We start from the raw sequence: 72089 nt of genomic DNA, 5'->3' as shown, positions 1-72089 counted from the left end.
AAAAGTTCTTGCTTCCGTTCACTGGTTCTCTTGAAATGAGAATTCCTTCAATTGGTATCAAAGTAGGTTGTTCTGATATTCCAAATCCATTGATGTATTGAAATGCATTTACATTCTTAGTGGGTTTTAAGCATGTCTACACTATATTTAAGTGTTAAATGTATTTGTGGATGTGGATTAATGGAGTTTTTGGGATGATTGCCTCTGGTTATTGCTTTCTTTTACATTTTAAAGTTAATTTGAAGGGCCTCTGTGTTTTTGGGCATATTAACTTGCTATCGAGTCTCTAATTCAAAGAATTTGAGTCTGTTTCGAGTTGCTTATGATGAAGCTTCAAGGCATTGAGATGTAGTTTACTTCGAGGAAGAAGAAAACCAAGATTCAGTCAGATCGTGTAAACGATAGGGGTAAACGAGCGTTGAGTATGTGATACTCGTTGCATGGTAGTTGCGCGCACTAAACGATCGTGTAGGCCAGCATGCTTCATCGCATAGTCACTAGCTACATGATCACTCGGTAAATATTACACGATGCTTGCTCCTTGATCGTCTAGACTATCATGTTTCATTGCATAGTAGTCGTCTACATGATCGTTTACGATTGTATTTAAACTTGGTGCGCTGCACGATCGAGTGGCCTTCATGCTTCATCGAATAGTCAAACGTACTTGATCGTAGCTACATAATCATGGTTACTTGACCAACTTTACTAGATGATCACATGGAAAAGCTACACGATCAGGAAACGATGGTTTGCCATGGCGGTTCATCTGTTTGAACTTGTTTACTCGATGGTTTATGTAATAGATAGTTTTTATTTTCGATTTTTTAGGCTAATCATCCTGGTCCATTAAATCTTATTTCATTGCAACAGATGAAATCGAAGTATTAAAACCTGGCTCTGATACCAATTGAAGGATCTCATACCGAGAGTTCCATGAGCGTGTTCAGATCACTCCGATCTCACCTTGACCAAAATAAAAATTATATACATTCAACACATACAGTTATGCAAATAAATCTAATTATCGACATGCTCATAACAAGATAATTAATAGGGAAAGGGTTCCATACCAATCAAAGACTTTCTTCGAACTTCAGAACCCCAACGCAGCGGATCCCTCCAACAGATCTACTAACACCCGGCGGGAACGTGGACTACAAAAGCATGATCAACGCGAACACGAACGCCGCAACAAGGATGACACCACCACTAATGAGCCCCGAGTATTCTCGGAGTGAAAACCCAAGGTAGGCTTTGGTGAATTTGGTAGAGGACGGACGACAAACAAGTCGTGTAGGGGATAAGAAAGTGGGAGAGAAAACAGTGCTATCATATAGCAGAAGTGCTTATTGCATAGAAGAGCTACAAATCGTGTATGAAATGCTGAACGATCGTTTAGGAAAAACGTATACGATCGTTTAGTTAAATCGCGAGGTGAACAATCGTTTAGGCGGAGAAGCAACTATTGTATAGGCTCTCGGGTGATCGTTTCACGAAATATTTTTAGGCGGAAGAATGAATGTCGATTGCACGATTCAAAATGAAAACTTTTTTTTATTTTTAACCCATCGATTACCATAACCAACGTTGCCCACTACCCACGTCCGAACATGGAAAAAAATGATTAATTATCATATAATTAATCAATTAATTAATTAATAAATATAATCAACGCTGCCCACTACCCACTTGCCCTAGTCCAGCCGCGAGTGATTCTGTAGACCCATGCTCCCTAGGTGACCCTCAACTACTGTAGCCATGAGAGCCTTCGTTAACAAATCAGTAACATTGTGCTCCGAAGCGATCTACGTGACTATCACGTCCCCTCAATGCACTATCTCGCGGATTAGATGATACTTTCGCTCTATGTGTTTGTCACGCCTGTGACTCCTTGGCTTCTTGGAGTTCGTCACAACCCCACTATTATCACAATAGAGGGTAATGAGTCTAGACATATCTGGAACAACTTCCAAGTTTATCAAGAACTTCCTGAGCCAGATGACCTTCTTAGCAGCTTCGCAAGCCGCTATGTACTCCACCTCCATAGTGGAGTTGGCGATGCACCCCTGCTTAGTGCTTCACCACACTACAGCTCCTCCGTTAAGAGTAAAGACAGACCTTGATGTGGACTTGCGAGAGTCCTTATCAGTCTGAAAGTCAGAATACGTGTATCCTGTAAGGATCAAATCTCTCGAACCATACACGAGCATGTAGTCCCTCGTTCTCCGAAGATACTTGAGGATGTCTTCTCTGCGGTCCAGTGACCCTTGCCTGGGTTAGACTGATACCTACTGACTATGGTCACAACGTAGCAGATGTCTGAATGAGTACAGAGCATCGCGTACATCAAACTGCTAATGGCAGACGCATATGGGACCCGTCTCATCTCCTCAACCTCTTAAGGTGTCATAGGACACATGTCCTTAGACAAAGTGACTCCATGCCTAAATGGCAGTAGGCCCCTCTTGGATTCATGCGTCGAGTACTTAAGCAACATCTTGTTAATGTATGATGCCTGAGACAGTGTTAACACTTTGTTCTTACGATCCCGAAAGATCGGTATACCTAGAACAAACTGAGCCTCTCCCAAATCTTTCATTTTAAATTGGGTCGCTATCTAGTTCTTAACTGCAGCCAATAGACCTACGCCATTCCCAATGAGTAGGATATCGTCTACATACAACACTAAGAAGACTACTGAAGCGTTGATGATCTTCTTGTAGACACAAGGTTCATCAACGTTTTAGTCAAAGTCATACGATTTGATCGCAGTATCAAACACCTGTTTTAGTCCATAAATGGACCGATTCAGTTTGCAAACCTTTTGCTCTTGACTTTGGGCTATGAATCCCTCGGGCTGCACCATATAAATGGTCTCCTAAAGATTGCCATTCAGAAAGGCCGTCTTGACGTCCATTTTCCAGATCTCATAATTATAATAAGTTGCAATGGATAGTAGGATGCGGATCGACTTTACCATGGCAACAGGCGAGAAAGTCTCCTCACAGTCGACTCTCTCTACCTGGGTATAACCCTTTGCCATAAGTCGAGCCTTAAAGGTCTTTACCTTCCCATCAACACCCCGTTTGTGCTTGTATATCCATTTACAACCTATAGGGCGAACCTCATCAGGCTGATCTACAAGATCCCATACTGAGTTGAAGTACATAGACTCCATATTAAGATCCATGGCCTTGACCCATTCATCCTGGTCAACATCCCCCATTGCCTTCTTATAAGATAACGAATCCTCAATGTCGCCATCTGCTACCATAGCAAGGACTTCCATTAAATTCAGATAACGAACGGGTTCGTAACCCTCCCGTTACATTAAGGTTCCCTCAGCTCTTGAGGTGGAACCGACCTACTGGATGAACTCCCATCAACGACCCTTGTTAATGTAGTATGCTCTTCAACAACTCTTGTTGAAGTTTCAGTAGTTTCATTGAAAAGCTCACGTAACATGACTTTGCTTCGTGGACTGTGCTCCCTTATATGATCCTCCTCCAGGAAAGTAGCATTTATTGAAACAAACACCCTGTTTTCCATCGGATCATAAAAATAACCCCCTCATGTACCTTTGGAGTAGCCTACAAAGAGGCATAACCTCGACCGTGGTTCCAGCTACTTGGGATTAGCCTCAAGCACATGTGTAGGGCAACCCTAAATGCGAAAGTGACGTAAACTAGCCTTATGTCCGTTCCACAACTCCAGAGGTGTTCTGACAACACTTTTCGAGGGAACACAGTTGAGTATGTATAATGTAGTCTCCACTGTGAAACCCCAAAACGAGTCGGTAAGGAACCGTAACTCATCATTGAACGGACCATGTCTAACAAGGTCCTATTTCTCCTCTCCGCTATACCTTCTACTGAGGTGTACCCGGCGCTGAGAGTTGAAAACGATTCCATGTTCTATCAAATAACCTTGGAATGCAGGGTCCAAAAACGCTCCACCCCAATCCGATCGAAGTGTTTTAATCCGTCTATCTAATGCGTTTTCAACTTCAGCCTTGAACTCTTTGAACTTTTCAAAGGATTCAGACTTTCATTGCATAGATTAAACATACCCGTACCTGGAGTAATCATCAGTAAAACTGATAAAATACTCATGCCACCTCGGGCTCGCACATTCATAGGACCACAAAGGTCAGAATGTACTAACTCAAAAGGCTTCTTGGCTCTAGAACCTTTTCTAGTAAAAGGTCGTTTGTTATATTACCCACAAGGCAAGATTCACACACTGGTAAAGAATTTTCTTCATACTCACTTAGAAGTCCATTATTCACCAATCTCTCAATCCTATTGAGATTGATGTGCCCTAAACGTAGATGCCAAAGTTGGGCATTTCTTTTTGAGAAATTTGTCGACGTTTTGATTAAGTTACGATAGTTGAACATTTCAGTATTATGAAGGAAATTAAATGGCTAACGGCCTTAGCACATATAATTCGATTTCAAATTTGCTGTGAAAATAAAAACACCATTTTTATGAATAAACGCTTTATTCAAATCAAAGAGAATAGTATATTTACATTGCAATAAACACTTTACAGAAATAAGGTTCTTTTTTAGTTCAGGAACAATATATACATCATTTAAAACAAGAAACCTATTATGTAAAGCTAACTGGAATCCTCCCACTGTCACAGCTGAGACGACGTGCCCGGTGCCTACTTGCATCGTTATCTCACCAGCCTCCAGCTGTCGCCAAGATCTAATCCCCTGCAAAGTAAGAACAAACATGATTAGTGGTGCCTGAATCAATTATCCAGGCAGAATCATCATTCTCCACTAAACAAGTTTCAAGCATAAGTAAACCACATTTAACTTTATCGGCTTTGGCCTTAGCCTTGGCTGCTTTCTTCTCTTTCAGATATCAAGGACAGTTTCTCTTCCAATGACCATCTTGGTTGCAATTGAGACATTTTCCTTTAGCAACTTGTGGACACCTCCTTGGGGCGACAGGCGGTGGGATAGTAGGTGCCTTCCCTTTTCCCTTACCACCCTCTTCTTCTTCCCCTTTGCAGAGTTAGAAGTAGAAGGTGCATACTTCGTTCCTAAGGTCGAACCTCTATGAAACGTCCTGGAGGATGAAGTAACATTTGCCTCACCCTTCTGCCCTTCCTTACTTTTCAGTAAAGATTGGTACGTCTGCAACTTGTTGAGGAGATTTGTAAGGTTATACTTCACTTTGTTAAGAATCACATTCTAACAAAGTGCAAAAAGCTCTCCGACAAAGAATGTGGGATTATGCTAACCTGGCTGCCCTCATCGATGGTAGACCCATTCAACTCCACCACATTAAAGTAGACCATCATGTTTAGCACATGTTCACGAACAGAGGTTCCTTCTTGCATTTTGGAGTTGAATATGTATTTAAGAGCCTCATGCATAAGCTATTCAGACGGCATCCCCCACAGAGACTCCATGATCTCACGTGCTGAGACCATAAGCTCATGTTTCTTGGCCAAGACTTCAGAAAAACTTGCCAAGATGTAGCCTCGGGCCTTCTCATTCGCCCTTGTCCATCACTAGTATGTCTCCCGAACATTTCGAGTGGCATTTGGAGCTGGAATAGGAGGACAAGGCTCCGTGAGAGTGAACATGAGATCCTCGATGATTAGGATCGCCATGATCAATTGCCCCTTCGCTGGGATAAGACATTCTCAACCATTAGGTAGAACCAACTCTTGGAACTGAACCTAACAACCACCATGTTTTGGTCCAGAATCGTTAACATTTAACTATTCCGTGTAAGTGTAACCCCTCATTTTCGGTGCCAAAGTCCTGCCCTAATGCGCTTACCGTAGGGAAAAGACAGATTAGTACAAGAGACTAAGTTACCTTATCCTCTTACAGGAGACCAAATAAAGAAACGCGCAAAACTACCATCCTTTAGGGGGACACTCCCAGGGTGCCTCAAGGCTATGCACAGTAACTTTATTCAACCTAACGATGGAGATCGAGGGATATGCTGTTTCACTTCCCGCTACCACTTACTATAAACATTCTCTCCATCCACCTTGATATTGACCTACCCAAACACCATCTGTTGGGGGGACACGCCAAAGGTGCCGCGAGGTCGAGGATAGATCTCATGGTGTGGACTATTTAGGAGAAAAGTGAAAAGTTTAAGCAAAGCATCTCATGCCCCAAGTACTTCCCACTGAATGTTCTACCTAGGGATTCATTAACCTAGACAATCTGGCTACTGATTTTAGTCTAAGTCATCTTTTTAAATTATGCTCATAAACAACGTTTGTATATGAAAAATGAACAAGTTAAAGTAGTCACATTTAAACATTTTAATAGACTGTCCTTAACTTGCATGCATGCATCAAATCTATCTAATTCACCTTTCCAGATAAGTCCCCAAGTAGGGGTATTACGTTTCCATCAACTTAAATACCACAGCATAGACAGAACTCGCCTTAGACAAAAGGTCTCTTATAGATAGATTTGCTACACTTTAACCTTTTATTAGTCAATTTAATCCTATTAAACTAATTAAAAGATTAAAGCCTTAGGGTTGCGAATCATATTAGAACCGTGATCTTAGGTCTATGTGATCCAAGTTTTAAACACTTTAAATCCATGAATTAAACCTAAGTGAGTATGCACGTCTTTCTTATTTCTTTTAGTTCTAATTTCTCTTTAACTTTTAAAAAGAAACAACTAAAACCATTGCGCATAACGAGGCATTTATAACATTTATAAAATAACCTATGTGTCATGCTTCATATAATGTCCGGTAATTACTATATATAACTTTTATATATAAAGCATAACGACCTAGCAAACATGCTATCATTCACCTTTATACTATAACAATTATAATATAAAGATGATGCATGTCAATGCTTTTTATGCATGCATAAATATAACTCTTATATTATATGATGCATGAGCATGCTCTTACATAACTAAATCATGCTTCTCTAAATTATAACAATTACAATAAATAGATGATGCATGACCATTGCATAACCTACGGTGGGATTTACTATATGTACATACCATATGACATATAAAAAACATACATCGCATGTAATAAATAAAGGATTAATGGGATGAGCCTTTACAAAAAACTGGAATGAAAAAATCCTATCTATTACATTTTTCATCGAGCAAACTGGTTCATAGGCGAACTGGGTCTTGAATCGCCAGGAGTTCTTCATCATGTAGCAAACTCTGTAGGTAGACGATCATTCAGTGCACACTAGATGATAAGAGCATAAGTAAATGATCGCGTAGACGATGACGAGGCTGCGAAGCCTGACTATCCATGCGATCGTGTAGTGCGACGATAGGTAAACAATTTACCTTGAGTTACTAAGCGATCGTTTAGTCAGTTACTAAGCGATGAAGCTTGCTGACGTAAATGATCGTCTAGCGCGCGTGCCTTAAACGATACATGAGCGTCTCATCGTCTATAAGATGTGTGCAATAAGATAAACGATTTACCTTGCTATACTAAGCGATCGTTTAGTCAGTTACTAAGCGATGAAGCTTACTGACCTAAACGATCGTCTAGCGTGCCCGCACGTCAAGTGATCCGTGAGCATCTCATCTCTATACGATGCGATACTCAACAATTGCGTACTCGATCGTCAACCCGGTGCGACCAACTCTTGATCGCATTCCCCATCGTTTAACCGATGCGTTCAACCGCGATCACATACTTCTTCATCTTGACGATGCGATCAACAGCGATCGCGTAGAAGATCTTCTGCACGATGCGATCAACCCTAGATCGTCTCCTTCCTCGAAGAGCCGCAACGCAAAAAAACTTTGAATACAGACTCGATAATGATTATTAATGCCCAAAAATGCAGGGGCCTTTACAAATAACTGCAAATGTAAAAAGGATCTAAATTAAACCGAGGCTAAGCATTCCGAAAGCATCCATTAATCCGGCATATCCACAGTAGATTTAACAATTAAACAACGTAGAAATGCACCCACCATGAATGTAAATCTTATTTCGTTGCAACAAATGAAATCGAAGTATCAGAACCTGGCTCTAATACCAATTGAAGGATCTCATATCGAGAGTTCCATGAGTGTCTTCAGATCGCTCCAATCTCACGTGACCGAAATACAAATTATATACATTCAACACATACAGTTATGCAAATAAATCTAATTATCGACATGCTCAGAGCAAGATAATTAACAGGGAAAGGGTTCCATACCAGTTGAAGACTATCTTCGAACTTCAGAACCCCAACGCAGCGGATCCCTTCAACAGATCTACCAACATCCGACGGGAATGTCGACTGCAACAGCACGATCAACACGAACACGAACACTACAACGAGGACAATATCACCACTAATGAGCCCTGGGTATTCTCAGAGTGAAAACCCAAAGGGTGGGCTTTGGTGAATTTGGTAGAGGACGGAGGACAAACGAGTCGTGTAGGCGATAAGCAAGCGGGAGAGAAAACAGTGCTATCGTATAGCAGAAGTACTTACCGCATAGAGGAGCTACACAATCGTGTATGAAATACTGAACGATCGTTTAGGAAAAACGTATACGATCATTTAGTTAAATTGCAAGGTGAACGATCGTTTAGGCGGAGAAGCAACTATCGTTTAGGCGGAGAAGCAACTATCGTATAGGCTCTCGGGCGATCGTTTCAAGAAATCTTTTTAGGTGGAAGAATGAATACTGATTGCACGATTCAAAATGAAAACTTTTTTTCATTTTTAACCCATCGGACACCATAAACAACGCTGCCCACTACCCACGTCCGAACGTGGAAAAAATGATTAATTATCATATAATTAATCAATTAATTAATAAATAAATATAATCATATTATATTTATATCCTATAGATTGATATCACATATCTACTATAGTATTTTCTCCTCTACTTGATATAAATCATATTTATATCTAATTTCCTCCAAAATAATGTATCTCATACATTTGCCAATTATATCATATATAATTAACTAGTCCAATTATATCATGTATAATCGAACTTCCTCTTGCCAATTTGAACATTTCAAATTAACCCAAATACTGGTTCTCGACTTTTATCCAAGCTACCTAGGGGACCTAATGGACCTGTGGCTCGAAGCTCCAACGGTACGTGAATAGCTGAGTAAACTCTTTAGCCACGAGATCCACCATCCGTTAACTGTCAGGCATTCCACTAAAGACCAATAGCTGATTGCAAGAAGGGCTTATTATCCTTCAGACGTGGAATTATTTTGTCTAAGGAGCAATGACCTAAGACACCTCAAGAGGTGGAGAAAATGAGATAGATTCCCTATGCTTCAGCTGTTGGAAGCCTCATGTATGTAATGTTATGTACTAGACTTAATATTTTCTATGCAGTAGGGATTGCAGTCAATATCAGTCCAATCCAAGATTAGATCACTAGACGAAGGTCAAAATGATTCTCAAGTATCTTCAGAGAACGAGAGACTACATGCTTGTGTATGGAGAAGCCCTTCTTGCAATTCTGCATCGAGTACCTGATCAACATCTTGTCAATGTACGATGCCTGAGACAAGGCCAACCTTTTGTTCTTACGATCCCGAATGATCTGGATCCCTAGAACAAACTGCGCCTCTCCCAAATCTTTCATTTGGAATTGGGCGGCTAGCCATTACTTAATGTTAGTCAGAAAACCTACATCATTCCCAATGAGTAGGATATCATCCACATACAACACAAGGAAAGCTATTGAGCCATTGATCATTTTTTTGTAAACACAAGGCTCATCAACATTCTGATCAAAGCCAAATGATTTGATCACACTATCAAATCTAATGTTCCACGATCTAGATGCTTGTTTCAGCCCATAAATGGACATATTAAGCTTGCAAACCTTTTGCCCTTGATCTGGAACAATGAATCCCTCTAGTGGATCCATGTAGATGGTCTCCTCAAGATTACCATTCAGAAAGGCAATCTTGACGTCCATTTACCATATCTCATAATCATAAAATATGAGTATGGACGGGAGAATCCTGATAGACTTCAACATGACAACAGGTGAGAAAGTTTCCTCGTAGTCCATTCCCTCAACCTAGGTATAACCCCTTGCCACGAGTCTAGCCTGAAAAGTTTGCACCTTTCAATATGCACCTTATTTTCTCTTGTAGATCCACTTACACTGTTTAGGTTTTACCTCATCAAGTTGATCCAAAACTTGAAGCAGTCTCAACTTTTGAGATGGTTGACTAGATGAACCGACATCAACAACTCTTGTTGATCTATCAGTCTGTTCAACAATTCTTGTTGAACTCTCAGTAGTCTCATTAGAAATCTCATTTAAAACAAGTTTGCTTCATGGTTTATGATCCCCGATGTTGTATTCTTCCAAGAAGATAGCATTTATCGACACAAATACCATATTCTCACTCGGATCATAGAAGTATCCACCCCTCGTTTCTTTGAGATAACCTACAAATAGGCAAACTTTCAAATACGGTTCAAACTTTTTAGGGTTTCCACTAGCACGTGGCCCAGCATCCTCAAATACTGAAGTGGCGTAAACTACCTTTACGGCCTCTCCACAGCTCAAAAGGTGTTTCAAGAACACTTTTGAGGGAACATTGTTTAATATGTAACACGCAGTCTCTACTGCAATATATTTTAAGAGCCTCTTTTAATTAATCGATTACATACATTGGAAAGAGTCTCTTATTTCGTGGTAAACGACCTCAAGTTTGTCATGGTTGAGGAGTGTCCTCAACTCCCAACCCTTAATGCACTGTGAAATGTTCATAATGCATATGAGGAGTGGATGAAGGCTAATTCGATGGCCCGACTTCACATTTTGGCTAGCATACCTGATGTATTAGCCAAAAGTGTTGAGAACATGGTCATTGCACGTCAGATCATGGACTCATTGCAAGAATTATTTGAACTGTTGAGTTTCATGTCCTAAAACTTGTAGTTTGTAAAATGATAAAAATTTTCTATAACCAATAAACTTATTATTGATTTCATAAATTGTATGATGAAAGTATAAATCCAATAAACTAAAACCCATGACTATTGTATGAGTACTTGAACTTTATGTAGAGACATAAGAGTGGATCAGGTACGAGTAAATAGTTAAAATGATCTATGGTACATGAATAAGGTTGGGTACTTTATTCTAGTAACACCATTGGATGCTGCCTACTCTGTAGTTGTTACAAAGAGTTGTAAAGTGCTACATACGATGTGATCCTAATTCGTACATGTTATGACATGAGGAGTGGGGGTATCCTATGCAATGAATTTGCATAAGATTGGACCAAGAAATAAGTCACTCTTACTTTATAACGTTGTTTACTGTTTAAGACTGACTATTTCACCTAGATGACCTAGGTAACTCGATCTTAATCCTGAGCTAACTATGAACTCTTGTTTATTGAAGATTGCCCTTAGGTTTGCATAGGTGAGAGTTGACTCAACAGTACCGACTCAATAAGACTCCCATTTCAGAGGCAAGACCTAATAGATAGTTGGGGACATAGGGTGCAAGACGAAGTTCACGCCTACCTGATTTAGGGATAAGAGAATGGTTGTTCTCTCAAGTACTAAATCAAGGTCTAGAACAAGGGGCCCCACCCTCTCATAGGGCTGAGAGAGTTTGGTTTAGTGATTGGGTCATAAACCAGTTATTCATTAGAGGATCAGTAGGGACTTGAGGAATAAGACGTAATCTCGGGGGTAAAATAGATATTTGACTCAGCCGTTATTACGAACAACCTGTGAAGGGTTGACTTGCTGATTATGGTTAAATCATGTGAAGGGGAGTGCAACTATGGGCTTTAATGGGGATTGATTTCATCTAATGAGTTTAGCCAATTAATCTTGGATCGTTACAGCCCATGATCTATAGGTCCGCGAGGTCCCCCTGCTAACTCGTAATGGACTAGCTCTAGAATAGCATGATAAGTTAATTTGAAACTTTCAAATNTAACGAATGGAGATTAATCTGGTCTAATGAGTTTAGCCAATTAATCTCGGATCGTTAGAGCCCATGATCTATAGGTCCGCGAGGTCCCCCTGCTAACTCGTAATGGACTAGCTCTAGAATAGCATGATAAGTTAATTTGAAACTTTCAAATTAGAATTAAGGGAATTAGTAATTATATGAGATATAATTATGTGTTTAATTTGAGAATTAAATGGTATAAAAAAATTTATATTTAAATATGATTTAAATATATAAAGATGGATATGTGTTAAAATTAATTTAATATTTGATATTAAATTAATTAAGTTTTATATAAAAATTAATATATGAAATTAATGTTATTTTTCAATTTTAAAATCAAAATGGATTTGGGAAATATCATATTTTGATTTTTGAGATAAAATTTGAAAAATGAAAAAACAAAACACAAATGGAAAGTTTGTTTTCCATTATCCATCACCTATCTTGCACACATAAATAGCATCTTCTTTGCCTTGTCTTAATTCAAGCATGAGCTACAACTCATTCAACTCTTTCCCTTGCATGTTGATTTGCAATATAATGAAGAGTTTGGAGTGAAATTTGGCGTGCAATCTATAGAGATTTTTAGAGAAAATTCAGGTTGAAGAAAGGGTTATTCACCAAGATTGTTGCAGTGAGCTTTTCTTCTTCATCCCTTGATTCAAGCTTGTTTTGAGTCTCACAACTCAATCTAGAGCACCGAAAGAATAGTGGGGAAGATCTTGAGGTGGCCTACAACAAAATTTGGAGAAGATAGCAGTAGAAGAACAAGCTTTGAAGAAGTTCTATAAGAGGAATGTCTTGAAACTCACTTGTTTTCTGCAAGTGCATGCTTTATGTTTTGCCAAAATTAGTGAATTAGAGTGCTTAAATGATCCTTGTACTTCCGTTGTTGCTAATACAATCCTACATTGGTATCAGAGCATCATATAAGCATTCAATTTGATTTAATTTTCATTTGGTGGGTGTGTTATATGACAAATATGAAACTGATGCATTGATATAGTTTTATGAGTTTTGGCATTTTAATTCTTTTTAATTTCTCATTTAAATTTGTAATTAGCTCTTGTTTGATGAGCTTTTATGAGTTAGCAAGAGTATGTAATTTATTTGGAGTCATTAGAGTTGAAACAAAGATGTAATTGAAGAAACAAGTGAAGGAGGTCAAGTTGCTATTCCAGTTTTCAACTTCTGTTCAAAATTGTTGTTGAGGTTCTGTTGCTAAACGATCGTCTAGCTCTGGGTGCTACAAGATGTGAAGAAAAGCTAGACGATCGTATAGCAATAGGTGTTGGTCGTTGTGATGTTGAATGCTAAACGATCGTGTACCTGCGGGAGCTAAACGATACATTCAATTTGCTATACGATAGTACTAAGCGATCGTTTAGTTTTAGTGTGGGAACTAAATGATTCATTGAATTTGCTATACGATGGCATTACACGATCATGTAGCTAATGTACGCGCTAAGTGATATGATGAAGTGCTATTCGATAGCACTGAGCGATTGTTTAGATGCAGCGATCGTATGACGAAGAGTTAAGCGGCGCAATGATATTCTATACGATAGAACTAAGTGATCATTTAGCTACGACGGATACTAAACGATGACATGAAGCGCTAGGCGATGGTGTTAAGCGATCGTGCAGTTCTATACGATAGAGCTAAGCGATGGAGTTAAGCGATCGTGTAGTTTTATATGATAGAGCTAAACGATCGTTTAGCTTCGGCAAACACTAAGCGATCGTGTAGTTCTATGCGATAAAGCTAAACGATCGTTTAGTTACGACAAATACTAAGAATCGTGTACCCCTTCACAACACAAGGTGATGGAGCTAGACGTTGCCTTTAATGCTACACGATCGCCCTTAGCAAGACTTTGAGGTTAAACTGAGAGCAGCGGGTTCAACTGGTTTTTTCAAGGTCCATTCTGGTTTAGCCTCAAGGTGTTTTTGGCTGTCCGGTTCAGACTTATCTATTCCGGTTCAAGATGTTTGGTTCATTTTGAAGCGATTCAAGCGATTCAAAGATGGTATTGAAGCTGTTTGTAATAGTTAGGCTTCTGTTTGCTTGTTTATGCCAAAACTAAAATCATATCAGTCTGTGTTTAATTATTTATGCATTTCATGTATGTTATAATTAAATAAATCTTGTATGTGCATACAGTATGCCATTTAGATTTAAAATCCCACCATAGGAAGCATGTTACATGCATTGAAAATATGTTATAATCTGTTATAATATATAGTATGCATGTTTGATTTTCTTGTATTTAATATAAGTGTTATATTAAATATTGAATGCCTTTATGTATATTATGGATGTTTAACATGTCTAAAGTTTAATAAGTTGTTATAAAATTGAGTTAGACATTTAAAATCCATAAACAACAAGACATTTAAAATCCATAAACAACAGTTGCATACTCACATAGGTTGACCACCTGTTTTAATTGTTAAAACTTATAAAACCTAGGTTACAGACTCAATTGGTATACAATCCTGTCTAAGGCTAGGGGTTGGGGATTATGGCTGAATTATTGAGCATTGGTAACCGGTTTTATGAGCATATGTGAGTGATGTGAGGTAATAAAATGGTTTATCACCTAGACATCGTAGGTTAAAATCCAATTATAAGAATTATATTTAGATAAACCACATAGACTTAGGATTGTTTTATTAGCCGAAAAGAACCTAAGTATAAATCTACCCAATAGAACATTTCAGTGGTAGTTTAATAACTTCTATATGATAGAGTTATTAGAAAACTTCAGTGGGAGATTAATAATATATACGATACGTTATTTTTACCTCTCACGTCTCTAAGAGTTCACAATCTAGATTTAAGCGGTACTTCATGTCACCTAGATAACCTAGGTAACTTGATCTTAATCCTGAGCTAACTGTGAGCTCTTGTTTATTAAAGATTGCCCTTAGATTTGCATAGGTGAGGGTTGGCTCAATAGCGCTGGCTCAATAAGACTCCCGTTTTAGGGGTAAGACCTAATAGATAGCTAGGGACATAGGGTGCAAGATAGAGTTCACGCCTACCCGATTTAGGGATAGAAGAAAGGTTGTTCTATCAAGTACTAAATTTAGGTCTTGAACAAGGGGTCCCACCCTCTCACAGGGCTAAGAGATTTTGGTTTAGTGATTGGATCACAAACCAGTTGTTCATTAGAGGATCAGTAGCGACTTGAGGAATAAGACGTAATCTTAGGGGTAAAACAGATATTTGACCGAGTCATTATTATGAACAACCTGTGAAGAGTCGACTTACTGATTATGGTTAAATCATATGGACATAATATATCTACAATGAGGGGAGTGCAACTATGGGCTTTAGTGGAGTGGCCCATTATTTAACGAATGAGGATTGATTTAGTCTAATGAGTTTAGCCAATTAATCACGGATCGTTGGAGCTCATGATCTGTAGGCCACGAGGTCACCCTACTAGCTCGTAACAGACTAGCCCTAGAATAGTGTGATAAGTTATTTTGAAACATTCAAATTAGAATTAAAAGGAATTAGTATTATATGAGATATAATACATGTTTAATTTGAGAATTAAATGGAACAGAAAAATTTATATTTAAATATGATTTAAATATATAAAGATGGATATATGTTAAAATTAATTTAATATTTGATATTAAATTAATTAAGTTTTATTTAAAAATTAATATATGAAATTAATTTTATTTTCCAATTTTAAAATCAAAATGGATTTGGTAAATATCATATTTTGATTTTTGAGATAAAATTTGAAAAATGAAAAAACAAAACACAAATGGAAAAAGTTGGTTTTCCTTTATCAATCACCTAACTTGCACACACAAATAGCATCTTCTTTATCTTGTCTTACTCCAAGCATGAGCCGCAATGCAACTCTTTCACTTGCATGTTGTGCAATATAAAGAAGAGTTTGGAGTGTTCGGCATGCAATTTATGGAGATTTTTAGAGAAAATTCGGGTTGAAGAAAGGGTTCATCACCAAGATTGCTGCAGTGAGCTTTTCTCCTTCATCCCTTGATTCAAGCTTGTTTTGAGTCCCTCAACTCAAAAGCATCAAGAGAATAGTGGGAAATTTCTTGAGGTGGTCTGCAACAAGATTTGGAGAAGATTGCAGCTGGAGAACAAGCTTTGAAGAAGTTCTACAAGAGGTATGTCTTGAAACTCACTTATTTTCTACAAGAGCATGCTTTATATTTTATCAAAATTAGTGAATTAAAGTGCTTAAATGATCCTTGTTCTTCCACTATTGCTGATACAATCCTACACTAGCAACTTTTTCTTTCTTTTTTTTTTTAGAAGGCCTTATTTATTCCTCTTTTGTCTAGACCTGCTTCTAGAACAATTTGGTTGTTCTCAAGACCAAAAGTTGTCCTATCGGGGGTGACAAAAAAAATTAAGTAGATATTACATTTCTAAAAGTTTTAAGATTCTAAATAAATTTAAATACCAAGTATTCAATTTTTATGAAATTAAAAGGAAAAGAAATTTTCCTTTGAAAAATGGGTTTCAAAATTTTGTTAGAAAATTTTAAGAGGTTTAAAATTTTGTTTGTATCTTAACTAAAAAGAATGTGTCATCAAAATTTCATTGATAAGAAAGAAATGATTGTGTAAATCAAATGATGTATAAAATAAAATGAATGTGATTATGTTATTTATGTTTTCATGAATTCAATTAAACATGCATTTATTCATTTAAAGAAAAATGAGTAAATGGGTCAATTAATAGTCTTTTGGAATATTAAGAATTCAATGGTTATGTTCTCAGAGAATCAAACTTATGCTGGCAAAATGTATAAGAGCATCAAATATATCAAGACAGGTCAATTCAGAATCACAAAATCTAATCAAGATATCAAAATACCAAAATGATAAAATCAAAATCTAATCCTAACCGAGCTCAGATGCTCAAGGGTTCTAGACATGCATATTATATGTCATAAAGCAAAACAAATTTAGTAAGGCTCATTTTTATAATAAAAACATGCAATGTTTTCCACCCCCAACTTAACGATTGAACATTGTCCTCAATGTTTAAAATATGTAAATATGTTTAAAGACAAAAAGTAAGGGATATAGAGAGAAACTACTTTGGTTTTTGTGATTGCTCGTTTATTTGCTTGAGAGAGAATTTCTTGCTTTTGTTTTTTTTTTTTTTTTAGATGACCTACAAAAAAGAAAAATGATCAATTATTATTTTTTTGTCTTTTATTTAAAATGTAAAAATAAAATAGAAAGACAAAAATTTGAAAATAAAAAGAGAGAGAAAATTCATCCTGTTTTGCAAATTGTTAACATCACTTGCTCAATGTTGATGAAGAGGGGTATCGTGTGTATGAGGGTATAGTCAAATGTAAATCTAATTGAGCTTGATTTACATGCCCTTCATTGTAGACTTGAAGCCTGTGCCCGTTCACCTTGAAAATTTTTCTTGTTTCAGGGAACATAAAAATTTTTAGTCTTTTTAGCTCTTTTCTTCTTGGGATTCTTGAAATAACTACCCAAGGATTTGCTCTTCTTAGGAGATGGGAGAGCTTTGGGCTCAATCCCTTTTTCCTACATTTTATAAATAGAGCAAAGTTAGAAGCCTTATTTTTGTTTTTGGTATTACAAACAATTTTTGAATTAGAATCATCAGTTGAAGGTTTTTCTTTCAAACAAACATTATTTTGAAATTTTGAATTTATTTTTAAAGTATTAATATTTTGGAAAAAAATGTTGGAGGAATTTAAATCATCATCTTTTGAAGAAGATTGATCATTTTTGCAAATTTCAAGAGAAGATTTAAAAACATGCTTTTTGATTTTATTATCATGAATGCAAAAATTAATAGATACATGAGAAGAATTATATGAAATCCAATCAAAGTCATATCAATAGATGGAGCTACCAAACAATTAGAATTTGCATACAACATGGAATCAACAATATCATCTATCTCATCATGTGTATAAATGGAACAAAGAGAAAAATGTTCTTCGAGAAATTTCATGGCATCATAAATGTTGAATGATTTTACTTCTCCATCAAATTCTACCGACAAAGACCCTTTATCTACATCAATTCTAGTTTTGCTATTTTCATGAAGGGTCTTCCTAGTAAAATATTAGAAAAAACGTAGTGTAAGGTTCATCCATTTTCAAGAGATAAAAATCAACAGGAAAAATCAATTCACCTACTCTCAACAAGACATCCTCACCTATGCCTAGAGGTTGTATGTATGACCTATCGACTAATTATATGAAAACAATAGTTTTTTGTAGGCCATTCAATTTTAGGTCTTCATAAACATGGAAAGGCATGGCATTCATCGATGCACCTAGGTCTAACATAGCATGAGTAATAATCCTTTCTCCTATTTTGCATGGCAAGATAAACATTCCTAGATCTTTACTATTTTTAGGCATGACTTTATTTAATAGGTCATACACATTTTTACTAACAATTACTCTCTCCTCTTCCTTCCCTTTTCTTTTCTTAGTACACAAATCTTTTAAAAATTTAGCATACTTAGGTATTTATTGAATAGCATTGAGCAAAGGGATGTTTATTTGTACCTTTTTTAACATTTCAATAAGCTCTAAATCGATGTCTTGTACCTTAGGCCTTGCTAATCTACTAGGGAAGGGGGCCTTAGGTACATACGATTCTACCTTAGGGGAAGAGTAGTCACATACCTCAGGAAAGATGGGAATTTCCTCATATTCATTTACCTTGTTTTCTTGCTCATTTACCTTTTTGGCTTCTTGGAAGATGATTGAACTGGGCTAGCTTCTTGAGAGGAAGAAGGCATTTCTTTCCCACTTTTAAGAGTTATGGCATTTATGTTTGCGTGATCCGGTTGGGGGGGAAGCTTTCAGGATGGTATCCGGGTTGGGGGAAGCTTTCAGGATGGTTTACTCTCAAGTTTGCTTACCACAGTTGCAGGTTGAGTGATTTGAGTGTCCAAGTTTGAGAAGCCTTTCCAAGTCTTTTGTTGAAAGGATTTGGCGTCTTGTTGGAGTTGGATGTTTTCATTTTGGAATTGATGGAGTTCCTGTTGAAATTTTAAAGAGTGGTTAGCAAGGGACTTTACAACATCCTCTAGAGACATACCTGAAAAGGTTGAAGATGATCATTGGTTCTGGTTCTCGTATTGTCCTTGAGATCCCCATTTGGAATTGGGATTATCTCTCCATCCTTGGTTGTAGGTTTACCTGTGTGGATCGTACTTCCTCTCAAATCCTCCAATGGCATTGACTTGGGCTTGTGGACAAGCCTTAGAAGTATGTCCGACTACTCTACATGCTCCACATGTTTTGACTTGAGGAAACTCTCCTTATATACTAAAGTAATGAAATAATTAATAACATACATCCATCCATACATTCAAACTATATACTATAACACTTATAATATAAATGGTGCATGACTATGTTATTACTGCATGCAAACACATACTATAACATTTATATTATATGATGCATGAGCATGCTATAAAATTAAATCATTCAACTATATATTATAACATTTATAATATAAATTATGCATGAATAATACATAACCTATGGTGGGATTTACTATATGACATATATTATGACATAAATATATAAATTAAATCATATTTCATATGCATAATTTAAAATAATTATTAGACCGAGATGGGACTCTTAAATAATTAATTTAATTAATATAAACTTATATTAATCTAATTAATTAAACACAACTAACTACTACAAAAATAATAGCCAACAAGTTCAAAACAGGTGAACTGGGTCTTGAACCACATGGACCGAACCACTCAACACCTAAACTAACCACGGACCACTCAAACCAAGTGAATTAGACAAGAACTAGTTGAGCCATGAACCGAACAACATGCAAATCAATTTATTCTTTCTGTCTCGAAGTGTTGCAGTGCCAACGTTGTGACCTAGCATTGCAACGCTACAGAAAGAACATTTTGTTCCGACTTTCGCAGCGTTGCAACGCTAGGGCACAACATTACAACGTTACTGTATAGTTGCAAATTTCTTCAAATTTTTTCCGATTTTGGCCTCGATTTCTCCAAAAAAAAAAAACCACTGAAAAACTCATGAACAAATCAAAAGCAAAGAAATACAGACTCTATCGCAATTAATTCTAAAAAAAAAAGGACCTTTACAAATCAAAATATGTGAAATTAAAGTAATAAAACTAAGGTCCAATCCTATAAACATCCAAAAAATTGTAAACATTCACATTCATTCTTCATATAAAAAAAATGTAGAATGTAACCCACCAACACATCTGTAAAATCAATTCTGGAACAATAAAAATTGGGACAAAAAAATCACTACTCTGATACCGATTGAAGGAACTGTGAAGTTCCGTAGCGAAAGAGAGGATCAACCTAATTAAAAAATTGGGACAAAAAATCACTACTCTGATACCGATTGAAGAAACTGTGAAGTTCCATAGTAGAAGTGAGGATCAAACCAATTTTCAATTTCACATAATACAAAAATTACAGAACAAAAATATGCATTAACAAAAAAGATTACAACATTCATCTTTAAAAAATAAAAGAAAAGAAAAAGGATTAGGAGAAATTTGTACCGTTGAAGATCCATTTTTCAAGAAACTCTTGAATCGGTCACAGACAATTCGTGAGGACACTACCAATCAGAACCTTCTGTATTCTCTTTTGGGTAGAGAATTTCTCAAGAGTGTGTGGGCTCTGAGATTTTAGAAAAGGGAGAAAGCTTGAGAGAGGGAAAATTTTTTAGGAAAAGAACAAAACCTTTGGCACCCTACTCCTCTATGAAGAAGAAGATGAAACAATAAGTCTGCGTGAAAAAACTGTCCACGCCAACCCGTCTGGTTGAGAGAATTAAGGGGAGGGAGTACTCCCTCCCTTTAATATTGAAATTGAAATTTAAATAAGTAATATATATATATATATATAACTTATTATATGTATATATAACTATATATCATATCAAATATGACACATAACTTATAGTTTTAATATTGTGCTAAATACAATATATAACATATAGTTTTAAATTCTCTCAATCATTTGTGGTATTTAATATAAATCAAATTTATACTAAATTTAATTATATGAATCCAATCGATATAATTAATATTTTAATTATATTCAAATATTTATTTCCTCTCAAATAAACTTTATATTATAGTGTTTCAAATACATTATATTAATTATATCATGTATATAATTAATTTAATTATATCACATATAATTAATTCCATCAATTAATTTGAACAATTCAACTTAATCTAGAATTAATTATCAATGATCCCTATTGTGCTACAGAAGGGACCTTTTAGACCTGTAGATTGAAGCTAAAAATTATACTTAAAAAATTAATTAAACTCATTTAATTAAATTATTCAACATCCATTAACTGCGGTCACTCCACTAAGGATCGATAGCTGCACTAATCGCACTACAAATATATTTATGTGTCCATTAGATATAACCAATCAATAATGCGATGACCCTTCATAAATTGCTCGTAAGTACAACTAGGCCAAAATTACCATTTTGTCCCTGTAATTACATCTAACTTCTTAAATATCACTGATCCCTTTAATGAACAATAAGTCATAGTCCAACTATGACCAAACCCCTCTTGAGCCAAGAGAGGGTGTGGTGCTACATTGTTCAAGCCTTAGAATCAATCCTTAATGGAACAATTTATCTAGTTACCCAGACGTTAGGGAATGAGTGAATTTTGTCTTGTGTAGCTGTGTTCTCAGCTCCCAAATCAGACAAATTCTCAAAATAGTAGGCTTATTGAGTACCGTCTTCATGGGCAGAAATTCACCCATACAAATTAAAGGACCGTCTTCATGGGCAGGAGTTCACAACTCACTTAAGATTCAAGGAATGTCACCTATGGTCATCCTAGTGAAATGTAAATCTCTATTATGAACGGTGTTATATAATGAGACTAATTATTTCGTGGTATGGTCTTATACAAATCTCTTTGTATAGTATATCCCCGCTCACATGTCTCCACATGAATGAGCAGGATCAGATCATTTTTAAAACTTTACAACAATTATAACATCTACAAAGCGGGTCGTATTCATAGTGTCACAAGGATAAGGTATCAGCCTTATCCATCTACTACAAATCATTTAGGTTATCACTTAAACATGATATACCGATATATCTGTACATACATGTTTAAGCTACAGAAGATAATCTTGAATGTTTGTTTATTGGTTTGTGGGTTAATGCTACTAAATGACAAATAAAATATCTCATATTTTATTAAATAAATAAAATATTTGTACATTACAATTATAAACTATAGGATCTACGAGATTTAGGGTATCAACCCCAACAAGTCCCTTTGTTTCTTTTGGGTCTTTACTTTCTTTTTCATCTTCATTCATTTTCCCCCTTCATTCTCTAGTTGATTCTTTAATGAATATGTAGAAAAATTTATTTAAATAATGAAATAGTTATATGATATATATACTACTCGTGTATGAAAGTGTATTGTACGTTACTTACATTCTTGTCTTGATCTTCTATATTCACTTCTTGAGCCTCTATTTCTTTTTCATTTCTTTAAGCCTCTTCTTGATTCTTATATGAATATGTACAAGAAATTTAATGAAATAACGTATATCAATCAACTGAATAATTAATATCCATAAAAAATGAAATTCTTGTAGGTAAACTGAATGTATTACGTCGATGTTGATGAATTAATCAATAGACTTTAGTGCTTTTTCTAGGTTATCATCATCTTCTTCTTGTTCAATTTCTTTTTCATTAATCTATAATGATTAAGTTAGGATAATGTTAGAAGGTAAGTATATCAACAAATTTTTTGGTTATCAGTTATCAAACAAATTGATAATATACCTTATATAATGCATATTGGTATCACTTTTATAACTTATAGGTTATATTAGTGATGCTGATATACCTTGAACAATAGGAAATTTACCTCTTCTTCAAAGAAAGTGCCCAACATTTTGCACCTAAGATTAGGTCACATAAATCTCAATAGGATTGAGAAGTTGGTTAAGAATGGACTTCTAAGTGAGTTAGATGAAAGTTCTTTACCAGTATGTGAGTTATGCCTTGAAGGAAAAATGACTAAAAGACCTTTTAATGGAAAATTTCATATAGCCAAAGAACCCTTGAAACTTGTACATTCAGACCTCTGTGGCCCTATGAATGTTAAGGAAACAAGATGGTTTGTGTTTACCTAATGCAACACAAGTTTGAAGCTCTTGAAAAGTTCAAGGAGTACAAGGCTGAAGTTGAGAATACATTAGGTAAAACAATTAAGACACTTTGATTGATCGAGGTGGAGAATATATGGATTTGAGATTCCAGGACTATTTGATAAAATATGGAATTGTATCCCAATTCTTAGCACCTGGTATATCTCAGTAGAATGGTGTATCAAACGGTGAAATAAAACCTTATTGGACATGGTTTGGTCTATAAAGAGTTATGCTCATTTACCTGACTTGTTTGGGGTTATGCGGTATAGACTGCCGCTTATAGTTTGAATTGTGTTCTATCCAAAAGTATTTCAAAAACATCTTTGAAATTATGGAATGGTTGTAAAGGTAGTTTAAGCCATTCAGGATTTGAGATTGCCCAACACACATGCTTGAGGCTAATCCTGAGAAATTGGAACCTTGTTCAAAGCCATGTCTATTTGTAGGCTACCACAAAGGAATTAGAGGTGGTTACTTCTATGAACCTCAAGATAATAAAGTATTTGTATCGACAAACACTACTCTTTTAGAAGAGAACTACATCAGGGAGCATAAACCATACAGAAGATAGTGTTAAACAATCTTTCCAATAAAACTGCTAAAACTTCGACAAGAGTTGTTGAAGAACCCAGTATATCAACAAAAGTTTTTGATGTCGGTTCATCTAGTCAGTCATATCTACCTCAACTATTGAGGGAGCCTTAACGTAATGGAAGGGTTACAAACCCATCTATTTGTTATATGGGTTTAACTGAACCCTGACTGTCATATCGGATGGCGTTGATGATCAATTGTCCTATAAACAAGCAATGAAGAATGTGGACAAAGATGAATGGATCAATGCTATGAATCTTGAAATGGACCCTATGTACTTCAATTCAGTTTAGAATCTTGTAGATCAACCTGATGGGGTTAAAACTATAGGTTGCAAGTGGACCTACAAGAGAAAAAGGGGTGCAGATGGTAAGGTACAAACCTTTAAGACTAGACTGGTGGCAAAGGGTTATACCCAAGTTGGGGGAGTTGACTATGAGAAGACATTCTCACATGTTGCCATGTTAAAGTCTATTTGGATACTTTTATCCATTGTCGCATATTATGATTATGAAATGTGACAAATGGACGTCAAGACTGCCTTTCTGAATGACAATCTTGAAGAGACCATATTTATCCAACAACTAGAGAGATTCATTTTCTAAGGTCAAGAGAAAAAGACTTGAAAGCTTAATTGGTCCATTTATGGACTGAAATAGGCGTTTTGATCTTGGAATATAAGATTTAATACTGTAGTAAAATCTTATGGTTTTGATCAATAAGTTAATGAGCCTTCTGTTTAAAAAAAATCATCAACAGTTCAGTAGTTTTCCTAGTATTGTACGTGGACGATATCCTACTCATTGGGAATAATGTAGGTCTACTGACTGATGTAAAATAGTGGTTTGTGGCCCATTTTCAAATGAAAGATTTGGGAGAAGTGCAGCTTGTTCTAGGGATTCAAATCTTCAGAGATCATAAGAACAAAACACTGACCTTGTCTCAGGCATCATATATTGACAAGATGCTTGTCAAATATTCAATGCAAAATTCCAAGAGGGGTTTGTTACTTTCAAGCATTGAATTATTTTGTCTAAGGAATAGTGTCCTAAGACACCTTAAGAAGTAGAGATGAGACAGATCCCCTGTGCATCGGCTGTTGGTAGCCTTATATATGCAATGTTATGTATTAGACTTGACATTTTCTATGTAGTAGGGATAGTAGTCAGTAGATATCAATCTAATTTAGCATTAGATCCATGGATAACAGTTAAAACCATCCTCAAGTATTTTCAAAGAATGAGAGACTACATGCTTATATATGGGTCCAAGGATTTAATCCTTACAGGATACACTGACTCTAATTTTTCAGACTGATAGGGATCTTAGGAAATCTACTTCAGGATCAATGCTCACTCTTAATGAAGGAGTTGTAGTCTGGAGGAGCACTAAGCAAGGTTGCATAGCTGACTCTACCATAAAGGTGGAGTATGTAGTGGTTTGTGAAGCTGCCAAGGAGGTTGTATGGCTTAGGAAATTTTTTTACTGATCTGGAAGTTGCTCCAGACATGTTAAAGCCCGTAACCATTTATTGTGATAATAGTGATATTGTGGCGAATTCCAGGGAACATAGGAGCCACAAGTGTGGAAAACACATAGAGCGCAAGTATCATCTTATACGGAAGATTGTGCATCGAAATGATGTGATCATCACGAAGATAGGTTCGGAGCATAATGTTACCGATGCATTTACAAAATCTCTCATGGCTAAAGTGTTCAAGGGTTACCTAAAGAATATGGGTCTACGAGAAAGACCTTATCTAGTTTAGGGTAAGTGGGATATTGTTTTTTACTGGGCACGAAATGTATGCCCTAGTTTCTTGTTTTTGTGTATTGTACCTTATAATTTTACTTTGTATTTGTATATCTCACTAGTTTTAGGATAAGTGGGAGATTTTTTAGGTTGATGCTCTAATTCTCGTGGTCTTATAGTTTATAATTTGTATTTGTTCAAACATATTATTTATCTAATAAAATAAGTTGATTAATTGGACAGTTATAGTTGGACAAAGAAATATATCTATAGTGTGAAGAGTGCAACTATCAATCTTTAGTGGAATGATCGACAATTAACGAAGGTTGATTAATTTAATTAAAGAGTATAATTAATTAATCAAGTATCATTAGAGATTTAATCTATAGGTCCATAAGGTCCCCTTGTTAGCTGAATAAGAATTAATGAGAATCAAATTAATTTTGGATTAATTTGAATTGTTCAAATTAATTAAAGAGAATTAATTAGATAAGATATAATTAACATAATGTATATGATACATTATAATATAAAGTTTTGATGAGAGAAACAAATGTTTGAATATGATTCAAATATTAATTATATAAATGTGATTCATATAAAAAAGTATAGATTAAAGTTAATATGAATATGATTCATATTAATACTATAGGTTGTTTGAGAGAATAATAAACAATAGGTTATATTATATGTGATATAATATAAACTATAGATTATATGTTATATGTAATATAACATGTAGTTTAATATATATATATATATAGATAACTCCTCTTAACCCTTTACTCTCCATTTACGTGATGACATAGAGATGTAAAAATGTGAAAATAGTTTCACAGAGGTGTGCTTCATCTTCTTCATCCTTGCAATTCAAGATCTCTCCATAAAAAATTCTCTCAGGAAAATTCTTCTCCCTTGCACCAAAATTAAGCATTAGAAGCCACACACTCTCTATTGATCCTCATCCTTGAGAATAACAAGGAAGATTTGTGGTGCTATCTTTTTGGTAGCTCTGTTGGTTGTGTTTTGGAGAGGAAAATGCGAAGTGATACTTTAAGGGTAAGTTTCCTTTTTTCTTTTCTTTTTTGTAAATCACAATAGAGTGGCATGCTTAATTAAATTTTTTTTATTTATCCATATTTCCATTCCTCTGAGTTTTATATTTTGTAAAATGAAATCAAGACATGTGCATTCAATTGCTTCTGCTTCGGGGTATTTCAAACTTTTCATGTGTATCCTGTAAGAATCAAATTCTTAGCCCCATACACAAGCATATAATCCCTCGTTCTTCGAAGATACTTAAAGATGTTCTTAACTACAGTCTAGTGATCAAATCCTAGATTGGATTGATATATACTGACTATTCCCACTGCATAGTATATTAGACCTAGTACACAACATGGCATAGATAAGACTTCAAATAACCGATTCGTAGGGAATCAGACTCATTTCCTCAACCTCTTGAGGAGTCATAGGACACTGTTCCTTAGATAATACAATTTATTGTCTGAAAGGTAATAAACCCCTCTTATAATTTTGTAACGAATATTTGACAAACATTTTGTTAATATACAATGCTTGAGACAAGGCTAGTATTTTGTTCTTACGATCCCTAATGATTTGGATCCCTAGAACAAACTATGCCTCACCCAAATATTTCATTTGGAATTAGGTGGCTAGGCATTTCTTTACATCTGTTTGTAAGCCTACATCATTTCTAATGAGTAGGATATCATCCACATACTGAAGGGATGGAATTCACGCAGCGAAAGTGTGTGCATACATTTGTGTCTCTAATTTCCTTTTTCATAACTTTAAAATGAAAAGTAACAGAAACAACAGGACAAACAACAGATATCCTAAGCATGCTTTTACTAATAAAAATCAGAGAGGAAAGGAAATGTCACTAACCCTTAAAGAATTGTCTTCTCGCTTCCTTTCCACAGTAAGATATCATGAACTTCTCCCACTTGTCATAATCACAACAAGATAACAACACAACCAACACCACAACGAAGACACCACTACAATGTCTTTCTCATTATTCTTAAGGTGAGAATCACGCAGAGTTCCATAGGCTTGCCTTTTAATTTTGGTGAAAAAAGGGTGGGAGTTTTGGTTGAAAGAAAAAACAAAAGATGAATGAGGAAGATAAAAATGATTAAGAGAACTTTGTGATTCAAAATCATGTTCTATCTAAAAAGCCTCCAACTTCCTCGTATTATTATGAGAGAAAGAGCAGTTAATTAAATAACTCCCTTGGGAGTTATTTAATTTGAAATTCAAATTCAAAATTTGAATTTTAATATATATATTAACATATACCTACCTACCTATATGTCATCTAACATATAGTCTTATATATATATATATAAAAGACTATATGTTATATCACATATAATATATAAACTATAACTTTTATATGAATATATATTCGAATCATATTCAAATGTTTATTTCTCTTATTAAAACTTTATATTATAATGTATTACATACATTATATTAATTGTATCATATACAATTAATTCCCTTTAATTAATTTGAGCAATTCAAATCAATCCATAATTAATTTGATTCTCATTAATCCATATTAGCTAATAATAAGACTTTATGGACCTATAGATTGAAGCTCCAATGATGCGAGATTAATTAATTAAACTCTTTAATTAAATTAATCAACCTTCATTAATTGTCGGTCATTCCACTAAAAACCGACAGCTGCACTCTTCATACTATAGATATTTTCTATGTTCATTGGATAACCAATCACTAGCGTGTTGACCCTTCACAAATTTCTCACAAGTACAGTTGTGTCAAAATTACTGTTTTACTCTTGTAGTTACATCTAACTCTTTAAATACTAATGATCCCTCTACTAAAAATTAGTCATAGTCCAATTATAACTAAACTTCTTTCAAGCCAAGAGAGAATGTGGCGCCACATTATTCAGGACCCAGAATTAGTTCTTAAGGGAGCAATTTATCTACTTACCCTAACAATCAGAAAGAAGTGAATTCCTTCTTGTGTAGTTGTGTTCCTAACTCTCCAATCAGACAAATCCCCAAAATGATAGACATTGAGTTAGCAAATATGTCCACTCTCATCTATGTAGATCAAAGGACCAACCTCATAGGCAAGAGTTCACAACTCACTCAGGATTAAGGTCAAGTCACCTATGATCATCCTGGTGAAATGTAGGTCTCTTTTAGCAACAGTGTTATAAAGAAAGACTATTCATTTCATGGTCCAGTCTTATACAAACTCTTTATATAGGTTACCCTCATTCACATGTCTCCACATGAAGGATCAGGATCAAATCATTTGTAACACTTTATAACAATTGTAACAATTACAATGCAAGCCATATCCGTAGTGTAAGCAAGATAAGGTACCCGACCTTATCCATCTACTACAAACCTTTCAAGTTATTACTTAAACATGTTCCACCTGTATGTCTCTACATACATGTTTAAGTTTCATTAAATAACATTGGGTCTTAGTTTATTGGTTTTGGGTTAATGCAAGTAAATGTCAAATAAAATAACACCTATTTTATTAAATAAATAATCTGTTTGTACAAATATAATTTACAAACTACAAGACGGACGAGATTTAGGACATCAACCCCAATATATACAACACCAGAAAAGCTAATAAACTGTTGATAATTCTCTTATAGACACAAGATTCATCAATATTCTGATCAAAGTCATAAGATTTAATCACAATTTCAAATCTTATATTTCATGAACTGGATACCTGTTTCAACCCATAAATAGACTATTTAAGCTTGCAAATCTTTTTCTCCTAACCTTATTTAATGACACAGAAATATATCTGTACTGCATGGAATGCAACAGTTAGTCTTTAGTAGAGTGACCAGCAATTAGTGGAAGTTGGCTAATTTAATTAAAGAGTTTAATTAATTAACCAAGTACTATTAGAGCTTCAATCTGTAGGTCTATAAGGCCCATTCAGTAGCTCAATTGAATTATTGAGAATCAAATTAATTTTGGATTAATTTGAATTGTTCAAATTAATTGAGGGAATTAATTATATATGATATATTAATATAATACATTTGTTACATTATAATATAAAATTTTATCTGAGAGGAAAGAAATATTTGAATATAATTCAAATATTAATTATATGAATATGATTTAGTTAAATACTATAGGTTAAATTTAATTTGAATTTGATTCATATTAAATACTATATGTTAATTGAGAGAATATTAAACTATAGGTTATATTATATATGATATAATATAAACTATAGATCATATGTTATATTAGATTTAACATACAGTTTGATATATGTTATGTATAGTAAATTAGTTATTATATAAATATATATTAATTAACTTAAAAAATTATTATTAAAATTTTGAATTTAAATCAGGGAGGGAGTTATTCTCTTATTTCTCTCAATTTTAATCGTGGGAATGGGTGTTTTTTTAGGGATCGCCTTCTTCTCCTTCGTTAACACATAGACCAAGCTCTCCACTCCCAATATGATTTTTAGTCTAAAAATGAAAAAAATTTTCCTCTCAAAATTTTCTCCTTTCTCTCACCAAGATTAACACGAAACCCACTCCTCTCGTGGATTCTCAACCCTATGGAGAATACCCAGGTTTCTGATGGTAGTGTTTAAGGTTTTGGTTCTTTTGGTGTTGCTATCTTTTTGGCCTCTTTGGAGAATTCGTTGAGATCGTAACCAAGAGAGGATTTCGTGAAGAATTGTAACTTCAAGGGTAAGTAATCCAAACCTAATTTCATCTCTTTTCTATTTTTAAGCATGTCGTATTTCTTAGAATACATATGGTTTCTATATTCTGAATTTTGTTGTTTCTATAAAATTAACAATTGGGATCCGATCCGCTTCTCCTGTGGATGTTTGCGCATCCTTCACGGACTCCGATGTGCTTTCATCAACAACTCTTGTTGATGTACTAGCAATGTCAACAACTCTTGTGGACTTCAATAGATTCATTTAAAAATTCATTTAATACAACTTTACTACGTGGTTTATAAACTCTTATGTGGTCTTCCTCCAAGAAAGTAGCATTTTCGATACAAACACTTTATTCTCAGTTGGATCCTAGAAGAGACCACCTCATGTCTCTTTATGGTAACCTACAAATAGACATATTTTTGAACTAGCTCCTAATTTCTTTGGATTAGTGCTCAGTACATGTGATGGACAACTCCAAATCTTAAAGTGTCGTAAACTAACTTTACAACCTTTCCAGAGTTTAAAAGGTGTTTCAGAAATACTTTTAGATGAAACAGTATTTAAAATGTAATCTGCAGTCTGTATTGCATATCTTCAAAAAGAATATAGCAATGGAACATAGCTCAATATTGACCGAACCTTATCCAATAAGGTTCTGTTTCTCCTTTTTGACACACCATATTGTTAAGGTGTACTAGGTGTTGAAAGTTGGGATGTATGCCCTAAAGTCTCAAATGATTCATTTATATGTTATTTGAATCAATAAATTGATTGTTTTTTATATGAAATAATTCATTAAAGAAAAATCCAATGTTATTTTATGTAACTAGATCCAAGGTTATTTTATGTAACTTAAACATGTATATGTTTGACATACGGGTGGATCATGTTTAAGTAATAACCTAAATGGTCTATAGTATAAGGATAAGATTGGGTACCTTATCCTGGTAACACTACTGATACGACCCACTTTGTAATTGTTACAATTGTTGTAAAGTGTTACAAAGGATATGATCCTGATCATTCATGTAGAGACATGTGGGCGAGGATATCTTATACAAAGAGTTTGTATAAGACCAGACCACAAAATGTTGAGTATTTGTTTATAACACCGTTGTTAAAAGAGACTTACATTTTACCAGGATGACAATAGGTGACTTGACCTTAATCTTGAGTGAGTTATGAACTCTTTTCTATGAGGACGGTCTTTTGATTTGCATGGATGAGATTGGCCAGATTCGCTAACTTAAAGAGTTAGATGCAACTATTGGGGTTGACGCCTTAAATCTCATGGGTTCTATAGTTTGTAATTATAATGTACAAATGATTTATTTATTTAATAAAATATGAGGTATTTTATTTGACATTTAGTATAATTAACCCACAAAACTAATAAACTAACATCTGAGGTTATCTTTCGTAGCTTAAACATGTATGTAGAGACATACAAGTGGATCATGTTTAAGTGATAACCTAAATGTTCCGTAGTAGATGGATAAGGTTGGGTATCTTATCTTGGTGATACTATGAATACGACCTGCTTTGTAGATATTACAAGTGTTGTAAAGTGTTACAAATGATTTGATCCTGATCATTCATGTGAAGACATGCGAGTGGGTGTATCCTATAAAAGGAGTTTGTATAAGACCGAACCACGAAATGATTAGTCTCTTTATATAACGTCGTTCATAATTGAGACTTACATTTCACTAGGATGACTATAGGTGACATGACCTTAATCCTGAGTGAGTTGTGAACTCCTGCTTATGAACGTAATCCTTTGATTTGTATGGGTGAGAATGGCCAGATCCCCAACTCAATAAGCCTACCATTTTGGGGATTCAGCTGATTGAGGAGTTGGCAACATAGCTACACAAGACGAAATTCACTCATTCTTTAATGTCGCAGTAAGTAGATAAATTGTGCCCTCTGATTCTAGGGTTTGAACAATGTAGCGTCACACTCTCTCTTAGCCAGAGAGGGGTTTGGTCATAGTTGGACTATGACTTATTGTTTATTAGAGGGATCAGTGGTACTTAAGAAGTTAGATGTAACTACAGGGATAAAACGATAATTTTGGCCTAGTTGTATTTATGAGCAATTTGTGAAGGGTCATCGCACTATTCACTAGTTATATCCAATGGACACAAATAAATCTGTAGTGTAAAGAATGCAGCTGTCGGTCTTTAGTGGAATGATCGACAGTTAATAGATGTTGAGTAATTTAATTAAAGGAGTTTAATTAATCATTCAAGTACTATTGGAACTTCAATCTATAGGTCCATAAGGTCTCCTCTGTAGCTCAACTAGGATTATTGAAAATTAATTTTTGATTAATGTAAATTGTTCAAATTAATTAAGAAAATTAATTATATGTGATATAATTAATATAATGTATTTGATACATTATAATATAAAGTTTATTTTGAGAGGAATTAATATGATTCAAATATTAATGGTATGGATTAGATTCATATGATTTAGTACAAATGTGATTTACATTAAATACCATAAATGATTGAGAGAATTCAAACTATAAATTATATTGTATTTGATACAATATAAAAACTATAGGTTATGTGTTATATTCGATATAACATAGAGTTTAATATATAATATATGATAATTTATCATATACATATATATATATATCTTCCCGTGTTGGCTTCTTCATCTTCTTCACAGAAGATAATCACAGGAGGTCTGTGAGATCTTCCCAGAAGCACTCTTCTAAGCGAAAACTCTCTCCCTCTCTAAAATCTTCTCCCTCTTCCAAAAATCAAAGAAGCCCACAACTCTCTCTGTAATTCTCACCCCTAATGAGAATACATGAGGCTCTTTATTCCTGGTGTCCAAAGTCGGATTGTAGTTTTTGTTCGAGTTTCTTTGGAAAGTTCATGACCAGATCGAGGAGGGAATTCGTGAAGATTTGGCTTCAAGGGTAAGTTGATCCAAACCATTAATTCCTCCTTGTAAAGCATGTTGTAAAATATTCTCTGAGATATGCATAATTCATGTTCTCTGTATATTAATTTTGTGATTTTGAAAATTGGGAACGAGTTCACTTCTGCATCGGACCACATGGTTTCTTCAGTAACTATAGGGATAAAACGATAATTTTGAATCAACTATACTTACGAGTAATTTGTGAAGGGTCAATGCACTGTTGATTAGTTATATCCAATAGATATAGAAATATATCTACAGTGCGAAGACTGCAACTATCGATCTTTAATGGAGTGACTGACAGTTAATGAATGTTGATTAATTTAATTAAAGACTCATTGTTCAAGACCCAGAATCGAACTTTAAGGGAGTAATTCATCTAGTTACCCTCAAGACGGGAAGGAACGGATTCCATCTTGTGTAGCTGTGTTCCTAGCTCCTTCCTCGAGTAAATCCTCAAAATGGTAGGCTTAAAGAATCGGCGAATCTGGCGACTTTCATCTATACAAATCAAAGGATAGCTCTTATAGATAGGAGTTCACAACTTACTCAGGAATAAGGTCAAGTCATCTATAGTCATCCTAGTGAAATGTTAATCTCTTCAAGTAACAGTGTTATAAAGAGAGACTAAAGTGTTTCGTGATCTAGTCTTATACAAACTCTTTGTATAGAATACTCCTACTCAATGTCTCCACATGAACGATCTGGATCAATCATTTGTAACACTTTACAACTATTGTAACAATTACAAAGTGGGTCATATCGGTAGTGTCACCAAGATAAGGTATCCAACCTTATCCATATACTATAAACCATTTAGGTTATTACTTAAACATGATTCACTTTTATGTCAACCACATACATGTTAAAGTTATATTAAATAGCCTCGAATCTTGTTTATTGGATTGAGTTACACAATTTTAAATGTCAAATTAAAAAAAAAATTCTTATTTTATTAAATAAATAAATTTCGTTGATACATTACAAACCACAAGATTAAAAAGTGAAGAAAATAAGGTGAGGGGAGAGAGGCAATTTTAGAAAATAAGGCCAGAAGATGAAAGGTTAAGTAAGGGAAAAGAATGTTGACCGTAAGATGAACAGATGATGAACGATGAATGGAAGGTGAACCATGATCAATGGTTACTTGAGTAAGAGAAGTTGAATGGTGAATGAGAAAATAGAAAGGTGAAGTTGAAAAATGAAGAAAATAAGGTGAAAAGGTAAAACCCTAGAGTCTAGGGCGGTGAAAGTTGAAATGTGAGGATAGAAAGGTAATTTTACATTTTCTAATATGGGTTGGACTTGGCTTTTGACATTTTTGCAAAACTAAAACTTGTGTGTTGTGGACCTAATTTATTAAACTTATTATTGTAAATATGCAAAAAGTCCTTTTTTATTCATTCTTTTTTTAACCATTTGTTTTAATTTATTCTCAACCAAATAAAAGTTCCAAATTTTCTATATTAAATAGATAATTTTATTATGAAATCTTTTGCTAAAAATAATAATATTTAATATTCAATGTGTAAAAGATATAATTAAAATGTATAGTTTCCATAATTTCTCAAAGTTAAAAAAAACAATTATTGCAACAACATATTTAAAGTCTTCAACTTAAAGTGTGTGTCTATATTTAATATTTATTTATTTATTTATTGAGGCGGTGTCAGGGCCAGGGATGGGAAATATAGTCCCAATCCCCAGCCTCGACTAAAAATTTGATTATATGTATGTATGTATATTTTATAAAACCCTAAGCTATTTCACCTTAAGCTGCCTCACCCTAAAATCTCATCTCATGATTTTGGACCCTTAGCCTCTTCTGCTCCTTCGACGGTTGTCCTGCTGGCATCTTCCAAAACCTCTATCTACTCCTTTGATGTCTCACCTTTGCTGCTTCCACTGTCGTCTCACACTCGGATCTCGCGATTTCGGGGTTGTTCATTCACTTCCTCACTGCTTCTCTTCAACTGTTTCTCACTATTCGCTCAAGCCCAGCCAGCTGTTTGTTTCCATTTGTCTGTCGTCATCTTCCTCACTGTTCCTTTACTTCCAGACCCAGCCGCCGTCGTCTCCTCCCATCCAAAGTATGTCCAAATTCCATTAACTATTTTGAATGTTCACCATGATTGTTAGTAGCTTCCATTAATTGGATAAATTATTCTAAAGACTTAAATAAAGTAACAATTTTTAACTTAAGCATACCAAAATTATTCAACGCGATTTGTCACATTAGTTATAATTGCCCTATTGATAGAATGCAATAAGTTTAAATCTATATCGAAAGGAAATTTATTTTGGCATTGGAGTATTTAAATCCATATCAAAAGGAAATTTATTTGATATGATCATCACATTATGATGGCATTTTATCCAATCTTTGAGTGTATAATGAAGCTATAAATTTTAGTTTCTCTTCATCCTAATTTCTTGTAATAAAAATGATAATTACATTGATTAATTTTTTCGTAATTACAATGATATGAAATTGTTACTATTTGACTATTTGTAGGTGAAAATGACTTTATCGAATAATAATGAGTTAGAACAAAGTGGTTTAACTTCAACATCTATGAACACGAGTGAATCAAACCCAATGTATAGTATTTCAAGTGATAATGATTAATCTACATCTATTACATTAGATAGTGATGATAGTGAGATTTTATTAAAATGTAATAAGTTGACATCAGTAGTATGGAATCATTATAAAAGACAAAAAGTAAATGATACCATGAAAGCAATATGTAACTATTGTGGAAAAGAGTTGGGAGGAGAATTAAAAAGTGGGACAAAGCATTTACATGATCATTTCAAAATTTGTCCCTTACAAAGACAAAGAGACATTAGGCAATCATGTTTGCGACCCACTAAAATCAGTGAGGGAAAAGTAGTGCTAAATCCAACCCTCTTCGATTATGAAGCTTCTCGAAGAGACCCTGCTTGTGCTATAATTTTATATAAATATCCTATAAACATGGTCGAACACAAAGGATTTAGAAATTTTTTAGTGGTGTTCAACCGATGTTTAAGATGATTTCAAGAACCGCGATGAGGAGAAAATAATACAAATTTATGAAGAAGAGGGAATTAAAACAATGAAGTTTTTGGAAAGTAATAAAAGTAGGATTGCCCTTACTACGGAGATGTGGACTATGACTAGCCAAAAGAAGTGATACACTGCAATCACTGCACATTTTATTTATGATTCTTAGGTCATACAAAGCAGATTTTTTAGGTAATTTAAATCGTTTATGTTATTATGTACTTCTGTTTCCATAGATAGTTTTCATTTTAACATATTATTACATAATACTAGCTTTGTACACGTGCCACATCCATATATAGACAGTTACTTTCTGAAGTATTAATGAAGTGTGTACTCGAATGGAACATAGATTGTAAATTATCAACTTTAACAATAGATAATTGTTCAATAGATGATGCAATGGTTGACATTTTATTAAAGAAGTTAGGTTAAGGACACTATGGTTGCATGGAAGTTTGTTCCACATTCGTTGTTGTGCACATATTTTGAATTTGATCATGAAAGATGGTTTGGCTGTAATTTCTGATGGTATATAGAATATTAGAGGTATTGTTCATTTTTGGAGGAAAGAAAAATTTGAAGGAGTTCGTCAATTACAAATTCCATGCACTAAAAAACTAAGTCTTGATTGTGTTACAAGATGGAATTCAAAATTTGTGATGCTCAAAACTGCTTTGGAATACAAGAATGTTTTTCCTCAGACTAATTGAAATTTTGCAAAAGAAATGTGTGATAGATTAGAACCCTTTTACTTGATGACTGAGTTATTTTTGGGGTAATGTTATCCAACCTACAATGTCTTTTTTTGAGAAGTTTTTAAAATGAGATTGGAACTTTCTAAGTGGCTTAGTTCCGATGTTAAAGAGATACAAGTAATGGCATCAAGAATGATTGCAAAGTTTGAAAAATATTGGAGTGCGACTCATGGTGTGTTGGCAATAGTTATAGTATTAGATCCTAGGTTTAAGATGAGATTGATCCAGTTTTATTTTTCCTAAAATGTATGGATCTCATCATATTTTTGAAATTAAACGTCTTAGAGATTTGTGTTGTGATTTGATGAAGTTTTATAGTTCAAATTCAAGTACAGTAGAAGAACCTCAATGTTCTACATCTACAATTAGTACTTCTTCGACTTCAAAGTGATATGGAAGTAGTAGTTCAACTTCTCTAATTACTGGGAAATATCGATATCTCAATTTTGAAGAGTTTGTTAATAATGTAGAAAATGATGTTGACAATGTCAAATCAGAGTTGGATCATTATTTGGATGAGTCTCTTCTACCGCAATCGGATGACTTTAACATTTTGCAATGGTGGAAGTTGAATGGAGTAAAGTATTCTATTTTGTATCAAATTGCAAAAGATATTCTAGTTGTTCTGGTCACTACTGTTGCTTCTGGATCTGTATTTAGTATTGGTGGTAGACATGTAGGTCCACATCGTTCCCAAATTCATGAAAACTTATTAGAAGCTTTGATGTGTACTCAAGATTGACTTTGAGCTCAATGTATGAGTTAATATTATTGTTTACTTTATTTAATAAACTTTTATTGTTATAATTTGAGATCATTTTTTTTATACATGTCTTAGATAGATAAGCATACTCCTATAGATACTAAAGTTTTGGAAAATGTTCTTGAGGATCGAGATCCAAATGATGTAAGTTATAAGTCTGTGTATTATTATTATTTTTTTAATATTGATTTATATTAATTTATGCAATATTTGTTTTTTTAGGAATCATCTTTTACAAAGTTGGATGAAATTCGATGATGGCTAGGTTTGGCTATGTTGTAACTTTTCCTAAAAAAATATGTGTTGTGTCTTGACTTGTGTTTTGTGAACCTTTGATGTAATTGGAAACTTTGTTATGATAATTATGGATAATTAAGAATAATTATGGATGGATGTTCTAATAATTGAATTTTAATTTCTATAAATAATGAGAATTTAGCATTATAATTATATCTTTTCAAATTGTCTATGTATTGTCTTTAATAGAAAAATTAATAATATTTCATTACAATGAAAATTGCATTGGAAATATTTCAATAAATTGCATTGGAAAAATATATATTTGATTAAAATTTAAAAAAATTTAAAAAAAAACAAAAGCGAGAATTTTTTTCCCGCAGGGAATCCATGCCTCTCGTTCCCATTGAGGAAATTCACAAGAATTGGGACGGGGATGGCTTCCCTGCTCCCTGTGCTGTGGACATCTCTACCCATTCCCCATCTATTGAGGATTCCCCATCCTGTTCGAGACGAGTCCCTACGAAGCCTTGATCCCTCCAGTTAAATGAAACTCTAGAGGTGAGGGATCATAACCTTTGTAAGTATGAGATTTGATCCCAAAATAAAATGAATTTAATTAAAAATAGTTTTAAAAAATCTTTTATTAAAGGGTTATCCTATGACGTATTTGAGAAATTAAAATATTTTTTATTTCTTGAGGGGAAGATTTCTTCCTAAATTCTAATTGGCCTAATTGATGGAATTTTTCTACTTATTTTAAGAAATCATTACACTAAAAATTGGAGAAATGAGGGGTAAAATAAAAATTTTCTTTCAAGAATATTTTTAATTCCAGATTTAAAATTTGGTCAATTTTCTAGACGGGTGCTATTGGGTACTAACATCTTTCCCATGCACAAACTAACTCCTAAACGCAATTCTAGTTTTTGCATATCATTTGTTTTTGTTTTTATTAAAAAATTATTTACTTTATTTTGTTGTCCAAGGGGACGATGTCTTTTCCTTTTTTTTTTTATTTTTTATTTTAACCATTTTCGATGACCTCGACTGCTCCGCGTCATCTTAGGTCCTTGGAGACGAGTGTTACTTTACAACAATATGTAACTAAGAATTGAGATTGTAAAGAGATTATTATTTAAAAAAAAACCCAAAAAAAAAAAAACAAGGAAAATTCTGAAGGTTAGAAACATGGTTAATGAATGAGTAAATTCTAAAACTGCAGTGATCATTGCAAATTCCAACTATGAGGTTAATTCACATAAAACAATTTGCATAAATTTCTTTATTGGAAAAAAAAAATCATCAACACTGATATTCTATTGATAAATATTAACCAATATAAATATCAAAATTGAAATTTCTATCCATGGATAGTGACATCAATATTTTAATAATCCTTGTTTCAATTAATTCATTAAACTTTGAAAGTTTAAAATGATAATATAAGAGGACTCAAAAAATATATATACTATAACAAAAATCCAACTAAATACATCGAGATGGACAACTTAGAGCAATACAGTTTTAACTAACTTTATTTTCAATTACTTTAAGTGAGATAATTACATATTTTATAGAAAAATTATCATGGATAGGAAAAATATCAAATAAATAGATACGGATAGTTTATCAATATTTATCATTGATAGAGGTTGATAAAAGTCTATCGATGTCTATCATGGATTGAAACTGATAGAAGCCTAAAATGATTAAATTTTGCTATTTTGAAAGTAGTTTCCCTTAATTTTATTTTTGAAAATCTTCATATTTTATATTTAATTTTTAGAACATTTTAGAAGAAAGTATGTTGATTTTTTTTTAAAAAAAAAAAATTAAAACCCTCCAATTTAATTGATCAATGAAAAAAATGAGTAGTTTCAAACAAAATAAGAAATGTTATAAAATAATTTTTGTAAAGAAAAAAAATGTTATTTATGGTAGTATATTGGAGAAATTTTATAACAACAAAGGAATTTACGAACTTTTATACACATACACAATAAAATAATGTACAATTGTTTTGTTAATTTTAGCGGGATAATCGCACAACGGAAAGTACATTTTATAATGTACTAACATTGTGTTATATAAAGAAAGGCCATAATAATATAAGATTTGTTTGATAACGTTTCAACTTCTTTTTTATTTCTATTTTTTATTGTTTAAGAAATTGACTTGTATGATAATTGTTCTCGTTTCTTATTTCTAAAATTTGAAAACGTTCATAAAAATTGAGTCAAATTTGAGTTTGGTTAGTTAATAGACAAGCACGTCCCATTCCCAAAAACAGATTTAATTTAATTTATCTTTATATTATATATTACTTTGGCTATATTTTTTTCTTTTCTATTAAATTTTATATTTATATGTTAATTTAATTTAAATTTTTTTAATATACATGTTTATATGATATTTAAAATTTAAATTTATTATTTTCAATACATTTCAAATTAGTTAGAATTATAATATATAAATTTATTTGTTAAAATATTCATTTAAGTTCACTTTAATATTTTACAACAAACAACATCTAAATAATATAATTAGATTTAAGGCAAATGACTTGAATGTTGCAAATAAAATTTTAACAATACATAAATGATAGACACAATTGTTTGCACTGAAACTTATGTGTATTTGATAATGTAAAAAACAAGAAACAAGAACGTTATCAAACCGGACTAGTTAATAGTAAAATTTTAAGGTTTTTTTTTATTTTGTCTTTTTAGGAAAAGTTTTTTTTTTAAAAAAAAAAAAAAACTTGCTGAATAATAAATACATTACCGTAAAATTGATTCACAATCCCATTATACCAAATAAAGGAATTTTATAAATTGAAATATTCAAATTACAATATTATAAAAGAAAGAGGAAAAAAGTTGAAAAAGTTAATAAAAAGAAAGAAAAAAAAGGAAAAAGGGAACTTTATCAACTCCTCTCAAACTAGATTATTTTAATATACTAATGAATAATGATGGTAAGAATTCTTGACATAAATCTGATAAATTTTCCCAAGGGCACTTATTTTCTTTTATCCTCCATTACTCAATGTGCTGGCTTGATGTGGAGCTTATCTGCAAAACAAATACAACAAATTTCAAGTTTTCCATTAAGAATACAATCCTTTTATCATCGGTTAAATCATTTATTGACCCTAAAATTTAAATTTATGAGTGAAAAATAAATTTAATATTATATCAACACTTTAATAAATTTTTCTTTTACTCACGAAAGACCGAATAACTAAAAACTATATTAATTGGAGAGGAAATAACCATTCTGAGGTTTGAATTTAAGAACACTTATTCTAATACCATTTTAAATAATAGATTGACCGAAATTTTTTTTGTACAAGTCTCACGAGTGAAAATGAATATTAATAAGAGAGGAAAATGATATTACAGTATTCGAACACAAAATTCTGATTGACCTAAACATTTAAGCTGTTAAAGTTATAAGGAAATGAAAGAGTACCAGCAGTTTCTTTTTCATCACAATCTTCATCACATTTAACTTCACAAAAACTTTGGCCATTGCCCTTTTCAAGACATTCTTTCTCACAAGTTTCATAGCAAGACTTGTATTTGGCATCAAATTTAGCCTCATATTTGGCCACCTCTTCATTGGCAGTGGTAAATTGCAAAGCAGCCATCACCACAATGCACATAAGAAACACTGCAATCATTTTTTTGGCCATTTTCTCTCTAATTTTCCTTTTTTTTTTTTTTTTCTTCTTTTCTTGCTTTGAATTATGCCTTTTTTCAGTGCTTTCTTTAGTGGATGAATAATATCCCTTTTTATAGTATTCTAGTATGGCTAAATTTAGACGTAACTCAAAAATAGATTCTCTCTTACAAACTTAGATCCATATTAATAGAACAAACAATAAATGGTTGGCCATTCATGTGCAACAAAATTAATAGTACATGTGGTGAACTAGCAATAGGAAATTCATACCACTAAAATAAGTTTCCCTACACTAATTCTATCAAATGAAATGTAATTTTCATAATTAAAAAAAAAAACGAAACTGTGGATTAGTAGGTGAATCAAAACATATACACATTCTTAATATCCTCATCATATCCCTCTCCCCATCAATATATTCAAGAGAAGCGGGGAGTACGATCAAAAGAGCGAAGAGAGGGCTAGATAGAAATCCTCGTAAAGAATAAGCATTACATAAAAGCAAAAAAATTAAGAGCAATGGAGGAGGGGCTATAATCTTTAAAAAGCTTTGATCAGTATGTCAGCAATCCATTATAGTGAAAATATTCTCTCAAAGTTCAGCAACACTATCAAATGAAATGTATCGATTTAAGTTTATACAAAAGTTAATTAGATGGACAATAGTTTCATCTCAAAATCAATTGGTTATAGAAGTAGTGGTTTGTGTATCATTCTAATGTGGAATTTTTAACATGTTCCCTCAAGATATATTGCATTTTCTTTGAATTCACCACTATCAGGCAAGATCTGAAAAACTATATTAGAAAAACGAGAGGACTCAATATAGAGATTGTGAGGTGTGTCCATCTAAAAATTAAACTAATCGATTGTGAGAGGAGTTGTCTATTTATATTATAGAGATTGTGAGACGTGTCTTTTCATTCTAATGTGAAATCCTCAATAAAAATAGTATTTTATTATTCAATGTCCAAAAAAAAAAGGCATAATGAAAAATAGTTCCTAGTGGTGAAATATATCTTGCCCTAGCATGTATAATTTCATACAACTCTCGATTTGCACTAACAAATTAGTTCTAATGAAATGAACTTAATTTTAATATGATTCACGTCCATATAACATAGAAGACATATAAATTTATTACCAAAAAAAATACATTATGTTTTCAAGAAAACAAAAAGTAAAAACAACATTATGTATGTAAATACTTGAATACTAGTGTTTAAGAACTCAATCAGGATATCTTTTTCGTTGAATTGCAATTAACTAACAACTTCAGTATGTGCATCCGAATATCTCAAAAAATATTTTATTTTTTAGATTTTTTAGTCGACGAATATGAATATTTGTCCTTTTATGCATTAGCAGCCCAAAAACCATGAAAACCAAGAGGGAAATTAAGATGCTTTGGGACCTCAAGTCTTGCTACAATTCCATCAGCTTCTCCAAATCTTTGGGCCTCCAAAATAATAAGATAGCATCTTTGTATTGATACTGCATACTGTATTTAAACAGTTGAAATCCTTTACTCAAATATTCTCATTTTGTTACTTCATTAACAAATAGTATTTTGAAGGGTATGGTTGGAATTCGGAAATATAATTTCTAGCATGTGTAAACAAATTATTCAATGAGGTTGTCACAAAATGTAGCTACCTTATGATAAATATCATTGGATGTGAATACCAAAATCTATATATTTCTAAGAAGCGCTAAGGTTTAGTTTGAGAGTGACTTTGGGATGGTCTAAACTCAATAGCATATTATAATCTTTAATTCTTAAAAAATATAGGTCAAAAAGTGTAAATTTTGAAACCTGGAGACCAAATTGAAACAGAATTCAAATCTCAAGGGTAATATTGTAGCATTTTAAAACCTAAGGACTAAATTGAAATAAAATTTAAAATTCAAGGACTAAAAATATAACATTTTGAAATTTAGAGATCAAATGAAAATTAAATTTAAAATCCAGGACAAAAAGCTATTTTTTCCTTTAAAAAAAATTATAGAGTACTTTGTCTCTGCTTTGCTTACTAAATATTTTTTAGGTCATTTAGTTTCCATTTCTTTAAATACTTCTTCCATTGAACATATTCTGAATTAATAATAAAAACACACAAAACACTAAAAAGAGAGAGATGGTTTATAAGTTTGCTAACCTCAACAACAAGAAGATATCCATCATCTTCTTCATTTCCTTTGGGAACAAAAACCGGTTCTCCGACGAATCTTCGATTACCAGCAGACCATGTTCGGACGGTGTTCATTACCATGTCGAGCTTCACGATCATATCGAATGGAAACGACGGTAGCGATCGCCGATAACCGGAGGAAGTTGCAGCATATAAGTAATTGTGTTTTAGCCCTGAGAATTTAGGGTTTATCACGGGAAAATCTGAGGATTTTGTCCATTGGTTCAATGGCTCCACACTGCACTTTTCACACTTCTCATTCTTATTTAAACTGATGGATATCTGCAAATGGTTAATTTTGAATGTGTTTCTCATTAGCTTTTCTTCATTAAAATTGTATTCAAACTTTTGAAATCAAGTAGGTGTAATTATAATTTTAGTATAATTTATTTTCACATTAAAAAAAAAATAACAGCTAAGTTTTTTACTATAAATTTCAACTTTTATGATTTTTTTTTTAGTCAATATATAATTGTTTTACCCATTGAATTAGGTCCGATTGATAATTAGAACAACATGTTTTTACCAATTGTTTTCTTGCCCATTTTTTTAAAATTTGGTCAAACATTTCTATCAAAAAAAGGGGGAAAAGATACCCTTATCATTGATTTTTTTGGTTTAATTAAATACACTAATGGAAAGAAATTTAAAAGTTACCTTAACTAGGCGAGGCAATAACTCACTTTTGGATTCATTCAAATTCATAATGGAAGGATCTAGTTTTCCAGTCTGCCAATTGTAACCTAGCAGAATACAGTATTAGAGTTCATGGAGCTCAAACAAGTATTATTCATTCAAAAACTCAAAATCAAAATCCAACCCAAGAAGAATGAATTCAACGAGACACTATTTTAAAAAAGAATGTTAAAGATCCCACGTCAAAAAGTACATATAGTCGTTACTCTTTACTAATAGGTTTTTTCAGATGAAACATAATAGTTATCTAATAAACGACTCGAAAGAAGGGTGAGGGCATGAAAGGGAAAAGGACTTACCAAACAATTTTTTAAAATTGAACCATTGATAGGAGCAAGCAGAGGCATGAATTTGGAAGTCCAAGTTGCCATCTTCATGAATAACTTCAAAGGCATTGCCAACGTGTAGCAGCCAAAGCCTTGAAGGAACTTCAACAACAGCCTTTCTCAAATTTCTGTTTGAATCTTCACCAAATCTTGGAATCAAATAAATTGGAGAAGTGGGTTTGCTTGTGTTTACACTTAATGCTGATATCATTGGAGATATCCCACTAACAGCACCCATTGCACCTTCAATTTATGTGGTTTTGGGTTCTAATTAATTTCAGTCAATAATTAATGGAAATATATTTTTTACAAAATATAGAAAAATTATAGAAATATCAATAGTAGATACTGATAGACACTGATAGAAGTCCATCAGTATCTATCAGCGTCTATCATTGATAGTTCTAAAATTTTGCTATATCATGTAAATCTTTTCAACAATTTTACCATTTGAAATAATTTCCTTTTATTAAATTAATTTTTTGTCATTTATATCTAAAATTGAGAAAATTAGAAGAAGGTTTCTAGGTAAAACTAATCAATTGCCAGATAGATAACTATTTTAGCCCTATTTGATAACCATTTGCTTTTTAATTTTTTTTGTTTTTGAAAAGTACAATTTTTTTAATTGTCGAAATATATAACCAAATTATATTTCTAAAACAATAAGAAATGTTTTTAGAAAAATAGTTTTCAAAATTTGACTTCATTGTTAAAATACTCATAAGAATAAACATAGATAACAAAACAAAGAAACTAATAGATAAAAGTATTATTTATAAGCTTAATTTTTTTTAAAAAAAAAATTAAATGGTTAACCAGCAGAGCAATTATGTTTTTTATTTCTTTTATTAAAAAATTAAGTTTATAAACATTATCTCTATGGGTTCTTGCTACTTTTTAAAAATATGATTTTATTTTTAAATTTAAATGTGTATTGTTAGAGAAGGTGAGACGTATACCAAAATTGATTTGTGAAAAAACAAATATAATTTTAAATAATAGAAAATTGAAAACAAAATGATTATCAATGTAAGGTCGTTTTAGAGTTTTTAAAATTAGAAAAGAATTGTGCATATATATTTTAGGTATAAAATATTTAATAAGTAATTTAAAAAAAAAAATTGCAAACGGTTTGCTGTGGAGATCTAGATCAAAATTATATTTTAATAAAAATTAATAAACAATAATTTACTATTATATTATTAAAACAATAAACAAAACAAAACATACCTATGACATCGAGCTTGATTCGGTTAGCAAAGAGGATGTAATGAGTATCAGTAAAAGCCCAATCATGGATCATCAAGTGATCATCAATAACCAAATCTTTTTTCTGTAATAACTTGAAATTGCTGTCAAATTCTGCAAATTAAATAAAATTGTGGGAATATGCAAGTAATGAAAGCAAGTTTCATTTTTTCTTTTTACAACATATGACAAGATTCGAAAAGTAGAAGGATAAGTAGATACATTAGGATATCTTAACTAAGTTGACACATCTCTAGTACTCTCATCACATCCGACACTAAAATATGCTATGTGTTATCACAAATGTAATGTACAATGGATAGCTGGACTAGAGAGAAGCTCAATGTTGATAGTACAATAGAGATAGGCTTTTTTCTAGTCTTTTTTGTTGCTTTCAATATGGTTTTTGTTTTGTTGAACTTAGCTCTTTGTACCACTCACGAACTCTCCAGTACTCTTTGATTTTGTATGAAAGCTTTTTTGGAATATGATGAGAGTACTAAGAATGTGCCAACCTAATCGAGATATTCAAGTAGATCTCTATGTTTCTTGTTAAAAGAGTACAATAGGGACATGCAAGAAGAAATGTATCGAATTTGGAGATAGTAGAAGCTTTGTAATTACAAAAGAGGAAAGGTTTAGTACACCACATAGCAGTCAAATAAATTATAACTACCCAGAGATAAGTTGTCAGTTTGGTAAATAACCATTTCACTTTTAGTGTTTGGATTTTGGAATTTAAATTTATAAATACTTCTCTTATTTGTACTTTTCTTTGTCCAATTAGTTATCAACTTTCTAACAAATACATGTGTATATATAATTGTTTTACATGATAAAACTATTATAAATGTTTACAAATATATCAAAATGTCACTATTTATCAGTGATAGACCGCAATAGATATCAATCGTTGACACTGATAGATGTGATAGATGTCTATCGTGGTCTTTCACCGATAGATAGTAACATTAATTTTGCTATATTTGTAAATAAGTTAGTTGATTTTCCTTTATTTGAAAACAACCTTATATCTATACTAATAATTCAAATGTTTATTTATAAAAGGTAAAAATATAACAAGAAAATTGGAAGACATCAGGCATAAATTTCAAAATAGAAAAGTAAAAAAGGAAAATTGTATTATCAACCATCATGTATTGGCCTAAGAGTAAATAAAGGACATGACCTTGATAAAAGACTAAAAGATCGATTAGACAAGTTTCTTCATCTAAAAATGTCAAAATTCATAAATGTAAGTAAAAAGAAAAATATAAGAGAAATTTAAACAGAAAAATAAAAAAGAATAGAGAAATATGTTGATAAATGAATGAATAATAATTACCATAAAATGTGAAATGGCTAGTTGGTAGAAGCATATCTTCAGCATTGCATGACATAATGAGAAGTCTATTCCTTTGAGCATCAAGCTTGTAATGAGACAACAATCTCTTTGGTGGCATCTTGAATACTCCTGTGCCCATTATTATTCCTCCCATCATTTTTTATATTCATTACCCACCTTCTAATTTCTTTTTTAATTACTTTTAATATATTATTATTATTCAATTTGCAATTGCCAACTCCACCATATTTATTTTCATTTTTTAATATTCAAACCAATGATTATGTGTATATATATTTTTATATGTCGAATATTATTGTTACTTACTGTGGTGTCGGCATTTGTTTGCTATTTTGCAAAATTCCAACGTCATTTTAATAATGTTTTATTCCTCAATTTTGGTGGAACACTCAATTAGTAAAGACACATGTTCTCGATCAATAAATTAAAATTTTGAATCTCAACGCTACTGTATGTTGTCGAAGTAAAAAGAAAGAAAAAGAAGAATTCTTTCGGTTATTATTTTGATCAGCTAAATTTTGAAGTTTTTATCTATTTAATTCATGAACACATTTAAAAAAAAAAATAAAAAATAAAAAAAGTCTCAATTTTGGAATTTCTTTAGAACTCATGGACTCATTGAAAATCAATTAATTTTTATAAATTTTAAATTTGTTGATGCACTTAGATACAAAATTTAAAAACTTATAGAAACTTTTAAAAGTTCAAAAATTAATGTGATACAAACACTCATTGATATTTATATGTGTTAACGATTAAACTAATTTTTAATCCATATGTTCGAACGTTTTAGGTTGGATATGTAGAATATTTTTAAAAAACCAAAACAATAAATCGGTTGTTTAGCTTTGGGTTTATTTCTAATCAATTTTGACTCTTGTCTTTTGACTTTGTTTCTAGTTTTATGTAAAATTTAGAAGGTTAAAAATCATTTTAGTCCCTTAATTTTTATAGAAATAGTAATTTAGTTCTTAAACTTTGGTTTGTAACAATTTAGTCTCTATATTTTTAATTTTGTAATAATTTAGTCTCTAAACCTTATTATGTAAATAATTTAATCCTTATATTTTAAATTTTGTAACAATTTAGTCGCCATCAAAGAAATTAGTGTGAGGATTTAATGGTATTTCTTACATAAATAAACTAATAAACTAATTAGAGGCTCGATATTTTTATAATATACAAAGTCTATATAATAAAATAATAAAAATTGATATCAAATTTTGATAAATTTTATTATGTTATAGACTAACTGTTACAAATTTAAAATAAGAACTAAATTGTTATGTACTAAAATTCAGGAACTAAATTGTTAAAAAATTAAGTACAAACATAAATCGTTACAAATCAAAGTTCAGAAACTAAATTGTTACTTTTACGAAAGTTTAGGGACCAAAAGTGTTTTTTAACTCATTTTAAAAACTTAAATAGAATATGAAAATAATGATGGACTAAAAGAAGAAATAAATAAATAAGGCTTTGAATATATATATTTATGGAGAATGAACTTTAAATATATGTTTTTATCTTGAATATTTGAATGTTTTCTTTAATGTAGTCTCCACATTTTTTATTAAAAAAAATATATATATATCATTTCTCTCTCTATTGTATCGAATTTTTATCATTATATTTTTATTACCACGAAAGATCAAAATGACTTTCCTTCAGAAAATTGTTACCTGTTTTATGAGAAAAGATTATTGCCTATTTTAATTTGATTAAATAAACATGACTTTCCCCCATAAAATTTATAACATATTTTTGTGTTTGAGAATAACTTTGAAATCATTTTAAAATTATCATAATCATTTTTATGTAATTTTTTAAACATGTTTTTAATAACTTAAATTGAATTTAATATTTCATCCTTATACTTTTAAATACAATTTTTTTATAATCAAATTTAATTTTGAAGGAATGAAAACATAATTTAGAGTTTTTAAAATCATGACATTTTCGAAATCACTCTAAAATATATTTTTAATTATTTAAAATTAATTAATATTAAATATTAAATTAATCCTGAAAAAGTATTTTAAAGTGATTTTTATATGATAATAATGACTTTTAACTCTTTGAAATCATTAACAAATATGCCACATAAAATTAAATTTTTAAAAAAAATAGAAAAAGAAATAAAATTATTAAAACTAATAAACCAACCGTAGAGCACAGGCTTCAAAAGCTCCGCAGCAAAGCGCCAAAACCCAGCACCGTAAGGTCCGCCGTGGGACGGCGAATCACAATCACAGCCACCGTGAACAGCAGAAAACTTGCCAACCGTATCCAAATTCTCCGGCCGAATTTCGTACGGATCGCCGCCCTCCCAGAGGCAGAGCAGGCGGCCGCCCCACCGCAGCACACTCGTATTAGCCACATTTTTCATCACTTTTGTATTCCCCAATTTCTTCCCTCCCTTCAAAACCGAGAACGGCCCTCTATGCGTAAACCGCCACGTGTCGGTCACCAGATCATGCTCCTCCATTTTCGCCTCCGTTTTCACGTACTTCGCCATGAAAACCACCTCCTTCTTCTTCCTCTCGAAAACAAACGCTCTTAAATACCCATGGCCGTCGAGTGGATGCACTGTGGAGCCATGGTCGTCGGAGAACATGCCCGGTCCCGCCAGGTAGTACGTGCCGGAGGGGAAATCGGGGGGTATGGCGCCGTCGACTAGGCGGAGGACGGTGGGGTCTGTCGTCTCAGTCCGCTGGGAGACGAAGAGGAATTGGTAGTCCCAGAAGGCTGCGATGGAATCGTCGTCGTTGATCGATATGCGGGTGGTGTTTGGAGTGGGAATCGATATGGCTTTGGGAATTAGAGAAGATGGAAATCGGATAACGGTCACCGGAGGAAGTTTGATCGGCGATGGAAATTGGAGGGGAAGAGATGGAGTGAGTGAATTGGTCTTCATCTCTTAGAAAAGCTTAATTTGTTTGATTGACGTTGAAACGGTGATTTCCAATTTATATACACAAAAGGTTTGAAGAAAACGACAATCATGTCCGAAGAATTATTTAATGAGACCATTACACTTTAACTAATAATTTTGTGTAATAGGACGTGTATTAGAAAAAAAAAAAAAAAAAAAAAAAAAAGTTAATTCATTTTTCTTTTCTACGGTACAACAACTTAACATAACTTGAGTCGAGTAAGATATATGTAGTCTACCTAGTGTGTATCCTAATATCCAATCATAATTTACCATAGACAAAATCTCTTATTATTTATTTTTTAAAATATTTTAATTTTTTTTTTTTAGTGATGGAAGTAAAATACATAAAGACGATGCACCTAAATATAGGCAATGATTAGATTGTGTATCCAAGATTATACCTAATCTCATGCATCTTATTTTTCTTATCGAATAAAAAAATAAAAATATTTCAATTAAAAAAATTGTCACATAGCTTCACAAGATGGATGTAGCCATACTCAAGTCTTTTTTCCAAAGTATTACTAGAACAACTTAGCTCATTATTTTTTTTAAAAAAATTAACTAAATTTCAAAACTACCAATTGAACCATGAAATTAACCCATCCTAATTTGTATACACAAGGGTTTGGAAGAAAATGACAATTTCATGTTCGAGAAATTATTGAATGAAGCGGTCACAATTTGACTAATTTTGTATTGTGACTTGTATGAGGGAAAAATAGTAAAAATATCTCAAACTTATATACTTTAGTGATTCATAGATGCAGCTTTTAACTTCAATTCTTTTTTATTTTCTACAATAGAGCAACTTAACTTAACTTAAGTCGAGTTAAGTGCATCGATTGTACCTATCTTTATGCATCCCACCGTCCAATCATAATTTGTCATGTGGCAAATTCACTTCTTTATTTCTTTTAAGAATATTTTATTTCTTTATTAGTGTGAATGATGAGAGTAAAATGCATAAATATGGGTGCATCTTAGAATGCACCGAGATATGGACAATGATTAGATGTGTACTCTAGGTTGTATCTAATCCCATGCATCCTATTTTCCTTACCTAAAGAAATAAAAATAATTCAATAAAAAGAATTTGTCACGTGACTTCACACAGATGAATATAACTCATACTACACTACTGTTTTTCCAAGTCTTACCCTTTCTATAATAGGGCAACTTAACTTGAATTGAGTTTTGTTGAAAATTAATTTGTGTTGGATTATGTTCCATTTTTAAAAAAATTTAATTGAATTCCTTCCATCTGATTTCTAAACTACCCAATTGAACCATGAAATTAACCCACCCTAATATATAATCTTGAATTTTATAAATAAGGATCAAAGTTTATATTTCTAACTCAAATTAATTTAAAAGCTAAATCCAAATTGCTTGAATTAGGTTTGCCAATCGAAATTTTGGACAATCGATTTTTAACGACCAGCATCCTTAATCAAAGGTTAATTTGATCAGCACTACCCGATTCTAGTTTGAATTTTGTTTAAAATTGAATAATCAAACCAACTCGATCAATTTAATTTTTATAGAATAGTTTGATTGAGTTTATAAATCTTAAAAAACGATTATTTAGACTTAATTTGGTAATGATTCAATTTTTAAAAATTAGGTACTTAAAAACAATCTTTCCACCTCTAGATTTCTTTTCCTTTGTTATTTACTTCCCATCAAAATATTTTTGAAAAACCAAGCTTTTCATTATGGGTATATTTGGACTAGAGGACATAATCAACTTTGTATGAGTTTGTAGATTTCTATATCAAGAAAATGACGACACTCGATGTGAAAACCACACCTCAAGACCCAATTGGGTTTTGAAAAAGAAGAGATGTTGGGTCAAAGGCCAAACTAACTTGCTCGACCTTGATCTTGGCCGAAACTCTTCTTTTATTGAACGGATCGTATTAAATGCATTCTCCAACACATTTGGGCCAAGGAAAGAGAAGAAAGTTGGGCCTAAATGACATGCTTGGTTTTGATCTGATCAAGCCCCCCATGTGATGAATGAGGCATGCCAAATGCATGCCCAACCTATTTGGCCCAAGGATAAAGCTAATCTAACTTCGAAACTCTAATCTAGACGTCTTAAATTGAAAATTTATAAAATACATCATTATGACTTTAGAATAAGTAAGTTCATTCTCATGCTTGAAACTCTTGCTACAATCAAAAGCCTCTTACTGATTTAGACATTAGAAGCCTTGTGACCAAATACCGTACTGATGCTCAAATTTTTCTCGTATCTTCTTCAAATTATAAATTCATAATTACAATGACATAGAGGTTATGTGAGTTTTTTTTTTATTCAAATTTTAGTATCAACCGTTTTCGAAAACTAAAAGCCAAAAGTTCAAATAACGGAGATATAGTTTTATAGAAATTTATAACCATAGGAATTGAGAGGCTTTGAAGATAAGAAAAACAACCCATGAATATGAAATGGGGAAGGGGTTGAATATTATGTGTTAATTACGGATTTGCCACTGGTTTTGGCAGTATATGGGGTTTGGGTGGAAGAGACAAGGAGTGAACCCACGGGGAGGGCATTATATGGTTTGTAGAGCTAATGGCGGACACCATATTTTGGGGATTTATATGGTGAGATTATTATTATTATTATTATTATTATTATTATAACAAAATGTGATAAAACACTGATAGATATCTTGTCACTCTATATTGTAATATTTGAAAATATTTTCTAACAATTTTACTATTTAAAATAATTACCCTTCTTCTTATTATTATGTTATGACCATCATAAGAAAGTAATAGGTTCATTCCGATGTTTTAAGGTTCTTCTAAGTATTTTTTTTGAGTAATATGCTATATTTAAAGAGATTAGTTTGACCACTATATATGTTTTGTGTTTTTCTTTTTTTAATTACAAATTGGAGGTGAGAGATTTAAACCAGTAACTTTTTAATTCTCAACACATACAAATATCATGAGCTAAACTTTTGTTGGTCTCTATATATGTTTGTATTTATAATTAAAATTCAAAGTTGTCGATAAAAATGATTTGCAAAGTATTCTTTGTCCTTTTAAGCGCTTGATGGCTCAAAGACATTTTGAAATACTTTAGAAATTTGTATGAATGTAGTTTATTGTTGAGCATTTGTATGCTTAATTTACTAAGGTACTTATAATTGAAAATTCAAATCACTCTCAAATACACTTTAATGTGATTATTCTTTTCTCGTGATTTTTACTAAATATTCTGATCTACCACTTACAAATCTATTCATCTAAAAATTAACACTTAGAGACGTGATGCAACTCAACTCAACGTTTGATGTCTGGTTGAGATTAAATCAACAATCAAGTTTGATAATTAATGGTGAAAACTTGGATCATAGGGGAGACTTAGAGAGAAAATAATAGTACAGGGCATTATCAAGTTGGTGTGTTTGATGAAACATGAAATTAAGTTATTGCTTATAGGGATGGTCTATATTGCTTATTGGGTCGATGTACTCTATGCTAATGAATTCATCCACCAAGTAAAAAGGCTATAGTTGGACCTAAGATATTACTTATATGAAAACAAAACTAAGATGTGTATTATTCTCTATTATATCTATTTTTGTATATCTCATTTAATTATTCATAATTTGTCAGAATACAAACTCAAGTATTTTAAATTATTATCTTTATGATTAGATTGGGGTGGCAAATATGGGTGCACCTTGGGATGACCCCAAATATATTGCTCTTATGAAAATGTAATTAATATATTTTATTGAAATCTAAAAAGTTAGTAACCTCAGCTACCATGAATAATAACTCAGTTGATATATAAAGTTTTGTAAGCTCGACTAGAAGGTTAGAAATTCAATTCTCCCACCAACATATTATTATTGGGGGAGTATGATGTACATAAAAAATGAATAACTAACACTAACAAATTGATTGCACATTAACTGGATACAAAAATATTATAGGGTAAATATATAGATATTGTATCCCGCGAACACTTTTTCAAACTAAAAAAAAACCTTCATGGAATAACACATATTATACATTGAAATAACCAAAAACTCAAAAACTATTAGAAATTCAATAGGCAGTTGAGGCACTTTTACAAAGCGTTGTCGTGAATAGTACAATTCTTCGATCTACACATGTTGCAAACAAATTGTAGCGCAATCTTCATGGGATACAATGATTAATTTAAGTTGAACAACAACCATTGAACCACTCCGTTCTAAAAGAACTCTTGAATATTTGCTCTCAATTCAACTGATCAAATAAAAAAGAAAGAAAAATAGGTGAGAAGAACATTTCAAATTAAAATGGAATAATCGAAGTGAGAAAACAAATTAATTTATAGGCTAACTGTCACACCCCCCTCCCAGATCACCTCTTTAACCTGAAAAAAGGTGTGAAAACAGTATATGTCAACCCTCTTATGACACCTACTACCCAATTAACTCTTGAAACCTGTCTCCATGGCATATATTGTACCTGATATACAATTAATATACATACACTCATCCAAATTCTCCAACATACAACTGCAGCTAACACAAATGCACACACCATATATATATACAAGCCAGAACAATTTACGTAAGTCTATACAACAGTGGTTTCAACTAGGGTTCTACTCTTACCCCCTAATATGTACATGATGGTCTATTATTTAGACAAAATATGATGGGTCACCTAAGCTTCTTCTGTTTCTCTTCAAACTTTGAGTTTTATGGCAGACTGCTAAATTAGCTAGGCTCCGAGAATTGACCGCTAATTGAGAGAAAAAGAAAACATTTGGAAAAGGTGAACTAACTATGCCCAGTGCGTGACTTCTTTTTAAAACTTACATACATTAAAAATATGATATAAAAACATATTTATTGAATAAAATATGCATCTTTACGTCTTAGGGTTAAAAACAGTTTCAAGCTATAAAAGAATATAAATCTTTGTAAGTACTTTCAAAACCCTGAAAAACTCAAACATCATCAAACTATTTGAAAATCATCATCCTCTTGCCTTAATTGAAAGAGAGCCTTTTTGCTCGATCGTTCAATGTCGATAACGTTAGCTGATGTAGAGTAATCTCAATACAATTAGCTTCGATAATATTGTTCCTATGTGCACGTAGATATGCCTCAAAGGCTAGTAGTAGTATGTCTACCCTCGATACAGTCATCCCTTAAATATCAAAGAACTTATATACTTTCATCACCTTCAGTATTTGATTTTCTCAATATAAAATTTGGAAACATGGTTTAAATTTAAAACTCATCGTACTAAACATTATAGGATCGGTATGATTACCCTAGATAGGGGTGAATAGGGTTTAATAAAAGTAATTAAAATTTTTTCCTAATGTGAGCCCAAATAAACAAATTAACAATTTTTTTTACTAATAAGTAATTTAAACAATAAATTCATGCAAATAAATTCAACCTAAAGCAATCAAGAAGTTAATAATGTTGTGGTGTATGCCCTAAAGCCTCGTAGTTTTATGTTAGTTGAATCAATGGTTGATTAATTTATATTACTTGTGCAATAATCTATTAACCTAATATTCAGGGTTATCTGATGTAACTTAAACATGTATGTGAAGACATGCAGGTGGATCATGTTTAAGTGATAACCTAAATGGTTTATAGCATATAAATAAGATTTGGTGTCTTATCCTGGTAATACTACTAATACATCCTGCTTTATAGTTGTTACAATTATTGTAAAGTGATACAACTGATCTGATCCTAATCATTCTTATGGAAACATGTGAATGAGGGTATCTTATAGAAAAGAGTTTATATAAAGACTAGACCACGAAATGTTAAGTTCTTCTTTATAATGTTGTTGCCAGAAGAGGCTTACATTTCACCAGGATGACCATAAGTGACTTGACCTTAATCTTGAGTGAGTTATGAACTCCTACCTATGAAGCGATCCTTTACTTTGTATGGGTGAGAGTGGTCAGATTCGTCGACTCAATAAGCTTACCATTTTAGAGATTCGTCTAATTTGGGAGCTGGGAACACAACTACACAAGAAAGAATTCACTTTTTCCCTATAGTTAGAGTAAAAAGATAAATTGCTACCTTAAGGGTTGATTTCAAGGCTACAATGAGGCACCTTACCCTCTCCTAGCCCAAGAGGTGTTTGGTCATAGTTGGACTATGACTAATTGTTTATTAGAGAGATCAGTGATATTTAAAGAGTTAGATGTAACTAAAGGGGTAAAACGGTAATTTGACCCAACTGTACTTACGAGCGGTTTGTGAAGGGTCAACGCAGTTTTGATTGATTATATTCAATGGACACAGAAATATATCTATAGTGCGAAGAGTTCAGTTGTTGGTCTTTAATGAAGTGACCAACAATTAATGAATGTTGATTAATTTGATTGAAAAGGTTTAACCAATTAATTTCGTATCATTGGAGCTTCAATCTAATGGTCCATAAGGTCCCCTCATTAGCTCAATGAGGACTTATGGGAATCAAATTAATTTTGGTGTGATTTGAATAGTTCAAATTAATTAAAGAGAATTAATTGTATAAGATACAGTTAAATAATGTATATTGATACATTATATAATATAATATATGTTGATACATTTTTATGAGAGAAATAAATATTTGAATATGATTCAAATATTATTTATATGAATATGATGCATATAAAAGCTAGATGTTAAAATTTAACATGAATATGATTCATATTAAATTTAAATATAATTTTATGAGAGAAATAAATATTTGAATATGATTCAAATATTAATTATATGAAGATGATTCGTTATAATTTAATGTAAATATGATTCATATTAAATTTATATAGTTTTATGAGAGAGAGAAAATGTTTGAATATGATTCAAATATTAATTATATGAATGTGATTCATATAAAAACTATAGGTTAAAATTAAAATGAATTTGATTCATATTAATATCTTAGGTTATTTGAGAGGATAATATACTATAGTTTATGTTATATGTGATATAATATCAATGATAGCTTATATGTTATATGTGATATAATATATAGTTTAAATATATATTAAAGTGGTTAATATCTATATTTTCAAATTTAATAAAGGGGAGGGAGTTACAATTCTCTCACCCCTTAACCTCCTTTTCTCTCACGTAACAAATGAGGAGAGAAAAAATTCTCTCTCTTTCACTCTTTCTAGTTCTTCTTCTTCTCTCTGTGATGTTTATAGAGAAGTTTTTTCCTCTCAATTCTTCTCCCCTTACATCCTGTCAAACTTATGTGTGAGCCCACAACTCAGCACGGTTCCTGTCCTAGAGAATAACGGGGAAAGTCCTGTGGTGGTGTTTAGTTGTGATGTTCATGGGATTGAGAGAAGACGACACGAATTTGAGAGAAACGCGAAAAATTGGTCTTCAAAGGTGAGTGATTTCTTAATCTCTTTCTCTCTAACTTGCACTGTAGAAAGCATGCTTAGGTTTATGTCTTCCCATGCTTTCTTTCTATAAAACGAAATTTAGAGATTAATACGTCCAATTGTTTTCACTGTGGGAAGTTCCAATCCCTTCAAATAATACTACTTTCAATTACTCAATTTGATTCTAATAACAAAATTGTTAATGGATATAGAAATTCAAGAAAAACCAATCAAAATAATCTAATTTGAGCAATTAATTTCAAGAACAAAAATTGCAATTAATTTCAAGTAATAAAATATAATAACAAATTAATTCAAAAATTAAATAGGAGAGAATAGAGAAATTGACACCAAGAATTTTATAGTGGTTCGACACAAGCCTACATCCACTTCCCAAGCTCCTCTTGAGTATTTCTAAATAGTTTTAAATTCATTTTCCTTTTAAATTATTTTTCTTTTTAAAACTAATCCAAAAATCAAAAACCCACTATGTGTCATTCCTCCATTGCTCCAAGTGGCACCTTTTAATTGGTCCACTTTTATGAGAAAAATTACACCATTTTTCCCTTAAGATTGTTTCGGGCAATTTAGGTGATTCAAATTGCGTTGGAACCTTTGTTCCGAACTCTATGCAATAGATACCTCAAAACCGCCAAATTATTAATAAATAAAGTAGGTTTGTTATCATCATAATATTAATTAATTAATTAAAATAGATTAATTTGAGATTAAGGACCAAAAAGCCAACAAACATTAAGCATTCCATTATAAAACACATCATAGAAATAGAGGCCATGACAAGTAATTTAACTCAAGGAATGCTAACTAGTACATCGTTTAATCCTTAAAACTCAAGTATGCTCATACAACTCTTCTCAAGGTTTGCCATGCTTGCTTAAAACTCACGTTGAAAATAAGAAAAACATACTTAAAATTCTTGGCATAAGGCTTATTAAAAGGTATGCTTCATTTTACCTAAAACTTAACCTTTTAAAGAAAAGGACCATGCATCCATTCAATCATAGGTTTTTGAAAGGTAAACATGCGTTGGAAACATCATTCTCAAACTCTTAATATAAACTTGTGAACATGTCATGCTAAAATCAGTCATGCATTGGAAACATCATAGAAAACATATGCTATGCATGGAAATCAAGTAAAAACTTCACTCACTGTCTTGTGCTACTCTCTCAAGGGTTATAGGCTTCTCTTACTTGCGTTTGCCCTATGACATGAATAAATTTCGTTGGTTAACATCATTAGCTCCCTTTTGAGGTTAACTTTAGTATGCAATCTTAACATCACTCTTAGAAATTCCTTACAACTCACCAACACTTGGCCTATCCCAACACATCACTCACACTTAGGCATTTGGCCTGTAGCTCGGTTCGTTGGGCAATAGTGCCCACACATAGACGTTCAAGTAGGCGTTATAGCCCGTACACCCTACTTAGACATTGGGCACTAGTTGGCACTACACTCCACATACTCTTGGCTGATGGCACTTTTCACCACACAGCCTCACGCATCTATTGCGCACAGTACCCTTGCCAGTGCATGCGCACGCTCACGCATACTTTCGTTCAGTCAGCTGCTTATTTGTTCTTTGGTTGCAGCTGCATGCTTGTTCATCCATCCAAAATTCCAGATTCAACTTCCAACTTTAATAACTCAAATTCCAGACATTATCTCACAATTTTTTTTTCTAAGAACGTGTTCCTAAGCATCTTAAATTTCTTACCTTAAAATTGAAGTCTCTAATTTCTCTGAATGAGCTCAGAATTCTCCAATCTTTCCAACTTGCCTGAGTAATCTGGAAACTTGAAACACTTATCAAATTCTTCAGATTTCAATGAGATTTCGTGGAAATTTTCTTTTGGTAGCCTGGGATTTCCTTAAGCACTGATTGATCTTCAAATTGGCTGTAGCTTCTTCCCTTTGGCATGAGATAATTGAGCAAACGAAGCTTTTATTTTCAACCTTCTATTTATATTAGGCGTTGTATGCTTAAGAGATCTAATTTAGTGACACCTAAGCCACTAACCACTACTTAATGCCCTTAATCACGCAACTTACCCTACTAACCTAGTGATTAAGCTAAGTACTCCATCTTCACACCAACACATAGGGTTGGCGTCCATCCAGCCTTCTCTCTCGGTCGCCTTGCCTTGGGTGCTTTCCTTAAGCCTTGTCCGCTCATCCTTGCCTCTATTAACCTCCATGGCAATGCTCAGTGCTTCTCCAAGACGATGTCGCTCACCCATACCAATGCCTAAGCCTTTTGGCAACCATATATTTCTAACCTTTAATCCCCTCGGCCAAAGCACACCTCGCAGCCCATCCTAGCTCCTTGTCTTGGTGCCCCTGGAGCGCTCACCTTGGCACTTGGCTGCTCATATATACCGCTCTCCTTAGCCTTCACTAACTTCTATAGAGGCTAATGCATGTCCCTATACCAGCCACACCCATCACCACACTCGATAGCCAACTAACTTCCTATATGGCCTTCAACACACACCTTTTGCCATACTTAGCCAATTTTTCCTCTTGAGTCACTAGAAGAAATTCGGGCTTTAATGTCGGTAGCCTTTTAATGTCGGTTACAACCGACATTAAAGGCCTTCAGTGAAATTTCCAACCGACATTAAAGACCTTCGGTGAAATTTCCAACCGACATTAAAGCCTGTGTTTTTCTTTTAATTCTTAACCGACATTGAAGCCCGAATCTATCCTTTTTTTTAAAATTTCGTTGTCGAATCCATTTTTTTGGTCAAAAAGTATAACATGATACATCATCATCGAACGTTGTGGCTATGACATATTATTCATGTATGGATTGTAAATTTATTACATTTAATCCACAAATTCTGCTATAAAATTATAATAACGGTCATACAATAATTCAGGCCTTGAAAACAAAAATTACAAGTAATACAAACCTTATGATTTTACAAACACTATGAGTTTACTATCCCTCTCCACTTGGTAAGTATGGATCCCTTCATAATTCTTCTTGAACAGACCCCTCCAGCTTCAGCAGTGTCTAGTTATAAGCATCTTTGTCTGACCACTGTTGTTCAAAGGATCACAAACAAAAAAGGTTTAAGACAAAGGATTGAAAGTGAAAATATGATCAGAATTCATATTCAACTAACCGTGTTTATTGGGAATGTGCATAAATGGTACATTCAAGGTAAAATTCTTGTAGTGAATGTGTTGGATCTAGAGTTCCCCAAGAAAAAATATAAAGAGGTTGCGATACCAAATCTTTACTCCTTTGTTGCACCTGCAAAACAAGAAAACTCAATAGTTGAATAAATGAGAGAATCTTCTTTTTCAAAATTTTTGACAGCATAACGATGTTACCACAACAAAACCAAAAATTTACCTTGAACCTGTTCAAAGAAACACACTCCCAAAACTATTTCCCAACCACTTGTTCTCAACAGAACTATTAGAATTCCCAAAAAATGAATATTCAATAACACATACATCAATAAGCAAATTTAACTCACAATGTACTTCAAATCTCAAAAGTTGTAACAAAAACTGCCATAGTGCATGAATAACCCACAAACTACCATAATGCAATCCACAAAATCAAGCACTTAGAATCAAATCTAAACTACAAATAAATAGTACCCATGAGTCATAAAGGGGTGTTACATTCTAATTCAATATGGTCCAAAGAGAAATAAGTACACTATAACTTCTCAAATGGGAATTTTCATATCATTAGAGTCACTTGAAAACACTTAGAAACTATGCTTAAAACTGTAAGCATTCAAAAATGCACTTACCAGGAATAATTTTTATGTGAATTCCTTGCTGTTGCAAGAAATCCATCTCCTCCCCACCCCTTCCAAACACCTAAAAAACACACAAATAACAACATTAAAAGTAGGAAGAGATTGAGAGAATACAAATGTGAGGCAACTTCAATCAATATGAAGGCTTGAATTGTTATTGCATGTTATCCATTAGAATCTTTTATTAAAGTTGGCCCCCCTTCCATAAACCGAAATGTAACCATGAGAAAAAAAAAACTACACTACCAATGAAGAAAATGATATTGCTTCCTCAAATGCCACCAAAAAAGGTTAAAACAGCAAATAGAACAAGTATATGGACAGGAAAAGACATAAGATCAGAGTCTACACAACAAGACATTTGCATAAACACATATTTCCCCTTCTGTGTTTTCATATATCCAAAGAGCTAACTAATAATGGTTCTAATATAAAAACATATAAGCCAGCAAAATGAGAGTCAGATAAGAGCAAGTTTGAATTGAAAAACTAGCAGAGAAATTTAGTAAACAACAAAAGAAATAACAGAAGATACAAACTGAGTGACAGTTGAAAAACAAAGACGTAAAGTCCGAAATTCTACATTCTCCGTAAGATTTTGCAACAAGAATTGTGGTGTGGAGTACCTGAAGCAATGGCTTGGAGATGTCAACATCCATGAAATTCTTGATGACTTTACATTGGAATCTCTCTCTACTTCCTTAATCTCCCTATCTTCCTATGTTGATTGCCAGCCTTTTCTTCAATGACTTCTAGATGGTGAAAAAAAATGAAACTGAATAAAAAAAACCTTAGTTTATGGTTCAACTCTTCATGAAGAATTTTTTTTTCCAATTTATAATTTCACAAAAAAGAAACATAATCATTGAAATAAAAACTGAAAGATTGAAATAACTTCAAATTACTAAATGTCAAATAAATATTAAAAGAATATTTCACCTTTTGAACAACAAATGACTTGGATTGAAAACGAGAGTAAACCTAAGAGGCTTCCACTCATATCTAAACAATATAGCTAAACTCCTTAAGCTCCAAACAACTCATTAAAAATAGCTGCTTTGACAGACCTAAAACAAACTTTGAACGAACCTCAGCTCGACGACATTAGAACGAACAAAAAAAATAGCTAGAATGAAGCATGAACAATGAACAAATCAGACAAACCAGACAAATCAGACCTAAAAAACATGTTTAAATATATTGGCACAGAGCTTGAGCGGATTTCATGGACAGATTTAAGAGAGAAATGAAAAACATGAATGAATCAGACAAACCTTGGCTTCGACGGTGCTGAAAATAGAGCTTGGATACGGTTCTTCTAATCCTTGACCTCAGCTGCAACTCCATCTCTTTCTTTCTTCCGATCACTTTTCAATCTGTTCGCCTCTCCGAACATGTAAATCCTCTCCGGCCACATTCGCACTCCCCCCCCCCCACATATGGAGCTCTCGAGAGTTTCACTATACCAGCACCGGAACCATCCGACGAGTTTAGGCTTGAAAAGATCTACACGGTGGGTGAAGCCATTGCCGAAATAGGCCTCCAAAGATGGAGAGGGACAGGGGAGTGAGACCAAGGGAGATAAGAAGGCAAGATGGGCCAGGGCTTGGAAGAATGTGGGTTTTCCTTCCCGGGAAGCGTTTTTTGGAAGTGGAATTCCGATGAGGGGAAGTGGGAGGGGAGGTTTTGGAGTGAAAAGTGAAGTAAATACAGAGAGTGAGAATGCTGAAAGCGAAGAGAAGGAAGAAGATCTTGAGAAAGAAAGAGGGAAATGAAAAAAATGGGGGGAAAAATAGAAAGTTAGAGGAAAAAGTGAAGCGGGTCTTTAATGTCGGTTTTAAACCGACATTAAAGGTACTCTACAATGTCGGTTTAAAACCGACATTAAAGATCCACTTTTAAAAAAAAACAAACCGACATTTTACATCCGATTTCACTCTTTTCAACCGACATTAAAGCCCAAAATTCTTGTAGTGAGTCCTTAGACGCATGACATAGCTCCAACTTCTAACTCTCCTATTTTCTTTCTAAGTGCTAACACTACAAGAATTTGGGCTTTAATGTCGGTTGGAAAAAGTGAAGCCGGATGTATAATGTCGGTTTTATTTTTTTTTTTAAAGTAGATCTTTAATGTCGGTTTTAAACTGACATTGTAGGTATACATTTAATGTCGGTTTAAAACCGACGTTAAAGATCCGGTTTTCTTTTTTTTCCTTAAAAAAAAAAATCCATTCCCCTCCATTTTTTTCATTTCCCGCTTCTATCCCTATCTATCCTATCTATCCCTTTTCTAAACCCTTTTTCCCCATCAGCCACCTCCTCCCCAGTCCCCCCCATTTTTGTTTCTTACGAAAATGATATTAGGTTACATTTTGTTTCTCTCCTTTCTCTCTCAGATTTCAGACAAACCTTCGTAGACGACGAAGAGAACTGAAACCGAAAGCTATAAAAAATGGCGACCAAAAATGCCAAAAAAGCCAATCTCTTGGATCATCACTCCCTCAAACACCTACTCGATGAATCTGTGTTATTGGTGTTATTGAAGCACTTTAATGTCGGTTTAAAACCGACAATAAAGGCAACCGACATTAAAGGGCTTTAATAACACTATCTTTAATGTCAGTTGCCAACCGACATTAAAGCCTGAATTTCTTCTAGTGTAAGAGTCTTCTTTGCACTTGAAAGCCTCAAGTTCCATACTTAGAGAATTTCCTTCACCCTTTGGCCTACTTCCACGCCTAGTTTCCCCTTTGCCTATACTTCACTATGTGTTTGTGGCTTCTTCAAACTACCTGAGGGCTTCTTTGCCTAACACTTTGAGAAATTTTTCCCTTCTTAACACTTTTATGCATTTACATTACTCACAATATAATATGCAACTAGGTTAACAAACATAAACATCATATATCAAATAAACTTAAAGCATAATTTCTTAGTAAAGTAGATTCTAGGGTTTACACTAACGACTTTGTAACTGATCTAGAAAAAAAGTAAAATAAATACAAAATTGAAACATATGCTAAATGTAACTCAGTTTGAATATATGTTTTCTTTCTTTCACAACATTGTAATAATCAATGATCGAATTTGGGTTAAATTTTGTTATCTGAAAAAAGTAAACGTTGTACTCGATAAACAAATAAATAATAGTAACCTCATGATTTTAGGTTAAATTTTTTTTTTTTTTTTTATCTTTTAAATATCTTTGCCAACAAAAGTCTTTTCCACCAACTTGTATTTGATTTTATTGTGTCATAAATGATGGAATGGAGATTTTTATATGGAAGAATTATGAGAATAGTTAAAAAGAAAGGAATCTAACATCGTTTTACTTGTAGTAGAGCTCGCACTTAAAATCTTTCTATCAATATATTGATTGAGACTTTGACAAAATAAAAAAAATACGGCTTTTAGACTCTGAATTTGAGTTTGGTAATATCTACGTCCTTCCTTTCAAACTCAACCATTTAACTTTGAGATTTGAATTTAAGTCACGTTTTTCCATTCATAATAAAAATTAGTATAATCGTAATGAAATTTCATTGATATATTAATCGTAATAGATCACAAAAATAAACGTATTTGGATTGTTTTTTATATTATTTTGTTAAAATTATGAATATTATCACATTTATTATTACTCTTACTTTTACTGTTACCGTTTAGTGTTATTGTTACTGTTACTATTACTATTACTGTTATACATAATTTGTCATATTTATTATTATTGTTATTGTTATCATTACAGTAGCAATCATAGTAATAATAACAATAAATATGAGAGCTTCATAATTCTAAAATTGTAACAGTAACAATATCTATAATGGTAACAATTATAGTAATGATAACGGCTAGTGGATCCCTCGTAAATTTCAAACACAATTGGATTGAGCACCCTCAATTCCCCAATCAAATTATATTTTTTGATCAAAGAATTTGAAGTGAACCCCACATTTCATTACAAATACTGAATACATGTAAATAACAACAAACATGATCAAATGGGACCCACTTTTAAGATTATCTTTGATTTATTATATTTACGGGTGGATAAATATGGTCTTAGTAGTATTCATTCTCTGTATATTTATTAAAAATTAATATTCTTTTAACTGATCTTTTAAATTAAACAATTTTTATAATATTTTTTTCATCTCCTCTTCTGCAATCTCTTCTTATTCTTCCATCTTCTACTTGAACTCTAGGTTTTGAAAACCTTATCTTTAATTTAAAACGCTTCATCTCATCTTATAACTTGAAGCATTCGCTTTGCATCTTTAGCTAACATAGTTAAAGTCGCTAATTTGAATGAGATTGAAAATTTGTAATATTACAAACTTACATAAAACACATGTCATGTATATATATAAATGGTCAGTTAACATAGTCCACGTGTTAGAATGTAGTAGTGAGATTTAGATTTTAAAAAAATAGAAATTTAAATAAGTATATGATAAACAAAATCTAAAGCACCAATGTTCCAATACAAACTATTAATATATTAAATGGTTGCATTAGTTACTTGATAAACAATAGTTTAAATAATGGATAGAATAGAATGCACCTCTTGTCATTGAGATTTGATCAAGGTAATCTTTTTTTGGTTCTTGAAGTAACAAAATATGTACATATTGAGTCTCCAAAGTTTGAATTTGATTTCTAATTCTTGATGTTTGAAATATGTTTATCTAAATGAGAATAATAATTTATGTTAGTTGACCTAATAAAATGATATCTTAATTAAGGCCTAGGTCCAAAAGAATGATTGAGTCCACTCGCATTCACATAAAAGCAAAGAGAGTTCTTGAATGGTGAGGTGGACATATCAAACTTGAAAGTTGAAACTCCTTATAATCATAGAGCCAATGCTAACAGACCTTGCTACCTAACTACATCAGCATGTCCACCTCTAACATCGTCATCAGAACATAAGGGCCAACGAAAACAACCAAAGAACCATATAAATAGTCAAGTTCCAACAATCCATGAAGGTAAGCAATATATATGCTCGTGCTTTAGCCTTTATTTTTATTTTTGTTTGAAAATCAGTTGGTTAATTCTAATACATGCCCTTGTGTTAAAGATTCTAATCGCTTGTCTTTTAACCCTAAGATTGATAGGACTTTCAGGAAAAATCTAAAAAGTAGAAAAGAATCAATTGTTGAGATGGCGGAGGAAGCACAAAAGGCAATAAGGGAGTATTTTGATCCAACTATCCTTTCCTACGACTCAACTGGGAATTATGCATGTTCTATAAATACAAATAACTTTAAGTTGATTGAGGCTGATCCAAATGATAAGGAAGAATACCTTTAAAGGATATCCTATTAATGATCCTCACAAATATTTTAGATCTTTCGTATAATATTAAAAATCAAGACTTTAGTAACCTAAATATAAGAGGATGTGTGACACAAAGACTAAACCATTCGATGAGGAAGTAATGGGGTAGAGTAATATAACGGCACAAAACAAAACAAGAGTATGTTTGATTTGATCCCAACAGAACGTTGTTCATAAAATAGGTTTGACTTAATGCGGACAAAATCGAGAAAGTGGGGCCCATAATACCAAGATCGGAAATTGATGTGATCATTAGTCTTTACCTCAGCCGTCTATAGCGGAATCAGTGTAAGGGATGTCAGTTTCAACGTCAAAGTCAACTCTAAGCCAACATCAATGAGTACATACAATACTTCATGTTCACACTATAAATTTATTTTCATAAATATTATTAGATTCTACATTAATATTAGTGAATTCTATCCTATTTTTAAAAGCACGAGAGATAGTATGAAAAAATTGTCCATACTCTACTATAGTATAGGAAATTTTCTCATTTCTATTTTACCATTTTTTTTTTCTGGAAAGATAATTGAAATGTTACGTATTTAATTTTTTAAGTTTTGAATTTGATGTTAATTTAGTCTCTAGATTTTAAAATGTTATTATTTTATCTTCGGGATTTGAGTTTTATTTTAAATTAATTTCTAGGTTTCAAGATTTACATTTTTAACTTTAATTTTTCACTAAATACTTACTTTTTGTCTTTGATGTTAATGTCTATTAATTAAACTTAAATAATTGTGAAGTGAGCTTTTAATTTTAATTTTAATAGTGATGAAAAATAGTAAAACTTAATTTATTACAATTCTTTAATATTTTAAATTAATTAATAGACATTAATATTGAAGATATAAAGTGAATTTTTAATGAAAATATCATGGTTTAAAGTAAAAATCTTGTAAACTAAGAATCAAATTGAAACAAAACTCAAATTCAAGAGTAAAACCATAACATTTTGAAACTTAGAGACTAAATTGATAACAAATTAAAAAACTTAAGGATTAAAAGTGTAATATTTTAAAATTTATGGACTAAATAAAAACTAAGTCCAAAATCTAGAAACTAAAACAGTGTTTTTTTTTCAACAACATGTAGGGTGGGAGATCAAATGACACATAGGAAAATGATGAGTGACCTAACACTCGGAAATATAAGTTAAAGAATGCAGTCTACTACAAAGTATTATGATCAAAACATCAAGTGGATTGAAAATAGCATGAAATTAAGCGGAAGCTTCTAAACTAATCACAAGGCACTACTGTAGATCCCCTTATTGTCCACCTAATGAAGGAAGGTAATTCATCGCAGAAGTGCGTGAATGTCATGCATTTGGAGTTCAATTTTGAAAAACATAAAATATAGAGAAAAACTTACAAAAATATGCAGAGGATAAACATTGTTAATTAAACCTATAAGCATGTTGTTCTAAAGAGGTAAAGGGAAGTGGAAATGCTTACCCTTGAAGTAAATCTCTTCGTCACGTAAATCCTCTTCAAAAAGTCACAAACAGTGCACTCTACGAACATAGCAAAAAAAACCTTTTGAACACCACCATGAAGTTACCTTGTTATTCTCCGGAATAAGGAAAGGATGTGTGGGCTCCTTCTTGGTTTTTGGAAGAGGGAATAAAAGAAGGAAAAGAGAATTCTTTTCGGAGAAATTGAGAGAGATCTACACGTGCTACCAAAAAACCTCTAATCCCTTGTGTGTGTATTCTCAATGCAGACTATAGGAAGAGGGAGGGGATGAGAGTTACTCTAACTCCCATCCATGTGAAGAATGACTCCCCAGTAGTGGGGAGTTATTAATTGTATAATATAATAATATAAAATTATGGTATCTATAACAAAGTTTATAAGTGATTAATTAACTAGCTTAACTAATCAATCATATTATATGTTTTTTAATCACATTAAATGCACATCTCTCATATAACCTATAGTTTTAATATGAATCACATTCACGTTAAATTTTAACATATAATATTTAGATAAATCTTATTTATATGAATAATACTTGAATTTCATTCAAATATTTATCTCTCACATACTATATAGTTTTAATTATAAATCATATTGCTAATTAACTATATATTATAATGTATCAATATATATTATACTTTATATCAATCACATTAATATAATTAATAAGTTAAATTTCCTTAAATAATTTGAACAATTCAAATTATTCCAAAAACAATTATTCCTTGTTTTTATCCTTAGTGAGCTAAAAAGGAGACCTTATGAATCTACAGATTAGAAGTTCCAATGATATAAGATTAATCAAAGCTTTGTCTCAGTAACCCTTTTGTAAGAACATCAGCAACTTGTTGATTTGAAGAATATAAGGGATGCATATGTTTCCATTGTCCAAACTCTCCTTAATGAAATGTTTGTCTATCTCTACGTGTTTAGTTATGTCATGTTGAACCGGGTTATTTGCAATACTAATGGCAGCTTTATTGTCACAAAACAATTTCATCGGAAGTTCATTATCTTGCTGGAGATCTAATAAACTTTCTTCAACCAAATTTCTTCACAAATCCCCAGACTCATGGCCCTATACTCAGCCTCAACACTACTTCTAGCCCTTGTTTCTTACTTCTCCAGATGACTAGATTACCCCAGACAAAGTACAGTACCTAGATGTCGATTTTTTATCAACAACAGACCCTGCCCAATCAGAATTAGTGTACGCTTCAACAGATCGTTTATCAGTATTTCTGAACACTAGACCTTTTCCAAGAGTTCCTTTCAGGTATCAGAGGATAGGTTCAACTGTTGTCATATGATCCTCACATGGAACTTGCATAAACTAACTGACAGCACCTACTGCATACGAAATATCTGGTCTTATGTGAGACAAGTAGATCAACTTCCCGACCAACCACTAATACCTTTCTTTATTAACAGGAATTCTATCATTCTTATCACTGAGCTTTGCATTATACTCTATTGGTGTGTCAACAGGTTTACACCCAGTCATGTCTGTTTCCTTTAGTAAGTCCAAAGTATATTTTCGTTGAGAAACTGATATACCTTCTTTTTAGCGAGCCATTTCCATTCCCAGAAAGTATCTTAGCTTCCCGAGGTCTTTAATTTCAAATTCTCCTGCCATCTTTGTTTTGAGCCTCATGATTTATGCATCATCATTCCCAGATAAAACAATGTCATCAACATAGACAATAATAACAACTATTTTTTCTGATGTCGATCTTTTTATAAAAAGAGTGTGATCAGACTGCCCCTGAACATACCCCTGTGCTTTCACAAAAGTTATGAATCTATCAAACCAGACCCTTGGAAACTGTTTTAATCCGTATAAGACTTTCTCAATCTACGTACCTTGTTTTTGAATTGACTCTCGAACCCAAGAGGAGGACTCATATAGACTTCCTCGTCAAGTTCCCCATTCAAAAAAGCATTTTTAACATCAAGTTGGTGTAGGGACCAATCCTTATTTACAGCAACTGACAAGAGCACTCAAATAGTGTTAAGTTTGGCCATAGGAGAAAAAGTTTCAGAATAATCTACTCCATAGGTCTGAGTAAAGCCTCTTGCAACGAGTCTAGCCTTGTACTGATCAATCATCCCATCTAACTTGTATTTTATCGTAAACACCCATTTACATCCAACTGTCTTGTACCCTTCAGGCAGAGCCACCTATTCCCAAGTTTTATTCTTCTCGAGAGCTCTCATTTCTTCCATAACAGCAGACCGTCATTTTGGTTTTTCCATTGCAACACTTCTGTCATTTGGAACCATCTCAGTGTCCAAATTAGTAGTGAATGCTTTAAACTCGATTGCCAAATTACTATACGTCATGTAACTATGCATAGGGTATTTAGTACATGAACGAGTATCTTTCCTCAGAGCTATAGGAAGATCAAGCGGTGCATCACATTCTTTCAATTCTCCAGGCTCCTCACCATGATTAACTATCTGTGTATCAGAGACTTCAGTATATCCTCCACATCATCATTAGCAAGAATCATTCATTCTCTATTGTCTCCCCTTTTGCCATTCTTTCAGTATTACTACTTCCTTCTCCCTTATCTTGCCTGCATTCATCAGTCTCCATACATACATCAACATCATTAATTTTAGGAATGTAAGTACCTGGATCTGATGGCGGGTCTGACTCATGCACTGGAGCCGGCAGTTCTGGCTCGACAGGTGACACTGCTTCTTTCCTGAGATTCTTCCTATAGTAAGTTTTCCAAGGAACTTGGTTGGTAGGAAGGACCAGACTGTCATGCTCAGAACTAGGTGTAAACAAGGTTTGAATGAGAGCTGACTCTAAGGGAATAGCATAAGATGACCAGTTAGTCTCTTCATTCATGTTCTCCCCCTGAAGATGACTAACAGGGAAAAAAATAGCTAATCCTCGAGGAAGGTGAAATCCATTGAGACATAGTACTTATGAGATGACGGGTGATAGCACTTATATCCACGTTGATGGAGTGGATATCCAACAAAGACACACTTCTGAGCACGAGGAGTAAATTTTGTGCGGTTTGGACTATGGGAGTGAACAAAGGCAACACAACCAAAAACGCGAAGAGAAACATCGAAGATTAACCGAGTGGTTAGGAAGGACTCTTTAAACAGTTCTAAAGGAGTATGAAGATTAAGAATACGAGATGGCATCCGATTAATAAGATGGGCAGCAGTGAGAACTGCATCCCCTCACAGGTGTGATGGAAGAGTGGCAGATAACATAAGAGACCAGGCTACTTCAACCAGATGATGATTTCTCTGCTCAGCAACTCCATTTTGTTGCGAAGTGTAAGCATACGAGCTCTGGTGGACAATACCCTTAGAAACAAGAAAATCCCTGAAGGAGGAATGGAAGAATTCTCGCCCATTATCACTTCGTAAAATTCCAATCTTTGTTTTGAACTGAGTTTCGACAATTGTATAAAATTATTGAAAAATAGATGACACCTCAGATTTGTCAGTAAGGAGGAAGACCCAGGTAAGGCGGGTGTGATCGTTTATAAATGTGACAAACAACCATTTTTCAGTGGAAGTGGTAACCGG

At 32.8% G+C, this 72089-nt stretch overlaps 2 protein-coding genes across 2 annotated transcripts; both read right to left on the bottom strand.

The window, feature by feature from the left end:
* Positions 1-40992: 40992 nt before the first annotated feature.
* On the bottom strand, positions 40993-41792 carry LOC120092613 (major pollen allergen Ole e 6-like). The gene is made up of 2 exons (XM_039050754.1): positions 41524-41792; positions 40993-41123 (listed from the first exon to the last, which is right to left on the bottom strand). Exons 1-2 carry the CDS (start codon positions 41744-41746, stop codon positions 41095-41097), a joined length of 252 nt encoding a protein of 83 aa, XP_038906682.1. The 5' UTR covers positions 41747-41792; the 3' UTR covers positions 40993-41094.
* Positions 41793-43090: 1298 nt separating this feature from the next.
* On the bottom strand, positions 43091-50490 carry LOC120068443 (carotenoid cleavage dioxygenase 7, chloroplastic). The gene is made up of 7 exons (XM_039020213.1): positions 49734-50490; positions 47547-47675; positions 46184-46315; positions 44924-45193; positions 44586-44671; positions 43896-44210; positions 43091-43237 (listed from the first exon to the last, which is right to left on the bottom strand). Exons 1-7 carry the CDS (start codon positions 50482-50484, stop codon positions 43091-43093), a joined length of 1830 nt encoding a protein of 609 aa, XP_038876141.1. The 5' UTR covers positions 50485-50490.
* Between the last annotated feature and the right edge of the window lie 21599 nt (positions 50491-72089).

The sequence above is a fragment of the Benincasa hispida genome, chromosome 12 (assembly GCF_009727055.1).
Source record: "Benincasa hispida cultivar B227 chromosome 12, ASM972705v1, whole genome shotgun sequence".
NCBI lineage: Eukaryota > Viridiplantae > Streptophyta > Magnoliopsida > Cucurbitales > Cucurbitaceae > Benincasa > Benincasa hispida.
This window is presented reverse-complemented; position numbering and strand designations above follow the sequence as displayed.

What these genes read in the sequence shown, in the direction of transcription:
- LOC120092613 (XM_039050754.1), bottom strand. Translation starts at nt 41,746, where the DNA reads ATGGCCAAAAAAATGATTGCAGTGTTTCTTATGTGCATTGTGGTGATG. An exon ending in TGATGAAAAAGAAACTGCTG is followed by an intron (nt 41,124 to 41,523) that starts GTACTCTTTCAT and finishes TTTGTTTTGCAG; the next exon opens with ATAAGCTCCACATCAAGCCA.
- LOC120068443 (XM_039020213.1), bottom strand. Translation starts at nt 50,484, where the DNA reads ATGAAGACCAATTCACTCACTCCATCTCTTCCCCTCCAATTTCCATCG. An exon ending in TTTGAAGCCTGTGCTCTACG is followed by an intron (nt 47,676 to 49,733) that starts GTTGGTTTATTA and finishes TAATGGGCACAG; the next exon opens with GAGTATTCAAGATGCCACCA. An exon ending in CAATTTTAAAAAATTGTTTG is followed by an intron (nt 44,672 to 44,923) that starts GTAAGTCCTTTT and finishes GTATTCTGCTAG; the next exon opens with GTTACAATTGGCAGACTGGA.